We start from the raw sequence: 72,089 nt of genomic DNA, 5'->3' as shown, positions 1-72,089 counted from the left end.
GAGTGTACTGACAGTCTATAATGTAGACTGTAGTAATGGTTATTAAGTATGGTGAGTTTACTGACAGTCTATAATGTAGACTGTAGTAATGGTTATTAAGCTGAGTGAGTGTACTGACAGTCTATAATGTAGGCTGTAGTAATGGTTATTAAGTATGGTGAGTGTACTGACAGTCTATAATGTAGACTGTCGCCTGGTTATTAAGTATGGTGAGTTTTCTGACAGTCTATAATGTAGACTGTAGCCTGGTTATTAAGTATGGTGAGTTTTCTGACAGTCTATAATGTAGACTGTAGCCTGGTTATTAAGCTGAGTGTACTGACAGTCTATAATGTAGACTGTAGTAATGGTTATTTATTATGGTGAGTGTACTGACAGTCTATAATGTAGACTGTAGTAATGGTTATTAAGTATGGTGAGTTTACTGACAGTCTATAATGTAGATTGTAGTAATGGTTATTAAGCTGAGTGAGTGTACTGACAGTCTATAATGTAGACTAGTAATGGTTATTAAGTATGGTGAGTGTACTGACAGTCTATAATGTAGACTGTAGTAATGGTTATTAAGTATGGTGAGTGTACTGACAGTCTATAATGTAGATTGTAGTAATGGTTATTAAGCTGAGTGAGTGTACTGACAGTCTATAATGTAGACTAGTAATGGTTATTAAGTATGGTGAGTGTACTGACAGTCTATAATGTAGACTGTCGCCTGGTTATTAAGTATGGTGAGTTTTCTGACAGTCTATAATGTAGACTGTAGTAATGGTTATTAAGTATGGTGAGTGTACTGACAGTCTATAATGTAGACTGTAGTAATGGTTATTAAGTATGGTGAGTGTACTGACAGTCTATAATGTAGACTAGTAATGGTTATTAAGTATGGTGAGTGTACTGACAGTCTATAATGTAGACTGTCGCCTGGTTATTAAGTATGGTGAGTGTACTGACAGTCTATAATGTAGACTGTAGTAATGGTTATTAAGTATGGTGAGTGTACTGACAGTCTATAATGTAGATTGTAGTAATGGTTATTAAGCTGAGTGAGTGTACTGACAGTCTATAATGTAGACTAGTAATGGTTATTAAGTATGGTGAGTGTACTGACAGTCTATAATGTAGACTGTAGTAATGGTTATTAAGTATGGTGAGTGTACTGACAGTCTTTAATGTAGACTGTAGTAATGGTTATTAACCAGAGTGTACTGACAGTCTATAATGTAGACTGTAGTAATGGTTATAAACCTGAGTGAGTGTACTGACAGTCTATAATGTAGAGTGTAGTAATGGTTATTAAGTATGGTGAGTGTACTGACAGTCTATAATGTAGACTAGTAATGGTTATTTAGCTGAGTGAGTGTACTGACAGTCTATAATGTAGACTGTAGTGATGGTTATTAAGTATGGTGAGTGTACTGACAGTCTATAATGTAGACTGTAGCCTGGTTATTAAGTATGGTGAGTGTACTGACAGTCTATAATGTAGACTGTAGTAATGGTTATTAAGCTGAATGAGTGTACTGACAGTCTATAATGTAGACTGTAGTAATGGTTATTAAGTATGGTGAGTGTACTGGCAGTCTATAATGTAGACTGTAGCCTGGTTATTAAGTATGGTGAGTGTACTGACAGTCTATAATGTAGACTGTAGCCTGGTTATTAAGTATGGTGAGTGTACTGACAGTCTATAATGTAGACTGTAGCCTGGTTATTCAGCGGGGTGAGTGTACTGACAGTCTATAATGTAGACTGTAGTAATGGTTATTAAGTATGGTGAGTGTACTGACAGTCTATAATGTAGACTGTAGCCTGGTTATTAAGTATGGTGAGTGTACTGACAGTCTATAATGTAGACTGTAGTAATGGTTATTAAGCTGAATGAGTGTACTGACAGTCTAGAATGTAGACTGTAGCCTGGTTATTAAGTATGGTGAGTGTACTGACAGTCTATAATGTAGACTGTAGTAATGGTTATTAAGCTGAATGAGTGTACTGACAGTCTATAATGTAGACTGTAGTAATGGTTATTAAGTATGGTGAGTGTACTGGCAGTCTATAATGTAGACTGTAGCCTGGTTATTAAGTATGGTGAGTGTACTGACAGTCTATAATGTAGACTGTAGCCTGGTTATTAAGTATGGTGAGTGTACTGACAGTCTATAATGTAGACTGTAGCCTGGTTATTAAGTATGGTGAGTGTACTGACAGTCTATAATGTAGACTGTAGCCTGGTTATTAAGTATGGTGAGTGTACTGACAGTCTATAATGTAGACTGTAGTAATGGTTATTAAGCTGAATGAGTGTACTGACAGTCTATAATGTAGACTGTAGTAATGGTTATTAAGTATGGTGAGTGTACTGGCAGTCTATAATGTAGACTGTAGTAATAGTTATTAAGTATGGTGAGTGTACTGGCAGTCTATAATGTAGACTGTAGTAATGGTTATTAAGTATGGTGAGTGTACTGACAGTCTATAATGTAGACTGTAGTAATGGTTATTAAGTATGGTGAGTGTACTGACAGTCTATAATGTAGACTGTAGTAATGGTTATTAAGCTGAATGAGTGTACTGACAGTCTATAATGTAGATTGTAGCCTGGTTATTAAGTATGGTGAGTGTACTGACAGTCTACAATGTAGACTGTAGTAATGGTTATTAAGCTGAATGAGTGTACTGACAGTCTATAATGTAGACTGTTGTAATGGTTATTAAGTATGGTGAGTGTACTGGCAGTCTATAATGTAGACTGTAGTAATGGTTATTAATTATGGTGAGTGTTCTGACAGTCTATAATGTTGACTGTAGCAATGGTTATTAAGCTGAGTGAGTGTACTGGCAGTCTATAATGTAGACTGTAGCTAACCGTGCTAATTGTGTTTTGGTTGCATTTTGCACAATTATAATCGTACAATATGGCACCAATCTTTAGCACGAATGTTCAGTTTTATCCTGAACATTCAGCTCTGACACTTTCAGTGAATACCTGAAATGATTTCCATTGAGAATGTCAATCTCTTGACGCGTAAGGGGAAAATACCCCGGTGGGTTATGACCACGCGATGCCTCGCATTCACCAAGACAATGCAGTGAATGTGCTAGGGGAAAGTAAGCACATTAAGAGCAAATATCCTAAAAAATTTTTTTTTTATAAAACTTGACCATAACGTACTCTTTGGCTTTTTCGGTGAAGTCACATAACGGCCAGCATGTTTTTTTCCCTCCAAATGTTTTTGTAATCTGTGCACATGACCTGATGAAACGAATAACCTTTTTTATTTAAATAACCCACGTGACAGATCCAACTCATTTCTCTTCTTAAACTATAAACTAGTTTTTCTATTTTATTGTACAAGGTAAGGCCCACTGAGCTATGTAGCGTTTTTTCACAAGCGACCTGCCCATCACAAATGAAAGCTCAACACAAAGTGACTTCATCGTGTGGAAATGTATTGCAGTTAAACGCGTGATGTTAATTCTAAATCTGGAGGGGGAGAAACCGGAGGAACCAGAAACAAATCCACGTGACCACGAGGCGAGAGACACTCACACTCCAAATATACTACCAGCAGCTCCACTGTCAACAACAACAACCGCAGTTCGCCACCAAGTGGCGGTGACGTCACCACGACGCTTGTGCCAGGCCATGTGCACCTTGAGGCCACGTGAAATGTCGAACGCCCGCTGGCAGGAGGTCACGGGGCAGACCCAGGTGCCACGGGTCGACTGACTGAGACGACTGGCTGATGCACCACCTGTGCCCCCTACTGTGCCAACTTGCTGTCCTCAACGGATGGCACCTCAGCCAGCCAATCACAGTGGGTGACTTCCTCCAATATTTGAGGCACCGCAACCTCAGCAGGGTCATCCCCACTTTGTCCCACGTTTTCCTGGCTGAGGGATTTCCCCTTTCCCAGGACCTCAGGAATGCTCAGAAAATCTGCAAACCTGTTCCTGGGGGTCGGATATTGGATCACCGTTCTTTCCCCTAATGACGGTAATAGGTGTGGCGCTGCAGGTTACTTTTTTGATGGAGTTAAATAGAGATTTGTGATCGCGGGCCACTGAGGCAGACTCCATCTCCTCAGCAACCCGCGACCACCACCCATCCTTGCAGCGCCTCACGGCTCCCCGAACCTCCGAGCGAAGGCTGCGGTAAGCCTCCTCATTCTCCGACGTGGGACGCTGTAGCCGATGAGAGTGGGCCTGTCGATTTTTCTCAGCCAGCTTGAACACCTCCTCTTGTCAGCCAGGGTCTCTGGGGAGGTCTGGACCGTGTACCCAAAGCAGCCATTGCAACTACATGAGCTACAGTCCTAAACCTCGCCCATTTCCCCTCGACATCAAGAGGAGTGGGAGACGATGCCAATCCCAGCCGCAAGCGATGATGAAATTCTCGTTTGTAACTTTCATCAGCTAGCTGAGACCATGCCACTAAGGGTTTGAATGGGGTCCTGGGTGTACACCCACCACCGGAGTGGAAGAATTGCAGGTGCATCTTACAGATGACAAGTCGATGGTCAGTGGGCAGATCAGCTCCACGGTCGGTCCTGGTGTCAAGGACATGGGCTCGCATTCGCTGTTCCGTCACTATGTAGTCCAGCAGATGTTCTTGCTTGGACCCGGCATGCATCCATGATGTGGTGTGGATGCTCCGATGCCGGAACAGTGTGTTGGTAATTACAAGCCCATGGGCTGCACAAAAATTTAGCAGCCTCCTGCCGTTGTTATTGAGCTGATCTGCCCGATGCCTTCCAATTACTCCAGACCAGGTGCCAGCATCATGACCAACTCGGGCATTGAAGTCACCCAACAAGATGACTCTATCCCGAGGGGCCACTTTAGCCAGCACCTGTGACAGGAGGTCATAGAAGGCATTTAACTCATTGGCCTTGCTTGCATCCCTCCACGGATGTTCGTCTTTGGTGGGGGCATAAGTTACCATGACCACCACTCCTCGCCTGTGGTTGATGGGAAGGCGAGCCCAAAGTAGCCTGGAGCTTACAGCTTCCCACACCTCATCACCACGCTCCCACAGCCCTTCATTCTTTTATTCAGAAAAAGAGCCACACCCTGTTGTTTGGCAGTCTCCTGCCCCGTATAGAGGACTGTCCACCCCTCATGGTGGCAGGAGCCAGAGCCGGTCCACAGTACCTCCTTATTACCACAGAGATCCAGGCGGTACCGGTCCAGCTCTTGACAGAGGAGTGGCAGCCTCTCCTCCGCAGTGAGCATTCGAACATTCCACGTGGCCACACGCAGTGTTTTTTTTGTTGTTTTTGGAGGAGCCCCGAGAGGAAGGATTCAGTCTCCTGGCTCCGCCAAATGGGGTTTGGTCAGGAGACGTCATAGACGCCTGTCCCCCCGGGGCCTCCGGCACAAGCTTATTTATAAAATGTTGTGGTCGTGGTTTAGTGGTAATTAATTGGAGGTGGAGGGGTTTCCAGCCCTTCACACCTGTCCAGAGCCCCCACTTAGCCACTGTGGTGGTTACAAACGCCATGAGGGGAAAGGCCAATCCGAATTGGCCCTCCCCCCCGGCACTGCCCACGGCAGCATTGCCCGTCCGGCACCACAAGGAGGTAGGGGGTTGTTTTGCCGGACACCACCACCATTACCACCACTACTACCACCAACACTACCACCACCATTACACCACCACTACTACCACCACTAGCACCACCACCACTTCCACCACTTCCACCGTTACCACCACTACTACCATACACTACCATCACTACCACCACCACCATTACCACCACTACTACCGTACACTATAATCACTACCATCACCACCACCATTACCAACATCACTACAATCACTGACCACCATCGCTACCACCAATACCACCACCACTACCAGGACGTTTGCGTGCTGAATGCTGGAATCTGATCCCGCGTCTCCTCCCTCTCCTCCGGCCCTCCCCCCTCACCAGTGGCCTCCCAGACGGCCTCCCCCGGCCCGGGCCCCGGCCCCGGCCATGGCCACGGCCGCCCCCTCCGCGAGGGCTCGCTCCTCCTGGCCCATCCGGGTGCCCAAGCGCTCCGCGGACGACGCCGGAGGAGGAGGAGCCGAGTCCCACGCGGCGCCCTCCAAGGTCGTTCGCCCGCTCCACGACGACGACGCTGGGGGGCCGGGGCCCGCGCCGGGGCCTCCCCGCCACGACCGTCATCTTCGTCGCCCCGTGACGTTCCGGGCTCTCGAGGGGGGGCGCCGCTGCCGGGAGACTCCGGCGGCGGCGGCGCCCCCCCAGGAGAGCTCCCGCGGCGGCGGCGGCGGCACCCGGCCGACGCCGGGAATCGGCCCGAGGGTCGCCCCGAAGCGCGGAGACGGCGGCGGAGAGTCGGGGCCGGCGCTCGGTGCCGACGAGTCGGCGGGCAAGGAGGAGGCGGAGGAGGCGAAGGAGGCGGAGAGACGCAGGGAGGCCGCGGTTGGACCGCGTGCGGCGTGGAAGAGACACTTCGACTTTTGGTGGCAGGGCGTGGGCAGGAGGGCGAGCAGCAGGATGGGCGGAGGAGGAGGAGGCGGAGCGAGAGGAGGAGGAGGGGAAGAGGAGGCCGAGGCGGTGATGAAGGCGGAGGAGGAAGAGGAGGAGGTTTTGGCCGGGCGGTCGCCGCTAAGCAAGCGGCGGGAGGTGGCGGCGGCGGCGGATTGCCCGGCGGGACCGAATCCCGATCCCTGCCCGGGCTCCTCTACCTGCCGCGCTCCTCCGCCTCCTCCGCCTCCTCCGTCGCCGCCGGCTCCTCTTTTGCCGCCGCCGCCGCCACCGGCGCCGGCGGTCGCGGGCAAGCGGCGCTCGGCCCCGCGTGGGGCGACGTTCCACTTCTCCTCGCTGATGCCGCGGCCGCTGGCTGAGCCGCCGCCGCCCACCGAGAGGCGCCGGGGTCGCGCCCTGGAGAAGCAGCGGCAGCGACGGAAACAAATTCAGCAACAATACCGGCAGCAGAGAGCGTCGTCGTCGTCATCCAGCTGTTGGTCGTTCTCGGACGCATCGTCGTTGTCGTCGTCTTCATCATCGTCGTCGTCATCGCCGGAGGAGGTGGTGGAGGGGGACGAGGCGAAGGAGCGGAGGGACGAGGAGGAGGAGGTGGTGGTAGATGACGAGGTGAAGGAGCGGAGGGACGACGAGGAGGAGGTGGTGGTGGAGGGTAACGAGGTGAAGGAGCGGAGGGACGAGGAGGAGGAGGAGGTGGTGGTGGAGGGTGACGAGGCGAAGGAGCGGAGGGACGAGGAGGAGGAGGAGGGGGAGGTGGTGGTGGAGGGTGACGAGGTGAAGAAGCGGACGGACGACGAGGAGGAGGAGGGGGAGGTGGTGGTGGAGGGTGACGAGGTGAAGGAGCGGAGGGACGACAAGGAGGAGGAGGTGGTGGAGTCTACAGGGGGCGTCCGCAGGCTGCTGCTGAAGTTTCGCGCCAGCCGCCTGCAGCCGAGCGTCGACAGAGCACGAGACGAGGAGGAGGCGGCGGACAACGAGGAGGAGGAGAACGAGGAGGAGGAGAGGAAGACGAGGAGGAGGAAGAAGAAGAAGAGGAGGAGGAGGAGGGGACTACGGAGATCACGCAGTGCAGCCGATGATGGCGACTGCAAGTCGGGCGACGGGGTGGAGGAGGAGGAGAGGGTGGCGAGTCTCAAGAGGGTGGAGGAGTTCCGGATTCTCAAGCAGATAGACGACATCATGGCTGAGATACACCAGCTGGAGGGGAGATGCAGGGTGAGGAGGAGCAGATGAGGTGTAGGGTGGTGAGGAGGGGCTGGGTGGTGAGGTGTAGGGTGGTGAGGAGGGGCTGGGTGGTGAGGTGTAGGGTGGTGAGGAGGAGCAGATGAGGTGTAGGGTGGTGAGGAGGGGCTGGGTGGTGAGGTGTAGGGTGGTGAGGTGGGACTGGGTGGTGGGTCTTCCTCTGGATTTGGAAACTCGACAGATATAACATCGATTTGGATTGGATGATTTTTTTCTTTCAGCCAGATTAAAATATGAGCGTGGGGAAGTCATCTACATCATTAGACCTCCTTTGGCAGTACCAAAATATAATAATAGGGGTTTTTCCCCTTTTTTCTGGCAACAAACTGAAACCTTTTTACAAGGATTCATATTACAGCATTAACCACAATACCTGCAGTCAAAATGCAAGCAAAAACACGCACTATGATAATATATATGTGGAATTGTCCTTGAAACCGCTTGTTCCACACCAAGGGACGGCTTTCTTGAGAGCCTCAACCCAATTGGTGCTCGACCAGAGGACGCCAAAAGGTTTCAGTTTTCTTGCCACAAAAAAAGGGGAAACCCCTATGATGTGGAAGTCCTCGTTTCTGCCACTCAGTTGAGTACATCCAGCATCGTTTCTCCAAAAAACACGACTCTCAGTGAATGCTCTCGATGAATTTGACTTGCTTTTGTCTGAACACCCTGGCTGTGAAGTCGTATCGACGGCTGGGTGTCTGGCCGAATGAAAGTTATTATTATTTTTGTTTTATCTCAGGCCAAGCTGGATTACATGTAAAGGTAATAAATAAGTCGGGGACATCCATACGCTTGAACGTATGACATGGCACCTTGAGCATATTTGTGCATGCGTCTAGGACTTCCTGTGAACGTAGCAGACGCCTGGATGCTACAAGGGGGGGGGGGGATGATGTAACGCCATTGTTGGGCTGTATGCGTATTACCACGGGAGCTGACCTGTAATAGCGGACATGTGTCAGCAGGGGGTGGTGTACAGACCAGGTGTGACGAACAGGGCCCCCAGACCCCAAGATGGGGGGGGGGGGGGGGGCTGGGGGATGTTCCAGGGCCCCCTAGAGAGTTCCAGAAGGCTTGGCCAGGGGCGGAGAGACCCTGGAACGGGGATAAAAGCCGGACCCCTGAACGGGTTTGGCGGTCCTCGTCCACCTGAAGCTCTGAAGAAGTCTCTGAGCGCTACCCTGAAGACCCTGAAGACCCTGAAGCGAAGAGCCCAGTGACCCTGGCTAGAGTCGGGTTCAGACATAACCAGTGTAGGGTTAGCGCTAGAACCAGAGTAAGGGCACCGTAGTGTGGAGGGACTGCCTCCTGAGGTTATCGGCTGTGAGGGGTCGTCACCCCTCTGTGCTGTGGTTCCTTTGTTGAATAAACGTGTTGCCTCCAGCGAACCGTCTCGCCTCGTCTTGGACCCACTGCACGTGTAACCTGTGGTAATGAAACCTCTTGTCGCAAAAAATTAGCGGCGTGCGAACGTGAAAGGTGTTAACGAAGTAAAAATAAATTTAGATTTTAAGCTTTCGTGACTGCTAGGAATTCATGTTCTTGGTTCTTTCGGTAAAGTCACCACGTAGAAGGGAAATAATACAATAATAAAAATATAAAACAATACAATTCTCACGACGTTTCAACTGCAACACAAGCAATCGTCGTCAGGTGTGAAAACCACAACAAGAAAAATAATAAAAATATAAAATAAAAATTCTCACAACGTTTCGACTGCAACACAAGCATTCATCATCAGGTGTGAAAACCACAGCAAGAAAATTTGAAAAAAGTGGCGTTTTTTTAACGTTAGCACCACGGAGAGCGATTTGACAGTCATTCAAATGGACGAGCCCATCTATGTTCGGGATAGAGGAGGGGGGAGACGAAAATAATGGATGCGGTCTGAAAGCCACCATAAGTGTGAACAATCATTTAAGACCCGAAATGGTTTATCAAATCCTTCCAATGATTGCTAAGCCAGAATTCCTTCCTCTCGGTTGAAATTTTCTCTGTGTATATGTGGATAGCCTCATGAACGAATCTCTCATGGTAGCCAGATGGATTGCAAAGAACCTCCGTCTTGGAGAAGTCAATGTCATGTGAGCCTACTGAATAATAACAGTGATCTGCCACGGCCGAGGTGTTGGTCCTACCGTTTTTTAGGTCTGCATTCTGTTCACGAATGAGGTCCGAGACATGTCGTTTAGTTTCTCCAATGTAACTACTGCCACAGAGGCAACTTAGTTTGTAGACACCAGGGTACTGTATGTCCGGAATCACATCTTTTACAGACGGAACCAGATCACGGATTTTATGTAATGTGTTGAAACGGAACTGGATCTTGTCTTTAGTCAAGATTTTGGAGATCTCTTTTGTGATCCCCGCAATGTAGGGTAAAGTGATGGTTTTGAAAGTCTCCTCAAGAGGGTCCTTCTTCATGGTTGGAGTGATAGCTTTGCGGATTGTGTAGTCGGAGTAACCATTAGCCTTAAGAGCTTGGTGTACGTGCTTGAGTTCACTGGCTATGTGTTCCTGGTCGGATATGCATTGGGCTCTATGGTGCAGAGTCTTGATGAGGGAATTCTTCTGGGATGGTGGTGGGAATCCGGTTTCAGGTAAGCATCCGTATGGGTAGCTTTACCGTAGACAGAGTGGCTCATTGAACCATCATTTTTTTTTACCAATTCCACTTTACAGTAAAATTGTAGACACGGCACAATATATACTTCTGAATCTTTATTTTTACCAACATTTAAAAAAAATATTCTCCGTTAAGGCAAAATTCTGAAATATTGGATTTTTTACCAAGCCTTGTGAATTCACCTTGTATCTGAACAAGTTAAATTTGTGCAAATATTTGTTTTCAAACGTAAAAATAACAAAGACATTGCTTACAAATATCAGCTCTATGTTTTCAAGTAAATACATTTTGGGTAGTGAATAAATTATAGTCTAAATAAGCTACACATGACGAATTGTAGGCAATTATAGTTATAATCAAATACATTTTTAAACAATCACGTGGTCCCTGTAGTCGCCGTTAGAGACAATCTGCTTGAAACAGTTTATCAACATATATACGAATACATTGATTCGAATAAGCAGAGTTAATTTCCTATTTATGGCATGCCAGTTATGTGTCAGTTTTCGATATCAACATCACCTTATAAAAGAATAACATTTAAAATACGCACAGAGAAGTATTCATTCGTAATTATTGACAGGCATATTAACAAAATTGAATTACTGCAGTGAAATATACTGCATCAGGTTACATCGTATTAAGAAGCTATTTTAAAAATACGCACCGCCTGCTTAACAGTGTATGTACAACAAACTATTGTAGTGTCATTCAAAACGAGTAGGCCATTGCATGCTTGCATCTGGGTCAAAATGTAGCAAATTCTAAACATTGCCAACAAATAATAGATCACGGAGTTTAGATCGCAACACAAACAATCGTCATCAGGTGGGACAACCACAGCAGCAAGACAAAACTGCTGAAGTAGGCGCCTACTTCAGCGTCTTCTTCTTGCTGTGGTTGTCCCACCTGATGACGATTGCTTGTGTTGTGATATAAACGCCGTGATCTGTTATGTTTCTACCCACGTGGTGACTTTACCGAAATAACTTGAGAGTGTGGATTCCTGCAGTCACAAAAGCTTCGAATCAAGATTGCCGACAAACTACACAACTGAGATGATGCATCAATCATCGCCCCCTACTGACAGGCTCTTGTCCACATGCAGGCCGGTGCAGGGCCACCACCTTGTGCCACACAGGGGCAGCTGCTACCTGGGGATGCTCTTCGAGTATCTCAGACGAGATACGAAACTCCGAGTTGCCGAGGCGATTAAGCAAGCACCATGTAAAAGCAATTATCATTAGAACATCGTGAATGCTTGGGAGCGTATTGGCTCTCGCTCCTGGTCAGAGATTGACCCAACCCACAGGTCCACAAAGACTGGCCGCTCGCTCTTACTCTGCAGGTTAAACCTAGGAATTGAGTGTTCAACTTCACATTCTTGTCATTAAAGGCCTGTGACAAAGGTGCATCTATTGGAGCGACATCGTCTCTGGCTTACACATCTACCGGGTCTCCACTTGACTTTGTATTGTCTAGGAAGTCCACCCACACCTCCACTTCCACAAACTGCTGAGAGTTGCCTCGCTCTGCCTCACAGTCAGAATTCTCCTCCTGCTTCACGTTGCCTCCATCGATTAGAAGGTCCCATTTTGGAGTTGAATCTTCATCTTCACATTTCACCTTCACTTCACATTTCACCATCACTTCTTCACATTTCACCACTTCTTCGCTCTTCACCATCACTTCTTCCCTCTTCACCATCACCTCTTCATATTTCACCTCGATACCTTTAAAAGTGTCCAAGCTGGAATTTTCTTCCGGTTCTTGTTTAATGAGGGATGGGCTCATGGTGGCACTTTGACTTTCACAAGTGGATTTCAGACTCCACTCCTTGCAGATCTTCTGATGCTTCTGTGTTCTCTGGTGTACTTGAAGATTTGATGAATCTGCAAACGCCTTCCCACACACACTGCACTTGAAGGGTTTCTCTCCCGTGTGTGTTCTCTGGTGTACTACAAGAGATGAACGTGCAAATGCCTTCAAGCACACACTGCACTTGAAGGGTTTCTCTCCTGTGTGTGTCCTCTGGTGTATTACAAAAGCAGATGAATATGCAAACGCCTTTCCACACACACTGGACTTGAAGGGTTTCTCTCCTGTGTGTGTTCTCTGGTGTGCTACAAGAGTACATGAATGTGCAAACGCCTTCACACACACACTGCACTTGAAGGGTTTCTCTCCCGTGTGTGTTCTCTGGTGTGTTACAAGAGCAGATGACCATGAAAATGCCTTCCCACACACACTGCACTTGAAGGGTTTCTCTCCCGTGTGTGTTCTCTGGTGTTCTACAAGAAGAGATGAACGTGGAAACGCCTTCAAGCACACACTGCACTTGAAGGGTTTCTCTCCTGTGTGTGTCCTCTGGTGTATTACAAGAGCAGATGAATATGCAAACGCCTTTCCACACACACTGCACTTGAAGGGTTTCTCTCCTGTGTGTGTTCTCTGGTGTGCTACAAGAGTACATGAATGTGCAAACGCCTTCACACACACACTGCACTTGAAGGGTTTCTCTCCCGTGTGTGTTCTCTGGTGTGTTACAAGAGCAGATGACCGTGAAAATGCCTTCCCACACACACTGCACTTGAAGGGTTTCTCTCCCGTGTGTGTTCTCTGGTGTTCTACAAGAAGAGATGAACGTGAAACGCCTTCAAGCACACACTGCACTTGAAGGGTTTCTCTCCTGTGTGTGTCCTCTGGTGTATTACAAGAGCAGATGAATATGCAAACGCCTTTCCACACACACTGCCCTTGAAGGGTTTCTCTCCTGTGTGTGTTCTCTGGTGTGCTACAAGAGTACATGAATGTGCAAACGCCTTCATACACACACTGCACTTGAAGGGTTTCTCTCCCGTGTGTGTTCTCTGGTGTGTTACAAGAGCAGATGACCGTGAAAATGCCTTCCCACACACACTGCACTTGAAGGGTTTCTCTCCCGTGTGTGTTCTCTGGTGTGCTACAAGAGTAGATGAATCTGCAAACGCCTTCCCACACACACTGCACTTGAAGGGTTTCTCTCCTGTGTGAGTTCTCTTGTGCCGTGTCAAATCTCCAGTCCGATCCGTGCTGTATGCACACCAGTCGCATTGTTGACTTGTCCTACCGAGCTGCGCTGAGTGCATTTGCTCCATCAGACCAATTCTGCAGAGGAAGCGTCAGAGGAAGCGTCAGCTGCAGACAGAAAAAAATAATATCCACACCATCTACACGTCAATATCGATGCACAGAGGAAAGCATACATACACAGTAACACGTGTGTCTATACTTATTCATATATTCATGATATAGTGGAAAAGTGTCCCAAATTCATCACATGGGCTGTTATGGCACACAATGAGAGGGCAAATGGTTATAAACATGCCTGGAAGCCCTCGTATCTTCAAAATGAATGTTCACCAAAAACTCCGAGCACACAATTATAGCTGTCTGGCTACAAAAGGAATATTTATGAGAGCTAAATTCAGCTGACATAGCAAAGGGTGTTGAAAACAATACTATTTGTGTTAGGCAGAAATTCATAAATTAATGTTCAATCGCAACTTAGAGGTGTGAATCCAGGCTCAGATGTCCTTGAATGCCTGGATGAACAGTTCCGACTTCAGCTGCATGTGCGTGCTGTGTTCACCTCCTGTTTCCATTCTTACAAAGAGTTCCAGAGGAAAACAAAAGTAAACTATTGTTTTGATATAACCTCCGTGTTCAATAGAGTTGATAGACTTTACTGCAAACACAAACTTGACACTGTCACACACTGGCGGTGGCGTGTCCAGAATCATGCCTGGCCACCTTCATCTGCTCAGCATTAATGCTTCCTCACTACACCAAGTAATTAATCGAGGATCAACGAACATAGCCGAGGCTAACTGGAGTTTGCGTGTCTCTCTCCGTGGTGAGATGTTAACTACCTCACCTGGTGTACAGGAAGTCGTGGGTTTGATCCCGACCGTGACACCTGCTGTATATTTGGAGTTTGCACATCTCTCCGTATAGCGTTTTGACCGATAGACATTGACACACGTATTCTTGTTTCTTTCAGCAAAGTTACGTAGACAGAAAATAACAATAACAGATAATACAATTACATTAAATTAAGACCACTTGTGTTGCGATCAAAACGACGTCAGTTTTTTTAGCTTTATTTACAATTTTTTAAATTATTTTTATTTTCTGTTATTTTCATTAAATTTTCTATCTATGTGACTTTACCGAAAGAACCAAAAATATTAATTCCTGCAGTCACCAAAGTTTTAAGTCAAAACATTCACACACGTTGACAAAGCCTCACCTTGTGTTGTTGTGGGCAGGTCGCTTCTGATAACAAGAGCGGTATAGCAGCTCAAGCGGGCTTGGCCTTGTGAAAAATATAAAAACTGCGTGAATATTTACAATAAAACAAAGCTACAAAGTGGCGATCCGGGTGAAGGCAAATTAAACTTAAAGCGAGATAATTAAAGTGAATGCAATCAGGCGAGGGCAGGAGGCAAGGCCACCGTGTGGCTAGGCCCCGCGTTGTAAAGTTCCAACTTGGACATCGATTCCCATGCTCGCTGCTACTCAACTGACATCCCTACGAGAGAGAGCGAGGCTCTACCTTGGTAAACAACAACCACCACAACAACCACAATCGCAATGAGAATTTCTCACCTCGGATTTCAGTGCAGGAAGCGAAAGCTTCCTGTTACCTCGTGACGTCACGCAGCAGCAGGTGACATGACGTCACATCCGAGATACGAGACACGCTCCTCCCACAATGAGCGGTCTGTAACTTAATATATTAGAGAATGAATAAATTATGTTAATGTGCCATCCGTTATGTCGTGAGTGCTGAACCCGTCGCAATAAACTCGCGACGGCTTTAACGAATACATTATGTTAATGAGCCGCCAGTCACTGGGCGTAGCTTTGCCCAAATAAGGATTGGCAATGGAACGATATCGGCAGTGACCCCAGCGGAGGTGACGTCACGCTCAAGAACGCGGTGGATGGGGGAGGGGTAAATACTTTGGTGACATGACGTCACTGGCAAGATACACCACTCCATGGCGTTTCACGATGATGAAGTAATGCTGAGTGGTGACGTCACAGAGCGGGGTTGGAGTTTAAGTTGATTTAGATTCATTTTACATTGCTCCCTCCCTTGGGTGCGTGGGCTCAGCTGCAACAACGTGGACATTATTGTGTGTAGACTGTGTGTGTACACTGTGTGTGTGTATACTGTGTGTATACACTGTGTATGTGTACACTGTGTGTATACACTGTGTGTGTGTACACAATGTGTGTGTACACTGTGTGTGTTTACACTGTGTGTGTGTACACTGAGTGTGTGTAGGTGTTCACGCCACGTCCCTTTCTCTGTGTGTGTACACTCTGTGTGTGTGTACACTGAGTGTGTGTAGGTGTTCACGCCACGTCCCTTTCTCTGTCACCATTTTAATTCTGGGCCAAAGAGGTCCCGCAAATGTAAACATTTTCTGTTTAAAATGTAACACGAACATAACAAACAATGAATTATATTCTTGGTTCTTTCGGTAAAGTCACGTTGAAGGGAAACAATAAAAATATATAAAATAATAAAATTCTCACGACGTTTCGACTGTAACACAAGCAGTCATCATCAGGTGTCAAAACCAACGGCAAGAAACATTTGAAAGACGTGGCGGTTTGTATTTATTTTTAAACGTTAGCGCCACGGAGAGTGATTTGGAAGGTATTCAGATGGACGAGTCCATCTATGTTCGGAAAAGAGGAGGGGGGAGACGAAAAATTAATGTATGCTGTCTGAAAGCCACCGTAAGCGTGAACAATCAAAAGACCCGAAATGGTTTATCAAATCCTTCCAATGATTGCTAAGCCAGAATTCCTTCCTCTCGGTTGAAATTGTCTCTGTGCTTGTATATGTGGATAGCCTCATGAACGAATCTCATGGTAGCCAGATGGATTGCAGAGAACCTCCGTCTTGGAGAAGTCAATGTCATGTGAGCCTACTGAATTATAACAGTGATCTGCCACGGCCGAGGTGTTGGTCCTACCGTGTTTAAGGTCTGCTTTGTGTTCACGAATGCGGTCTGAGACACGGCGTTTGGTTTCTCCAATGTAACTACTACCACAGAGGCAACTTAGTTTGTAGACACCAGGGTATTGTATGTCCGGAATCACATCTTTTACAGACGGGACCAGATCACGGATTTTATGTAATGTGTTGAATCGGACCTGGATCTTGTGTTTATTCAAGATTTTGGAGATCTTTTTTGTGATCCCCGCAATGTAGGGCAAAGTGATGGTTTTGAAAGGCTCCTCAAGAGGGTCCTTCTTCATGGTTGGAGTGATAGCTTTGCGGATTGTAAGAGCTTGGTGTACGTGCTTGAGTTCACTGGCTATGTGTTCCTGGTCGGATATGCATTGGGCTCTATGGTGCAGAGTCTTGATGACGGAATTCTTCTGGGATGGATGGTGGTGGGAATCCGGTTTCAGGTAAGCATCCGTATGGGTAGCTTTCCTGTAGACAGAGTGGCTCATTGAACCATCATTTTTTTTTTACCAATTACACTTTACAATAAAATTGTAGACACGGCACAATATATACTTCTGAATCTTTATTTTTACCAACATTTAAAAAAATATTCTCTGTTAAGGCAAAATTCTGAAATATTGGATTTTTTACAAAGCCTTGTGAATTCACCTTGTATCTGAACAAGTTCAATTTGTGCAAATATTTTTTTTCAAACGTAAAAATAACAAAGACATTGCTTACAAATATCAGCTCTACGTTTTCAAGTAAATACATTTTGGGTAGTGAATAAATTATAGTCTAAATAAGCTACACATGACGAATTGTAGGCAATTATAGTTATAATCAAATACATTTTTAAACAATCACGTGGTCCCTGTAGTCGCCGTTAGAGACAATCTGCTTGAAACAGTTTATCAACATATATACGAATACATTGATTCGAATAAGCAGAGTTAATTTCCTATTTATGGCATGCCAGTTACGTGTCAGTTTTCGATATCAACATCACCTTATAAAAGAATAACATTTAAAATACGCACAGACAAGTATTCATTCGTAATTATTGACAGGCATATTAACAAAATTGAATTACTGCAGTGAAATATACTGCATCAGGTTACATCGTATTAACAAGAAGCTATTTTAAAAATACGCACCGCCTGCTTAACAGTGTATGTACAACGTACTATTGTAGTGTCATTCAAAACGAGTAGGCCATTGCATGCTGGCGTCTGGGTCAAAATGTAGCAAATTCTAAACATTAGCTACAAATAATAGATCACGGAGTTTAGATTGCAACACAAGCAATCGTCATCAGGTTGGACAAGCACAGCAGCAAGAAGAAACTGCTGGAGTAGGCGCCTACTACTTCAGCGTCTTCTTCTTGCTGTGGTTGTCCCACCTGATGACGATTGCTTGTGTTGTGATCTAAACGCCGCGGTCTGTTATGTTTCTACTACGTGGTGACTTTACTGAAATAACTCGAGAGTGTGGATTCCTGCAGTCACGAAAGCTTCGAATCAAGATTACCTACAAACTACACAACTGAGATGACGCATCAATCATCGCCCCCTACTGACAGGCTCTTGTCCACATGCAGGCCGGTCTAGGGCCACCATCCTGTGCCACACAGGGGCAGCTGCTACTTGGGGATGCTCTTCGAGTGTTTCAGACGAGGTACGACACGAAACTCCGAGTTGCTGAGGCGGTTAAGCAAGCACCGTGTAAATGCAATTATTATTATAACATAGTGAATGCTTGGGGGCTTGTCTCTCGCTCCTGGTGAGAGATTGACCCAACCCACAGGTCCACAAAGACTGGCCGCCCTTACTCTGCAGGTTGAATCTAGGAATTGAGTGTTCAACTTCACATTCTTGTCATTAAAGGCCTGTGACAAAGGTGCATCTATTGGAGCGACATCGTCTCTGGCTTACACATCTACCGGGTCTCCACTTGACTTTGTATTGTCTAGGAGGAAGTCCACCCACACCTCCACTTCCTCAAACTGCTGGGAGTTGCCTCGCTCTGCCTCAGTCAGAATTCTCCTCCTGCTTCACGTTGCCTCCATCGATGTGAAGGTCCCATTTTGGAGCTTAATTTTCATCTTCACATTTTACCGTCACTTCTTTGCTCTTCACCATCACCTCTTCACATTTCACCTCGGTTCCTTTACAGTGTCAAAGCTGGGATTTTCCTCCGGTTCTTGTTTCATGAGGGATGGGCTCATTGTGGAACTTTGACTTTCACAAGCTGATTTCAGACTCCTCTCCTTGCAGATCTTCTGATGCTTCTGTGTTCTCTGGTGTACTTGAAGATTTGATGAATCTGGAAACGCCTTCCAGCAGAGTGCACCGGAAGGGTTTCTCTCCTGTGTGTGTCCTCTGGTGTTTTTTTAGAAAAGATGACTGTGAAAAGGCCTTCCCACACAGACTGCACTTGAAGGGTTTCTCTCCCATGTGTGTTCTCTGGTGTCTTTGACGATTTGATGAACGTGCAAACGCCATCCCGCATAGAGTGCACCTGAAGGGTTTCTCTCCCGTGTGTGTTCTCTGGTGTACTTTAAGATGTGGCAACTGTGCAAACATCATCCCGCACAGAGTGCACCTGAAGGGTTTCTCTCCCGTGTGTATTCTCTCGTGTCTTTGAAGATGTGACACACGTACAAACGCCATCCCGCACAGAATGCACCTGAAGGGTTTCTCTCCTGTGTGTGTTCTCTGGTGTACTTTAAGATGTGGTGACTGTGCAAACGCCTTCCCGCACAGAGTGCACCTGAAGGGTTTCTCTCCTGTGTGTGTTCTCTGGTGTTTTACAAGAACAGATGACTGTGAAAATGCCTTCCCACACACACTGCACTTGAAGGGTTTCTCTCCTGTGTGTGTTCTCTGGTGGATCTGAACAACTGATGAATATGCAAACGCCTTCCCGCACAAGGTGCACCTGAAGGGTTTCACTCCTGTGTGTGTTCTCTGGTGGGTCTGAATAACTGATGGCCAGGCAAATGCCTTCCCACACACAGTGCACTTGAAGGGTTTCTCTCCTGTGTGTGTTCTCTGGTGGGTCTGAAGAACTGATGGCCATGCAAATGCCTTCCCACACACAGTGCACTTGAAGGGTTTCACTCCTGTGTGTGTTCTCTGGTGGGTCTGAAGAACTGATGGCCATGCAAATGCCTTCCCACACACAGTGCACTTGAAGGGTTTCTCTCCCGTGCGTGTTCTCTGGTGTTTTTTCAGAGCAGATGAATTTGCAAACGCCTTCCCACACACAGTGCACTTGAAGGGTTTCTCTCCCGTGTGTGTTCTCTGGTGTCTTTTAAGATTATATGACTGTGAAAATGCCTCCCCACACACACTGCACTTGAAGGGTTTCTCTCCCGTGTGTGTTCGCTGGTGTCTTTTATGAGCAAATGACTGTGAAAATGCCTCCCCACACACACTGCACTTGAAGGGTTTCTCTCCCGTGTGTGTTCTCTGGTGTATTTTAAGAGCAGATGACGGTGAAAATGCCTTGTCACACACACTGCACTTGAAGGGTTTCTCTACAGTGCGAGTTCTCTGGTGCTGTGTCAAATTTCCAGTCCGATCCGTGCTGTATGCACGCTGGTCGCATTGTTGACTTGTCGTACAGAGCTGCACTGAGTGCCTTTGCTCCATCAGACCAGCGTCAGCTGCAGACAGAAAATAAGAATATACACACCATCTACACGTCAGTATCGAGGCACAGAGGAATGCATATATACACAGTAACACGTGACTTATACGTCTATACTTATTCATATATTCATGATGCAGTGAAAAAGTTTCCCAAATTCCTTGCACGGGCTGTGATGGCACACAATGAGAGGGCAATGTCATAAACATGCCTGGAAGCCCTCGCATCTTCAAAATGAATGTTCACCCAAAACTCTAAGTACACAATTTCGGCTGTCTGGCTACAAAAGGAATATTTATAAGAGCTAAATTCAGCTGACATAGCAAAGGGTGTTGAAAACAATACTATTTGTGTTATGCAGAAATGCATAAATTAATGTTCAATCGCAACTTAGAGGTGTGAATCCAGGCTCAGATGTCCTTGAATGCTGGGGATGAACAGTTCTGACTTCAGCTGAATGTGTGTGCTGTGTTCACCTCCTGTTTCCATTCTTACAATGAGTTCCAGAGGAAAACAAAAATAAACTATTGTTTTGATATAACCTCCGTGTGCAATAGAGTTAATAGACTTTACTGCAAACACAAACTTTACACTGTCACACACTGGCGCTGGCGTGTCCAGAATCATGCCTGGCCACCTTCATCTGCTCGGCATTAATGCTTCCTCACTCCACCAAGTAATTAATCGAGGATCAATGAACATAGCCGAGGCTAACTGGAGTTTGCGTGTCTCTTTCCGTGGTGAGATGTTAACTACCTCACCTGGTATACAGGAAGTCATGGGTTCGATCCCGACCCTGACGCTTGCTGTATATTTGGAGTTTGCGCGTCTTTGACCGATAGACATTGACACACGTATTTTTGTTTCTTTCAGTAATGTTACGTAGACAGAAAATAACAATAACAGATAATACAATTAAATTAAATAAAGACTACTTGTGTTGCGATCAAAACGTGGGTTTTTTTTTGCTTTATTTACTATTTTTTTATTTTTATTGTTATTTTTTATTTTCTATCTACGTGACTTTACCGAAAGAACCAAGAATATTAATTTCTGCAGTCACCAAAGTTTTAAGTCAAAACATTCACACACGTTGACAAAGCCTCACCTTGTGTTGTTGTGGGCAGGTCGCTTCTGATAACAAGAGCGGTATAGCAGCTCAAGCGGGCTTGGCCTGCTAACAAAAGAAAATAAAAACTGCGTGAATATTTACAATAAAACAAAGTTACAAAGTGACGAGCCGGGTGAAGACAAATTAAACTTAAGCGAGATAATTAAAGTAAATGCAATCAGGCGAGGGCAGGAGGCAAGGCCCCGCGTGGCTAGGCCCCGCGTTGTAAAGTTGCAACCTGGACATCGATTCCCATGCTCGCTGCTACTCAACTGACATCCCTACGAGAGAGGCTCTACCTTGGTAAACAACAACCACCAAAACCACCACAACAACCACAATGAGAATTTCTTACCTCGGATTTCAGTGCAGGAAGCGATAGCTTCCTATTCTTAGTTTTTTCGGTAAAGTCACGTTGAAGAGAAACAACAAAATAACAAAATATATATAAAACAATAAAAAAATTCTCACGACGTTTCGACCATAACTCAAACGGTCATCATCAGGTGTGTCGGTTTGCATAAATTTATTTTGAAAACGGCATATTTATTTATATATATAAAAATAACGTTTGCGTCACGCGCAACGATGGCAGTTTGCCAGGACTAGTCCATCTATTTTTTGAAAAGAGGAGGGGGGAGACGAAATTTGTTTTTATGTATGCTGTCTGAAAGGCACTGTAAGCGTGAACAATCAATCAAGAACTGAAATGATTTATCAAATCTTTCCAATGATTGCTAAGATAGAATCCATCTTCTCGGTTGAAATTGTCTCTGTGTTTGTATATGTGGATAGCCTCATGAACGAATCTCTCATGGAAGCCAGATGGCTTACAAAGAACCTCCGTCTTGGAAAAGTCAATGGCATGTGAGCCTACTGAATTAGAACAATGATCTGCTACGGCCGAGGTGTTGGTCCTACCGTGTTTAAGGTCTGCTTTATGTTCACGAATGCGGTCCGAGATATGGCGTTTGGTTTCTCCAATGTAACTACTACCACAGAGGCAACTTAGTTTGTAGACACCAGGGTATTGTATGTCCGGAATCACATCTTTTACAGACGGAACCAGATCACGGATTTTATGTAATGTGTTGAAACGGACCTGGATCTTGTGTTTATTCAAGATTTTGGAGATCTTTTTTGTGATCCCAGCAATGTAGGGTAAAGTGATGGTTTTGAAAGGCTCCTCAAGAGGGTTCTTCTTCATGGTTTGAGTGATAGCTTTGCGGATTGTATAGTCGGAGTAACCATTAGCCCTAAGAGCTTGGTGTACGTGCTTGAGTTCACTGCTTATGTGTTCCTGGTCGGATATGCATTGGGCTCTATGATACAGAGTCTTGATGAGAGAATTCTTCTGTGATGGATGGTGGTGGGAATCCGGTTTCAGATAAGCATCCGTATGGGTAGCTTTCCTGTAGACAGAGTGGCTCATTGAACCATCAGGTCTCTTTTTAATTAGGACATCCAAAAAAGGTATCTTGCCATCTATTTCGACTTCCATGGTAAATCTGATGGCTGGGTGTATGGAATTGATGTGGTCGAAGAATTTGTCTAGAGCAGGCCGGCCATGTGGCCAGATGACAAAAGTGTCATCCACGTACCTCTTCCATAAGGTTGGGCGCAGAGTGGCAGTCTGGATGGCGTCAGTCTCAAATTTCTCCATGAAAATGTTAGCTATAACTGGAGAAAGGGGGGAGCCCATTGGGGTGCCCTCAGTTTGTTTGTAGAAAGTTCCATTCCAAGTGAAGTATGTATTGGTTAAACAGTGTCTCACCAGGGGGGGTACCTCAGTGTTTAGTCCTTGATGAACCAAGTCTTCAATGATTGCAATGGTGTCAGGTACAGGAACCTTGGTGAATAAGGAAACTACATCAAAACTGACAAGCAGGTCGTCTGGGGACAGGGAAATACCCTTGATTGTTGATACCAGGTGAGTAGAATTTTGTACCGCAGAGGTGGTCTTTCCAGTGAAAGGACGCAGGATTTCAGACAAAAAACGAGCTAGTTTGTAGGTGGGGGAGCTGATAGTAGAGACTATGGGACGAAGAGGTGTATCAACTTTATGTATTTTTGGTAAGCCGTATAATCTTGGTGGCCTGGCAGCAGAAGGTTTCAACGAAAACTGTTTAGATTGATCAATTAATGCGGTTGAATCAGAAATTATTTTGTTGGTTTGTGTGACGAGGCTGTTGGTGGGATCTCTTTTTATTTTTGTATAACTACCATCGTCGAGTAATTCTTTAATTTTGTTGTTGTATTCTATTTTATCCATGATAACAGTAGCATTGCCTTTGTCAGCTGAGAGAACTACAATATCATTCCTCTTTTTTAATTTATATAATTCAAAACGCTCATCTTTGCTGAGGTTGCTAGCTGGCATCTTAGCGTTTTTGAGGGTTGCAGCGATTTCAGATCTTGCTACGTCTGCAGCGATGTGACCCAGGCCCCTGAGAGCAACGTCTACTTGGGCAATTATATCATTAACTGGTATGTGTTTAGGTGTGACTGCAAAGTTTAGACCTTTAGCTAAAACGGATTTCAGACCATCGGAAATAGAACTGTTACTGCGATTAATTACGACTTTATTAACGTCTAACTTTTTGGTGTGTGGGTCCGGTCTTTTGTTTAAGAGGAGGTTAAATTTGGAAATCAGGTTTTCCTTACATTTGGTCGACATAGTAGCAGCTGAAGAGGCAGTCATATTGTCTACATGTTCCCAATCCGATGTGGACATTATTGCCGTCAATGATAAGTGTGATTTGTAGAGTGTCTTGTCTAACTGATCTAGTTCTGTGCGTATAAGTCTGATTTTTTCTGAGATAAGAGCTAAGCTAGTTTTGAAAAGAATTCGTTTCGCATTAGAAGAAGTTACAGTAGCAGAGGTGAGTGTAAATGCGATTGGTATTACCCCAGAGTCGCGGCATCTCTTCAGGAAGGTGAGAGACTCGATCAGCTGAGCTTTCTTATCCCGGAGTTTGTTGAAAGATCTTAAAGTTATGTGAAAACCCTCCCCGTAGAGGCGATTAAATTTTGATTTAAAGCTTTCGTGACTGCAGTAATTCATATTCTTAGTTTTTTCGGTAAAGTCACGTTGAAGAGAAACAACAAAATAACAAAATATATATAAAACAATAAAAAAATTCTCACGACGTTTCGACCATAACTCAAACGGTCATCATCAGGTGTGTCGGTTTGCATAAATTTATTTTGAAAACGGCATATTTATTTATATATATAAAAATAACGTTTGCGTCACGCGCAACGATGGCAGTTTGCCAGGACTAGTCCATCTATTTTTTGAAAAGAGGAGGGGGGAGACGAAATTTGTTTTTATGTATGCTGTCTGAAAGGCACTGTAAGCGTGAACAATCAATCAAGAACTGAAATGATTTATCAAATCTTTCCAATGATTGCTAAGATAGAATCCATCTTCTCGGTTGAAATTGTCTCTGTGTTTGTATATGTGGATAGCCTCATGAACGAATCTCTCATGGAAGCCAGATGGCTTACAAAGAACCTCCGTCTTGGAAAAGTCAATGGCATGTGAGCCTACTGAATTAGAACAATGATCTGCTACGGCCGAGGTGTTGGTCCTACCGTGTTTAAGGTCTGCTTTATGTTCACGAATGCGGTCCGAGATATGGCGTTTGGTTTCTCCAATGTAACTACTACCACAGAGGCAACTTAGTTTGTAGACACCAGGGTATTGTATGTCCGGAATCACATCTTTTACAGACGGAACCAGATCACGGATTTTATGTAATGTGTTGAAACGGACCTGGATCTTGTGTTTATTCAAGATTTTGGAGATCTTTTTTGTGATCCCAGCAATGTAGGGTAAAGTGATGGTTTTGAAAGGCTCCTCAAGAGGGTTCTTCTTCATGGTTTGAGTGATAGCTTTGCGGATTGTATAGTCGGAGTAACCATTAGCCCTAAGAGCTTGGTGTACGTGCTTGAGTTCACTGCTTATGTGTTCCTGGTCGGATATGCATTGGGCTCTATGATACAGAGTCTTGATGAGAGAATTCTTCTGTGATGGATGGTGGTGGGAATCCGGTTTCAGATAAGCATCCGTATGGGTAGCTTTCCTGTAGACAGAGTGGCTCATTGAACCATCAGGTCTCTTTTTAATTAGGACATCCAAAAAATGTATCTTGCCATCTATTTCGACTTCCATGGTAAATCTGATGGCTGGGTGTATGGAATTGATGTGGTCGAAGAATTTGTCTAGAGCAGGCCGGCCATGTGGCCAGATGACAAAAGTGTCATCCACGTACCTCTTCCATAAGGTTGGGCGCAGAGTGGCAGTCTGGATGGCGTCAGTCTCAAATTTCTCCATGAAAATGTTAGCTATAACTGGAGAAAGGGGGGAGCCCATTGGGGTGCCCTCAGTTTGTTTGTAGAAAGTTCCATTCCAAGTGAAGTATGTATTGGTTAAACAGTGTCTCACCAGGGGGGGTACCTCAGTGTTTAGTCCTTGATGAACCAAGTCTTCAATGATTGCAATGGTGTCAGGTACAGGAACCTTGGTGAATAAGGAAACTACATCAAAACTGACAAGCAGGTCGTCTGGGGACAGGGAAATACCCTTGATTGTTGATACCAGGTGAGTAGAATTTTGTACCGCAGAGGTGGTCTTTCCAGTGAAAGGACGCAGGATTTCAGACAAAAAACGAGCTAGTTTGTAGGTGGGGGAGCTGATAGTAGAGACTATGGGACGAAGAGGTGTATCAACTTTATGTATTTTTGGTAAGCCGTATAATCTTGGTGGCCTGGCAGCAGAAGGTTTCAACGAAAACTGTTTAGATTGATCAATTAATGCGGTTGAATCAGAAATTATTTTGTTGGTTTGTGTGACGAGGCTGTTGGTGGGATCTCTTTTTATTTTTGTATAACTACCATCGTCGAGTAATTCTTTAATTTTGTTGTTGTATTCTATTTTATCCATGATAACAGTAGCATTGCCTTTGTCAGCTGAGAGAACTACAATATCATTCCTCTTTTTTAATTTATATAATTCAAAACGCTCATCTTTGCTGAGGTTGCTAGCTGGCATCTTAGCGTTTTTGAGGGTTGCAGCGATTTCAGATCTTGCTACGTCTGCAGCGATGTGACCCAGGCCCCTGAGAGCAACGTCTACTTGGGCAATTATATCATTAACTGGTATGTGTTTAGGTGTGACTGCAAAGTTTAGACCTTTAGCTAAAACGGATTTCAGACCATCGGAAATAGAACTGTTACTGCGATTAATTACGACTTTATTAACGTCTAACTTTTTGGTGTGTGGGTCCGGTCTTTTGTTTAAGAGGAGGTTAAATTTGGAAATCAGGTTTTCCTTACATTTGGTCGACATAGTAGCAGCTGAAGAGGCAGTCATATTGTCTACATGTTCCCAATCCGATGTGGACATTATTGCCGTCAATGATAAGTGTGATTTGTAGAGTGTCTTGTCTAACTGATCTAGTTCTGTGCGTATAAGTCTGATTTTTTCTGAGATAAGAGCTAAGCTAGTTTTGAAAAGAATTCGTTTCGCATTAGAAGAAGTTACAGTAGCAGAGGTGAGTGTAAATGCGATTGGTATTACCCCAGAGTCGCGGCATCTCTTCAGGAAGGTGAGAGACTCGATCAGCTGAGCTTTCTTATCCCGGAGTTTGTTGAAAGATCTTAAAGTTATGTGAAAACCCTCCCCGTAGAGGCGATTAAATTTTGATTTAAAGCTTTCGTGACTGCAGTAATTCATATTCTTAGTTTTTTCGGTAAAGTCACGTTGAAGAGAAACAACAAAATAACAAAATATATATAAAACAATAAAAAAATTCTCACGACGTTTCGACCATAACTCAAACGGTCATCATCAGGTGTGTCGGTTTGCATAAATTTATTTTGAAAACGGCATATTTATTTATATATATAAAAATAACGTTTGCGTCACGCGCAACGATGGCAGTTTGCCAGGACTAGTCCATCTATTTTTTGAAAAGAGGAGGGGGGAGACGAAATTTGTTTTTATGTATGCTGTCTGAAAGGCACTGTAAGCGTGAACAATCAATCAAGAACTGAAATGATTTATCAAATCTTTCCAATGATTGCTAAGATAGAATCCATCTTCTCGGTTGAAATTGTCTCTGTGTTTGTATATGTGGATAGCCTCATGAACGAATCTCTCATGGAAGCCAGATGGCTTACAAAGAACCTCCGTCTTGGAAAAGTCAATGGCATGTGAGCCTACTGAATTAGAACAATGATCTGCTACGGCCGAGGTGTTGGTCCTACCGTGTTTAAGGTCTGCTTTATGTTCACGAATGCGGTCCGAGATATGGCGTTTGGTTTCTCCAATGTAACTACTACCACAGAGGCAACTTAGTTTGTAGACACCAGGGTATTGTATGTCCGGAATCACATCTTTTACAGACGGAACCAGATCACGGATTTTATGTAATGTGTTGAAACGGACCTGGATCTTGTGTTTATTCAAGATTTTGGAGATCTTTTTTGTGATCCCAGCAATGTAGGGTAAAGTGATGGTTTTGAAAGGCTCCTCAAGAGGGTTCTTCTTCATGGTTTGAGTGATAGCTTTGCGGATTGTATAGTCGGAGTAACCATTAGCCCTAAGAGCTTGGTGTACGTGCTTGAGTTCACTGCTTATGTGTTCCTGGTCGGATATGCATTGGGCTCTATGATACAGAGTCTTGATGAGAGAATTCTTCTGTGATGGATGGTGGTGGGAATCCGGTTTCAGATAAGCATCCGTATGGGTAGCTTTCCTGTAGACAGAGTGGCTCATTGAACCATCAGGTCTCTTTTTAATTAGGACATCCAAAAAAGGTATCTTGCCATCTATTTCGACTTCCATGGTAAATCTGATGGCTGGGTGTATGGAATTGATGTGGTCGAAGAATTTGTCTAGAGCAGGCCGGCCATGTGGCCAGATGACAAAAGTGTCATCCACGTACCTCTTCCATAAGGTTGGGCGCAGAGTGGCAGTCTGGATGGCGTCAGTCTCAAATTTCTCCATGAAAATGTTAGCTATAACTGGAGAAAGGGGGGAGCCCATTGGGGTGCCCTCAGTTTGTTTGTAGAAAGTTCCATTCCAAGTGAAGTATGTATTGGTTAAACAGTGTCTCACCAGGGGGGGTACCTCAGTGTTTAGTCCTTGATGAACCAAGTCTTCAATGATTGCAATGGTGTCAGGTACAGGAACCTTGGTGAATAAGGAAACTACATCAAAACTGACAAGCAGGTCGTCTGGGGACAGGGAAATACCCTTGATTGTTGATACCAGGTGAGTAGAATTTTGTACCGCAGAGGTTGTCTTTCCAGTGAAAGGACGCAGGATTTCAGACAAAAAACGAGCTAGTTTGTAGGTGGGGGAGCTGATAGTAGAGACTATGGGACGAAGAGGTGTATCAACTTTATGTATTTTTGGTAAGCCGTATAATCTTGGTGGCCTGGCAGCAGAAGGTTTCAACGAAAACTGTTTAGATTGATCAATTAATGCGGTTGAATCAGAAATTATTTTGTTGGTTTGTGTGACGAGGCTGTTGGTGGGATCTCTTTTTATTTTTGTATAACTACCATCGTCGAGTAATTCTTTAATTTTGTTGTTGTATTCTATTTTATCCATGATAACAGTAGCATTGCCTTTGTCAGCTGAGAGAACTACAATATCATTCCTCTTTTTTAATTTATATAATTCAAAACGCTCATCTTTGCTGAGGTTGCTAGCTGGCATCTTAGCGTTTTTGAGGGTTGCAGCGATTTCAGATCTTGCTACGTCTGCAGCGATGTGACCCAGGCCCCTGAGAGCAACGTCTACTTGGGCAATTATATCATTAACTGGTATGTGTTTAGGTGTGACTGCAAAGTTTAGACCTTTAGCTAAAACGGATTTCAGACCATCGGAAATAGAACTGTTACTGCGATTAATTACGACTTTATTAACGTCTAACTTTTTGGTGTGTGGGTCCGGTCTTTTGTTTAAGAGGAGGTTAAATTTGGAAATCAGGTTTTCCTTACATTTGGTCGACATAGTAGCAGCTGAAGAGGCAGTCATATTGTCTACATGTTCCCAATCCGATGTGGACATTATTGCCGTCAATGATAAGTGTGATTTGTAGAGTGTCTTGTCTAACTGATCTAGTTCTGTGCGTATAAGTCTGATTTTTTTCTGAGATAAGAGCTAAGCTAGTTTTGAAAAGAATTCGTTTCGCATTAGAAGAAGTTACAGTAGCAGAGGTGAGTGTAAATGCGATTGGTATTACCCCAGAGTCGCGGCATCTCTTCAGGAAGGTGAGAGACTCGATCAGCTGAGCTTTCTTATCCCGGAGTTTGTTGAAAGATCTTAAAGTTATGTGAAAACCCTCCCCGTAGAGGCGATTAAATTTTGATTTAAAGCTTTCGTGACTGCAGTAATTCATATTCTTAGTTTTTTCGGTAAAGTCACGTTGAAGAGAAACAACAAAATAACAAAATATATATAAAACAATAAAAAAATTCTCACGACGTTTCGACCATAACTCAAACGGTCATCATCAGGTGTGTCGGTTTGCATAAATTTATTTTGAAAACGGCATATTTATTTATATATATAAAAATAACGTTTGCGTCACGCGCAACGATGGCAGTTTGCCAGGACTAGTCCATCTATTTTTTGAAAAGAGGAGGGGGGAGACGAAATTTGTTTTTATGTATGCTGTCTGAAAGGCACTGTAAGCGTGAACAATCAATCAAGAACTGAAATGATTTATCAAATCTTTCCAATGATTGCTAAGATAGAATCCATCTTCTCGGTTGAAATTGTCTCTGTGTTTGTATATGTGGATAGCCTCATGAACGAATCTCTCATGGAAGCCAGATGGCTTACAAAGAACCTCCGTCTTGGAAAAGTCAATGGCATGTGAGCCTACTGAATTAGAACAATGATCTGCTACGGCCGAGGTGTTGGTCCTACCGTGTTTAAGGTCTGCTTTATGTTCACGAATGCGGTCCGAGATATGGCGTTTGGTTTCTCCAATGTAACTACTACCACAGAGGCAACTTAGTTTGTAGACACCAGGGTATTGTATGTCCGGAATCACATCTTTTACAGACGGAACCAGATCACGGATTTTATGTAATGTGTTGAAACGGACCTGGATCTTGTGTTTATTCAAGATTTTGGAGATCTTTTTTGTGATCCCAGCAATGTAGGGTAAAGTGATGGTTTTGAAAGGCTCCTCAAGAGGGTTCTTCTTCATGGTTTGAGTGATAGCTTTGCGGATTGTATAGTCGGAGTAACCATTAGCCCTAAGAGCTTGGTGTACGTGCTTGAGTTCACTGCTTATGTGTTCCTGGTCGGATATGCATTGGGCTCTATGATACAGAGTCTTGATGAGAGAATTCTTCTGTGATGGATGGTGGTGGGAATCCGGTTTCAGATAAGCATCCGTATGGGTAGCTTTCCTGTAGACAGAGTGGCTCATTGAACCATCAGGTCTCTTTTTAATTAGGACATCCAAAAAAGGTATCTTGCCATCTATTTCGACTTCCATGGTAAATCTGATGGCTGGGTGTATGGAATTGATGTGGTCGAAGAATTTGTCTAGAGCAGGCCGGCCATGTGGCCAGATGACAAAAGTGTCATCCACGTACCTCTTCCATAAGGTTGGGCGCAGAGTGGCAGTCTGGATGGCGTCAGTCTCAAATTTCTCCATGAAAATGTTAGCTATAACTGGAGAAAGGGGGGAGCCCATTGGGGTGCCCTCAGTTTGTTTGTAGAAAGTTCCATTCCAAGTGAAGTATGTATTGGTTAAACAGTGTCTCACCAGGGGGGGTACCTCAGTGTTTAGTCCTTGATGAACCAAGTCTTCAATGATTGCAATGGTGTCAGGTACAGGAACCTTGGTGAATAAGGAAACTACATCAAAACTGACAAGCAGGTCGTCTGGGGACAGGGAAATACCCTTGATTGTTGATACCAGGTGAGTAGAATTTTGTACCGCAGAGGTGGTCTTTCCAGTGAAAGGACGCAGGATTTCAGACAAAAAACGAGCTAGTTTGTAGGTGGGGGAGCTGATAGTAGAGACTATGGGACGAAGAGGTGTATCAACTTTATGTATTTTTGGTAAGCCGTATAATCTTGGTGGCCTGGCAGCAGAAGGTTTCAACGAAAACTGTTTAGATTGATCAATTAATGCGGTTGAATCAGAAATTATTTTGTTGGTTTGTGTGACGAGGCTGTTGGTGGGATCTCTTTTTATTTTTGTATAACTACCATCGTCGAGTAATTCTTTAATTTTGTTGTTGTATTCTATTTTATCCATGATAACAGTAGCATTGCCTTTGTCAGCTGAGAGAACTACAATATCATTCCTCTTTTTTAATTTATATAATTCAAAACGCTCATCTTTGCTGAGGTTGCTAGCTGGCATCTTAGCGTTTTTGAGGGTTGCAGCGATTTCAGATCTTGCTACGTCTGCAGCGATGTGACCCAGGCCCCTGAGAGCAACGTCTACTTGGGCAATTATATCATTAACTGGTATGTGTTTAGGTGTGACTGCAAAGTTTAGACCTTTAGCTAAAACGGATTTCAGACCATCGGAAATAGAACTGTTACTGCGATTAATTACGACTTTATTAACGTCTAACTTTTTGGTGTGTGGGTCCGGTCTTTTGTTTAAGAGGAGGTTAAATTTGGAAATCAGGTTTTCCTTACATTTGGTCGACATAGTAGCAGCTGAAGAGGCAGTCATATTGTCTACATGTTCCCAATCCGATGTGGACATTATTGCCGTCAATGATAAGTGTGATTTGTAGAGTGTCTTGTCTAACTGATCTAGTTCTGTGCGTATAAGTCTGATTTTTTCTGAGATAAGAGCTAAGCTAGTTTTGAAAAGAATTCGTTTCGCATTAGAAGAAGTTACAGTAGCAGAGGTGAGTGTAAATGCGATTGGTATTACCCCAGAGTCGCGGCATCTCTTCAGGAAGGTGAGAGACTCGATCAGCTGAGCTTTCTTATCCCGGAGTTTGTTGAAAGATCTTAAAGTTATGTGAAAACCCTCCCCGTAGAGGCGATTAAATTTTGATTTAAAGCTTTCGTGACTGCAGTAATTCATATTCTTAGTTTTTTCGGTAAAGTCACGTTGAAGAGAAACAACAAAATAACAAAATATATATAAAACAATAAAAAAAATTCTCACGACGTTTCGACCATAACTCAAACGGTCATCATCAGGTGTGTCGGTTTGCATAAATTTATTTTGAAAACTGGCATATTTATTTATGTATATAAAAATAACGTTTGCGTCACGCGCAACGATGGCAGTTTGCCAGGACTAGTCCATCTATTTTTTGAAAAGAGGAGGGGGGAGACGAAATTTGTTTTTATGTATGCTGTCTGAAAGGCACTGTAAGCGTGAACAATCAATCAAGAACTGAAATGATTTATCAAATCTTTCCAATGATTGCTAAGATAGAATCCATCTTCTCGGTTGAAATTGTCTCTGTGTTTGTATATGTGGATAGCCTCATGAACGAATCTCTCATGGAAGCCAGATGGCTTACAAAGAACCTCCGTCTTGGAAAAGTCAATGGCATGTGAGCCTACTGAATTAGAACAATGATCTGCTACGGCCGAGGTGTTGGTCCTACCGTGTTTAAGGTCTGCTTTATGTTCACGAATGCGGTCCGAGATATGGCGTTTGGTTTCTCCAATGTAACTACTACCACAGAGGCAACTTAGTTTGTAGACACCAGGGTATTGTATGTCCGGAATCACATCTTTTACAGACGGAACCAGATCACGGATTTTATGTAATGTGTTGAAACGGACCTGGATCTTGTGTTTATTCAAGATTTTGGAGATCTTTTTTGTGATCCCAGCAATGTAGGGTAAAGTGATGGTTTTGAAAGGCTCCTCAAGAGGGTTCTTCTTCATGGTTTGAGTGATAGCTTTGCGGATTGTATAGTCGGAGTAACCATTAGCCCTAAGAGCTTGGTGTACGTGCTTGAGTTCACTGCTTATGTGTTCCTGGTCGGATATGCATTGGGCTCTATGATACAGAGTCTTGATGAGAGAATTCTTCTGTGATGGATGGTGGTGGGAATCCGGTTTCAGATAAGCATCCGTATGGGTAGCTTTCCTGTAGACAGAGTGGCTCATTGAACCATCAGGTCTCTTTTTAATTAGGACATCCAAAAAAGGTATCTTGCCATCTATTTCGACTTCCATGGTAAATCTGATGGCTGGGTGTATGGAATTGATGTGGTCGAAGAATTTGTCTAGAGCAGGCCGGCCATGTGGCCAGATGACAAAAGTGTCATCCACGTACCTCTTCCATAAGGTTGGGCGCAGAGTGGCAGTCTGGATGGCGTCAGTCTCAAATTTCTCCATGAAAATGTTAGCTATAACTGGAGAAAGGGGGGAACCCATTGGGGTGCCCTCAGTTTGTTTGTAGAAAGTTCCATTCCAAGTGAAGTATGTATTGGTTAAACAGTGTCTCACCAGGGGGGGTACCTCAGTGTTTAGTCCTTGATGAACCAAGTCTTCAATGATTGCAATGGTGTCAGGTACAGGAACCTTGGTGAATAAGGAAACTACATCAAAACTGACAAGCAGGTCGTCTGGGGACAGGGAAATACCCTTGATTGTTGATACCAGGTGAGTAGAATTTTGTACCGCAGAGGTGGTCTTTCCAGTGAAAGGACGCAGGATTTCAGACAAAAAACGAGCTAGTTTGTAGGTGGGGGAGCTGATAGTAGAGACTATGGGACGAAGAGGTGTATCAACTTTATGTATTTTTGGTAAGCCGTATAATCTTGGTGGCCTGGCAGCAGAAGGTTTCAACGAAAACTGTTTAGATTGATCAATTAATGCGGTTGAATCAGAAATTATTTTGTTGGTTTGTGTGACGAGGCTGTTGGTGGGATCTCTTTTTATTTTTGTATAACTACCATCGTCGAGTAATTCTTTAATTTTGTTGTTGTATTCTATTTTATCCATGATAACAGTAGCATTGCCTTTGTCAGCTGAGAGAACTACAATATCATTCCTCTTTTTTAATTTATATAATTCAAAACGCTCATCTTTGCTGAGGTTGCTAGCTGGCATCTTAGCGTTTTTGAGGGTTGCAGCGATTTCAGATCTTGCTACGTCTGCAGCGATGTGACCCAGGCCCCTGAGAGCAACGTCTACTTGGGCAATTATATCATTAACTGGTATGTGTTTAGGTGTGACTGCAAAGTTTAGACCTTTAGCTAAAACGGATTTCAGACCATCGGAAATAGAACTGTTACTGCGATTAATTACGACTTTATTAACGTCTAACTTTTTGGTGTGTGGGTCCGGTCTTTTGTTTAAGAGGAGGTTAAATTTGGAAATCAGGTTTTCCTTACATTTGGTCGACATAGTAGCAGCTGAAGAGGCAGTCATATTGTCTACATGTTCCCAATCCGATGTGGACATTATTGCCGTCAATGATAAGTGTGATTTGTAGAGTGTCTTGTCTAACTGATCTAGTTCTGTGCGTATAAGTCTGATTTTTTCTGAGATAAGAGCTAAGCTAGTTTTGAAAAGAATTCGTTTCGCATTAGAAGAAGTTACAGTAGCAGAGGTGAGTGTAAATGCGATTGGTATTACCCCAGAGTCGCAGCATCTCTTCAGGAAGGTGAGAGACTCGATCAGCTGAGCTTTCTTATCCCGGAGTTTGTTGAAAGATCTTAAAGTTATGTGAAAACCCTCCCCGTAGAGGCGATTAAATTTTGATTTAAAGCTTTCGTGACTGCAGTAATTCATATTCTTAGTTTTTTCGGTAAAGTCACGTTGAAGAGAAACAACAAAATAACAAAATATATATAAAACAATAAAAAAATTCTCACGACGTTTCGACCATAACTCAAACGGTCATCATCAGGTGTGTCGGTTTGCATAAATTTATTTTGAAAACGGCATATTTATTTATATATATAAAAATAACGTTTGCGTCACGCGCAACGATGGCAGTTTGCCAGGACTAGTCCATCTATTTTTTGAAAAGAGGAGGGGGGAGACGAAATTTGTTTTTATGTATGCTGTCTGAAAGGCACTGTAAGCGTGAACAATCAATCAAGAACTGAAATGATTTATCAAATCTTTCCAATGATTGCTAAGATAGAATCCATCTTCTCGGTTGAAATTGTCTCTGTGTTTGTATATGTGGATAGCCTCATGAACGAATCTCTCATGGAAGCCAGATGGCTTACAAAGAACCTCCGTCTTGGAAAAGTCAATGGCATGTGAGCCTACTGAATTAGAACAATGATCTGCTACGGCCGAGGTGTTGGTCCTACCGTGTTTAAGGTCTGCTTTATGTTCACGAATGCGGTCCGAGATATGGCGTTTGGTTTCTCCAATGTAACTACTACCACAGAGGCAACTTAGTTTGTAGACACCAGGGTATTGTATGTCCGGAATCACATCTTTTACAGACGGAACCAGATCACGGATTTTATGTAATGTGTTGAAACGGACCTGGATCTTGTGTTTATTCAAGATTTTGGAGATCTTTTTTGTGATCCCAGCAATGTAGGGTAAAGTGATGGTTTTGAAAGGCTCCTCAAGAGGGTTCTTCTTCATGGTTTGAGTGATAGCTTTGCGGATTGTATAGTCGGAGTAACCATTAGCCCTAAGAGCTTGGTGTACGTGCTTGAGTTCACTGCTTATGTGTTCCTGGTCGGATATGCATTGGGCTCTATGATACAGAGTCTTGATGAGAGAATTCTTCTGTGATGGATGGTGGTGGGAATCCGGTTTCAGATAAGCATCCGTATGGGTAGCTTTCCTGTAGACAGAGTGGCTCATTGAACCATCAGGTCTCTTTTTAATTAGGACATCCAAAAAAGGTATCTTGCCATCTATTTCGACTTCCATGGTAAATCTGATGGCTGGGTGTATGGAATTGATGTGGTCGAAGAATTTGTCTAGAGCAGGCCGGCCATGTGGCCAGATGACAAAAGTGTCATCCACGTACCTCTTCCATAAGGTTGGGCGCAGAGTGGCAGTCTGGATGGCGTCAGTCTCAAATTTCTCCATGAAAATGTTAGCTATAACTGGAGAAAGGGGGGAGCCCATTGGGGTGCCCTCAGTTTGTTTGTAGAAAGTTCCATTCCAAGTGAAGTATGTATTGGTTAAACAGTGTCTCACCAGGGGGGGTACCTCAGTGTTTAGTCCTTGATGAACCAAGTCTTCAATGATTGCAATGGTGTCAGGTACAGGAACCTTGGTGAATAAGGAAACTACATCAAAACTGACAAGCAGGTCGTCTGGGGACAGGGAAATACCCTTGATTGTTGATACCAGGTGAGTAGAATTTTGTACCGCAGAGGTGGTCTTTCCAGTGAAAGGACGCAGGATTTCAGACAAAAAACGAGCTAGTTTGTAGGTGGGGGAGCTGATAGTAGAGACTATGGGACGAAGAGGTGTATCAACTTTATGTATTTTTGGTAAGCCGTATAATCTTGGTGGCCTGGCAGCAGAAGGTTTCAACGAAAACTGTTTAGATTGATCAATTAATGCGGTTGAATCAGAAATTATTTTGTTGGTTTGTGTGACGAGGCTGTTGGTGGGATCTCTTTTTATTTTTGTATAACTACCATCGTCGAGTAATTCTTTAATTTTGTTGTTGTATTCTATTTTATCCATGATAACAGTAGCATTGCCTTTGTCAGCTGAGAGAACTACAATATCATTCCTCTTTTTTAATTTATATAATTCAAAACGCTCATCTTTGCTGAGGTTGCTAGCTGGCATCTTAGCGTTTTTGAGGGTTGCAGCGATTTCAGATCTTGCTACGTCTGCAGCGATGTGACCCAGGCCCCTGAGAGCAACGTCTACTTGGGCAATTATATCATTAACTGGTATGTGTTTAGGTGTGACTGCAAAGTTTAGACCTTTAGCTAAAACGGATTTCAGACCATCGGAAATAGAACTGTTACTGCGATTAATTACGACTTTATTAACGTCTAACTTTTTGGTGTGTGGGTCCGGTCTTTTGTTTAAGAGGAGGTTAAATTTGGAAATCAGGTTTTCCTTACATTTGGTCGACATAGTAGCAGCTGAAGAGGCAGTCATATTGTCTACATGTTCCCAATCCGATGTGGACATTATTGCCGTCAATGATAAGTGTGATTTGTAGAGTGTCTTGTCTAACTGATCTAGTTCTGTGCGTATAAGTCTGATTTTTTCTGAGATAAGAGCTAAGCTAGTTTTGAAAAGAATTCGTTTCGCATTAGAAGAAGTTACAGTAGCAGAGGTGAGTGTAAATGCGATTGGTATTACCCCAGAGTCGCGGCATCTCTTCAGGAAGGTGAGAGACTCGATCAGCTGAGCTTTCTTATCCCGGAGTTTGTTGAAAGATCTTAAAGTTATGTGAAAACCCTCCCCGTAGAGGCGATTAAATTTTGATTTAAAGCTTTCGTGACTGCAGTAATTCATATTCTTAGTTTTTTCGGTAAAGTCACGTTGAAGAGAAACAACAAAATAACAAAATATATATAAAATAACAAAATATATATAAAATATATTTTGTTATTTTGTTGTTTCTCTTCAACGTGACTTTACCGAAAAAACTAAGAATATGAATTACTGCAGTCACGAAAGCTTTAAATCAAAATTTAATCGCCTCTACGGGGAGGGTTTTCACATAACTTTAAGATCTTTCAACAAACTCCGGGATAAGAAAGCTCAGCTGATCGAGTCTCTCACCTTCCTGAAGAGATGCCGCGACTCTGGGGTAATACCAATCGCATTTACACTCACCTCTGCTACTGTAACTTCTTCTAATGCGAAACGAATTCTTTTCAAAACTAGCTTAGCTCTTATCTCAGAAAAAAATCAGACTTATACGCACAGAACTAGATCAGTTAGACAAGACACTCTACAAATCACACTTATCATTGACGGCAATAATGTCCACATCGGATTGGGAACATGTAGACAATATGACTGCCTCTTCAGCTGCTACTATGTCGACCAAATGTAAGGAAAACCTGATTTCCAAATTTAACCTCCTCTTAAACAAAAGACCGGACCCACACACCAAAAAGTTAGACGTTAATAAAGTCGTAATTAATCGCAGTAACAGTTCTATTTCCGATGGTCTGAAATCCGTTTTAGCTAAAGGTCTAAACTTTGCAGTCACACCTAAACACATACCAGTTAATGATATAATTGCCCAAGTAGACGTTGCTCTCAGGGGCCTGGGTCACATCGCTGCAGACGTAGCAAGATCTGAAATCGCTGCAACCCTCAAAAACGCTAAGATGCCAGCTAGCAACCTCAGCAAAGATGAGCGTTTTGAATTATATAAATTAAAAAAGAGGAATGATATTGTAGTTCTCTCAGCTGACAAAGGCAATGCTACTGTTATCATGGATAAAATAGAATACAACAACAAAATTAAAGAATTACTCGACGATGGTAGTTATACAAAAATAAAAAGAGATCCCACCAACAGCCTCGTCACACAAACCAACAAAATAATTTCTGATTCAACCGCATTAATTGATCAATCTAAACAGTTTTCGTTGAAACCTTCTGCTGCCAGGCCACCAAGATTATACGGCTTACCAAAAATACATAAAGTTGATACACCTCTTCGTCCCATAGTCTCTACTATCAGCTCCCCCACCTACAAACTAGCTCGTTTTTTGTCTGAAATCCTGCGTCCTTTCACTGGAAAGACCACCTCTGCGGTACAAAATTCTACTCACCTGGTATCAACAATCAAGGGTATTTCCCTGTCCCCAGACGACCTGCTTGTCAGTTTTGATGTAGTTTCCTTATTCACCAAGGTTCCTGTACCTGACACCATTGCAATCATTGAAGACTTGGTTCATCAAGGACTAAACACTGAGGTACCCCCCCTGGTGAGACACTGTTTAACCAATACATACTTCACTTGGAATGGAACTTTCTACAAACAAACTGAGGGCACCCCAATGGGCTCCCCCCTTTCTCCAGTTATAGCTAACATTTTCATGGAGAAATTTGAGACTGACGCCATCCAGACTGCCACTCTGCGCCCAACCTTATGGAAGAGGTACGTGGATGACACTTTTGTCATCTGGCCACATGGCCGGCCTGCTCTAGACAAATTCTTCGACCACATCAATTCCATACACCCAGCCATCAGATTTACCATGGAAGTCGAAATAGATGGCAAGATACCTTTTTTGGATGTCCTAATTAAAAAGAGACCTGATGGTTCAATGAGCCACTCTGTCTACAGGAAAGCTACCCATACGGATGCTTATCTGAAACCGGATTCCCACCACCATCCATCACAGAAGAATTCTCTCATCAAGACTCTGTATCATAGAGCCCAATGCATATCCGACCAGGAACACATAAGCAGTGAACTCAAGCACGTACACCAAGCTCTTAGGGCTAATGGTTACTCCGACTATACAATCCGCAAAGCTATCACTCAAACCATGAAGAAGAACCCTCTTGAGGAGCCTTTCAAAACCATCACTTTACCCTACATTGCTGGGATCACAAAAAAGATCTCCAAAATCTTGAATAAACACAAGATCCAGGTCCGTTTCAACACATTACATAAAATCCGTGATCTGGTTCCGTCTGTAAAAGATGTGATTCCGGACATACAATACCCTGGTGTCTACAAACTAAGTTGCCTCTGTGGTAGTAGTTACATTGGAGAAACCAAACGCCATATCTCGGACCGCATTCGTGAACATAAAGCAGACCTTAAACACGGTAGGACCAACACCTCGGCCGTAGCAGATCATTGTTCTAATTCAGTAGGCTCACATGCCATTGACTTTTCCAAGACGGAGGTTCTTTGTAAGCCATCTGGCTTCCATGAGAGATTCGTTCATGAGGCTATCCACATATACAAACACAGAGACAATTTCAACCGAGAAGATGGATTCTATCTTAGCAATCATTGGAAAGATTTGATAAATCATTTCAGTTCTTGATTGATTGTTCACGCTTACAGTGCCTTTCAGACAGCATACATAAAAACAAATTTCGTCTCCCCCCTCCTCTTTTCAAAAAATAGATGGACTAGTCCTGGCAAACTGCCATCGTTGCGCGTGACGCAAACGTTATTTTTATATATATAAATAAATATGCCGTTTTCAAAATAAATTTATGCAAACCGACACACCTGATGATGACCGTTTGAGTTATGGTCGAAACGTCGTGAGAATTTTTTTATTGTTTTATATATATTTTGTTATTTTGTTGTTTCTCTTCAACGTGACTTTACCGAAAAAACTAAGAATATGAATTACTGCAGTCACGAAAGCTTTAAATCAAAATTTAATCGCCTCTACGGGGAGGGTTTTCACATAACTTTAAGATCTTTCAACAAACTCCGGGATAAGAAAGCTCAGCTGATCGAGTCTCTCACCTTCCTGAAGAGATGCCGCGACTCTGGGGTAATACCAATCGCATTTACACTCACCTCTGCTACTGTAACTTCTTCTAATGCGAAACGAATTCTTTTCAAAACTAGCTTAGCTCTTATCTCAGAAAAAATCAGACTTATACGCACAGAACTAGATCAGTTAGACAAGACACTCTACAAATCACACTTATCATTGACGGCAATAATGTCCACATCGGATTGGGAACATGTAGACAATATGACTGCCTCTTCAGCTGCTACTATGTCGACCAAATGTAAGGAAAACCTGATTTCCAAATTTAACCTCCTCTTAAACAAAAGACCGGACCCACACACCAAAAAGTTAGACGTTAATAAAGTCGTAATTAATCGCAGTAACAGTTCTATTTCCGATGGTCTGAAATCCGTTTTAGCTAAAGGTCTAAACTTTGCAGTCACACCTAAACACATACCAGTTAATGATATAATTGCCCAAGTAGACGTTGCTCTCAGGGGCCTGGGTCACATCGCTGCAGACGTAGCAAGATCTGAAATCGCTGCAACCCTCAAAAACGCTAAGATGCCAGCTAGCAACCTCAGCAAAGATGAGCGTTTTGAATTATATAAATTAAAAAAGAGGAATGATATTGTAGTTCTCTCAGCTGACAAAGGCAATGCTACTGTTATCATGGATAAAATAGAATACAACAACAAAATTAAAGAATTACTCGACGATGGTAGTTATACAAAAATAAAAAGAGATCCCACCAACAGCCTCGTCACACAAACCAACAAAATAATTTCTGATTCAACCGCATTAATTGATCAATCTAAACAGTTTTCGTTGAAACCTTCTGCTGCCAGGCCACCAAGATTATACGGCTTACCAAAAATACATAAAGTTGATACACCTCTTCGTCCCATAGTCTCTACTATCAGCTCCCCCACCTACAAACTAGCTCGTTTTTTGTCTGAAATCCTGCGTCCTTTCACTGGAAAGACCACCTCTGCGGTACAAAATTCTACTCACCTGGTATCAACAATCAAGGGTATTTCCCTGTCCCCAGACGACCTGCTTGTCAGTTTTGATGTAGTTTCCTTATTCACCAAGGTTCCTGTACCTGACACCATTGCAATCATTGAAGACTTGGTTCATCAAGGACTAAACACTGAGGTACCCCCCCTGGTGAGACACTGTTTAACCAATACATACTTCACTTGGAATGGAACTTTCTACAAACAAACTGAGGGCACCCCAATGGGCTCCCCCCTTTCTCCAGTTATAGCTAACATTTTCATGGAGAAATTTGAGACTGACGCCATCCAGACTGCCACTCTGCGCCCAACCTTATGGAAGAGGTACGTGGATGACACTTTTGTCATCTGGCCACATGGCCGGCCTGCTCTAGACAAATTCTTCGAACACATCAATTCCATACACCCAGCCATCAGATTTACCATGGAAGTCGAAATAGATGGCAAGATACCTTTTTTGGATGTCCTAATTAAAAAGAGACCTGATGGTTCAATGAGCCACTCTGTCTACAGGAAAGCTACCCATACGGATGCTTATCTGAAACCGGATTCCCACCACCATCCATCACAGAAGAATTCTCTCATCAAGACTCTGTATCATAGAGCCCAATGCATATCCGACCAGGAACACATAAGCAGTGAACTCAAGCACGTACACCAAGCTCTTAGGGCTAATGGTTACTCCGACTATACAATCCGCAAAGCTATCACTCAAACCATGAAGAAGAACCCTCTTGAGGAGCCTTTCAAAACCATCACTTTACCCTACATTGCTGGGATCACAAAAAAGATCTCCAAAATCTTGAATAAACACAAGATCCAGGTCCGTTTCAACACATTACATAAAATCCGTGATCTGGTTCCGTCTGTAAAAGATGTGATTCCGGACATACAATACCCTGGTGTCTACAAACTAAGTTGCCTCTGTGGTAGTAGTTACATTGGAGAAACCAAACGCCATATCTCGGACCGCATTCGTGAACATAAAGCAGACCTTAAACACGGTAGGACCAACACCTCGGCCGTAGCAGATCATTGTTCTAATTCAGTAGGCTCACATGCCATTGACTTTTCCAAGACGGAGGTTCTTTGTAAGCCATCTGGCTTCCATGAGAGATTCGTTCATGAGGCTATCCACATATACAAACACAGAGACAATTTCAACCGAGAAGATGGATTCTATCTTAGCAATCATTGGAAAGATTTGATAAATCATTTCAGTTCTTGATTGATTGTTCACGCTTACAGTGCCTTTCAGACAGCATACATAAAAACAAATTTCGTCTCCCCCCTCCTCTTTTCAAAAAATAGATGGACTAGTCCTGGCAAACTGCCATCATTGCGCGTGACGCAAACGTTATTTTTATATATATAAATAAATATGCCGTTTTCAAAATAAATTTATGCAAACCGACACACCTGATGATGACCGTTTGAGTTATGGTCGAAACGTCGTGAGAATTTTTTTATTGTTTTATATATATTTTGTTATTTTGTTGTTTCTCTTCAACGTGACTTTACCGAAAAAACTAAGAATATGAATTACTGCAGTCACGAAAGCTTTAAATCAAAATTTAATCGCCTCTACGGGGAGGGTTTTCACATAACTTTAAGATCTTTCAACAAACTCCGGGATAAGAAAGCTCAGCTGATCGAGTCTCTCACCTTCCTGAAGAGATGCCGCGACTCTGGGGTAATACCAATCGCATTTACACTCACCTCTGCTACTGTAACTTCTTCTAATGCGAAACGAATTCTTTTCAAAACTAGCTTAGCTCTTATCTCAGAAAAAATCAGACTTATACGCACAGAACTAGATCAGTTAGACAAGACACTCTACAAATCACACTTATCATTGACGGCAATAATGTCCACATCGGATTGGGAACATGTAGACAATATGACTGCCTCTTCAGCTGCTACTATGTCGACCAAATGTAAGGAAAACCTGATTTCCAAATTTAACCTCCTCTTAAACAAAAGACCGGACCCACACACCAAAAAGTTAGACGTTAATAAAGTCGTAATTAATCGCAGTAACAGTTCTATTTCCGATGGTCTGAAATCCGTTTTAGCTAAAGGTCTAAACTTTGCAGTCACACCTAAACACATACCAGTTAATGATATAATTGCCCAAGTAGACGTTGCTCTCAGGGGCCTGGGTCACATCGCTGCAGACGTAGCAAGATCTGAAATCGCTGCAACCCTCAAAAACGCTAAGATGCCAGCTAGCAACCTCAGCAAAGATGAGCGTTTTGAATTATATAAATTAAAAAAGAGGAATGATATTGTAGTTCTCTCAGCTGACAAAGGCAATGCTACTGTTATCATGGATAAAATAGAATACAACAACAAAATTAAAGAATTACTCGACGATGGTAGTTATACAAAAATAAAAAGAGATCCCACCAACAGCCTCGTCACACAAACCAACAAAATAATTTCTGATTCAACCGCATTAATTGATCAATCTAAACAGTTTTCGTTGAAACCTTCTGCTGCCAGGCCACCAAGATTATACGGCTTACCAAAAATACATAAAGTTGATACACCTCTTCGTCCCATAGTCTCTACTATCAGCTCCCCCACCTACAAACTAGCTCGTTTTTTGTCTGAAATCCTGCGTCCTTTCACTGGAAAGACCACCTCTGCGGTACAAAATTCTACTCACCTGGTATCAACAATCAAGGGTATTTCCCTGTCCCCAGACGACCTGCTTGTCAGTTTTGATGTAGTTTCCTTATTCACCAAGGTTCCTGTACCTGACACCATTGCAATCATTGAAGACTTGGTTCATCAAGGACTAAACACTGAGGTACCCCCCCTGGTGAGACACTGTTTAACCAATACATACTTCACTTGGAATGGAACTTTCTACAAACAAACTGAGGGCACCCCAATGGGCTCCCCCCTTTCTCCAGTTATAGCTAACATTTTCATGGAGAAATTTGAGACTGACGCCATCCAGACTGCCACTCTGCGCCCAACCTTATGGAAGAGGTACGTGGATGACACTTTTGTCATCTGGCCACATGGCCGGCCTGCTCTAGACAAATTCTTCGACCACATCAATTCCATACACCCAGCCATCAGATTTACCATGGAAGTCGAAATAGATGGCAAGATACCTTTTTTGGATGTCCTAATTAAAAAGAGACCTGATGGTTCAATGAGCCACTCTGTCTACAGGAAAGCTACCCATACGGATGCTTATCTGAAACCGGATTCCCACCACCATCCATCACAGAAGAATTCTCTCATCAAGACTCTGTATCATAGAGCCCAATGCATATCCGACCAGGAACACATAAGCAGTGAACTCAAGCACGTACACCAAGCTCTTAGGGCTAATGGTTACTCCGACTATACAATCCGCAAAGCTATCACTCAAACCATGAAGAAGAACCCTCTTGAGGAGCCTTTCAAAACCATCACTTTACCCTACATTGCTGGGATCACAAAAAAGATCTCCAAAATCTTGAATAAACACAAGATCCAGGTCCGTTTCAACACATTACATAAAATCCGTGATCTGGTTCCGTCTGTAAAAGATGTGATTCCGGACATACAATACCCTGGTGTCTACAAACTAAGTTGCCTCTGTGGTAGTAGTTACATTGGAGAAACCAAACGCCATATCTCGGACCGCATTCGTGAACATAAAGCAGACCTTAAACACGGTAGGACCAACACCTCGGCCGTAGCAGATCATTGTTCTAATTCAGTAGGCTCACATGCCATTGACTTTTCCAAGACGGAGGTTCTTTGTAAGCCATCTGGCTTCCATGAGAGATTCGTTCATGAGGCTATCCACATATACAAACACAGAGACAATTTCAACCGAGAAGATGGATTCTATCTTAGCAATCATTGGAAAGATTTGATAAATCATTTCAGTTCTTGATTGATTGTTCACGCTTACAGTGCCTTTCAGACAGCATACATAAAAACAAATTTCGTCTCCCCCCTCCTCTTTTCAAAAAATAGATGGACTAGTCCTGGCAAACTGCCATCGTTGCGCGTGACGCAAACGTTATTTTTATATATATAAATAAATATGCCGTTTTCAAAATAAATTTATGCAAACCGACACACCTGATGATGACCGTTTGAGTTATGGTCGAAACGTCGTGAGAATTTTTTTATTGTTTTATATATATTTTGTTATTTTGTTGTTTCTCTTCAACGTGACTTTACCGAAAAAACTAAGAATATGAATTACTGCAGTCACGAAAGCTTTAAATCAAAATTTAATCGCCTCTACGGGGAGGGTTTTCACATAACTTTAAGATCTTTCAACAAACTCCGGGATAAGAAAGCTCAGCTGATCGAGTCTCTCACCTTCCTGAAGAGATGCCGCGACTCTGGGGTAATACCAATCGCATTTACACTCACCTCTGCTACTGTAACTTCTTCTAATGCGAAACGAATTCTTTTCAAAACTAGCTTAGCTCTTATCTCAGAAAAAATCAGACTTATACGCACAGAACTAGATCAGTTAGACAAGACACTCTACAAATCACACTTATCATTGACGGCAATAATGTCCACATCGGATTGGGAACATGTAGACAATATGACTGCCTCTTCAGCTGCTACTATGTCGACCAAATGTAAGGAAAACCTGATTTCCAAATTTAACCTCCTCTTAAACAAAAGACCGGACCCACACACCAAAAAGTTAGACGTTAATAAAGTCGTAATTAATCGCAGTAACAGTTCTATTTCCGATGGTCTGAAATCCGTTTTAGCTAAAGGTCTAAACTTTGCAGTCACACCTAAACACATACCAGTTAATGATATAATTGCCCAAGTAGACGTTGCTCTCAGGGGCCTGGGTCACATCGCTGCAGACGTAGCAAGATCTGAAATCGCTGCAACCCTCAAAAACGCTAAGATGCCAGCTAGCAACCTCAGCAAAGATGAGCGTTTTGAATTATATAAATTAAAAAAGAGGAATGATATTGTAGTTCTCTCAGCTGACAAAGGCAATGCTACTGTTATCATGGATAAAATAGAATACAACAACAAAATTAAAGAATTACTCGACGATGGTAGTTATACAAAAATAAAAAGAGATCCCACCAACAGCCTCGTCACACAAACCAACAAAATAATTTCTGATTCAACCGCATTAATTGATCAATCTAAACAGTTTTCGTTGAAACCTTCTGCTGCCAGGCCACCAAGATTATACGGCTTACCAAAAATACATAAAGTTGATACACCTCTTCGTCCCATAGTCTCTACTATCAGCTCCCCCACCTACAAACTAGCTCGTTTTTTGTCTGAAATCCTGCGTCCTTTCACTGGAAAGACCACCTCTGCGGTACAAAATTCTACTCACCTGGTATCAACAATCAAGGGTATTTCCCTGTCCCCAGACGACCTGCTTGTCAGTTTTGATGTAGTTTCCTTATTCACCAAGGTTCCTGTACCTGACACCATTGCAATCATTGAAGACTTGGTTCATCAAGGACTAAACACTGAGGTACCCCCCCTGGTGAGACACTGTTTAACCAATACATACTTCACTTGGAATGGAACTTTCTACAAACAAACTGAGGGCACCCCAATGGGCTCCCCCCTTTCTCCAGTTATAGCTAACATTTTCATGGAGAAATTTGAGACTGACGCCATCCAGACTGCCACTCTGCGCCCAACCTTATGGAAGAGGTACGTGGATGACACTTTTGTCATCTGGCCACATGGCCGGCCTGCTCTAGACAAATTCTTCGACCACATCAATTCCATACACCCAGCCATCAGATTTACCATGGAAGTCGAAATAGATGGCAAGATACCTTTTTTGGATGTCCTAATTAAAAAGAGACCTGATGGTTCAATGAGCCACTCTGTCTACAGGAAAGCTACCCATACGGATGCTTATCTGAAACCGGATTCCCACCACCATCCATCACAGAAGAATTCTCTCATCAAGACTCTGTATCATAGAGCCCAATGCATATCCGACCAGGAACACATAAGCAGTGAACTCAAGCACGTACACCAAGCTCTTAGGGCTAATGGTTACTCCGACTATACAATCCGCAAAGCTATCACTCAAACCATGAAGAAGAACCCTCTTGAGGAGCCTTTCAAAACCATCACTTTACCCTACATTGCTGGGATCACAAAAAAGATCTCCAAAATCTTGAATAAACACAAGATCCAGGTCCGTTTCAACACATTACATAAAATCCGTGATCTGGTTCCGTCTGTAAAAGATGTGATTCCGGACATACAATACCCTGGTGTCTACAAACTAAGTTGCCTCTGTGGTAGTAGTTACATTGGAGAAACCAAACGCCATATCTCGGACCGCATTCGTGAACATAAAGCAGACCTTAAACACGGTAGGACCAACACCTCGGCCGTAGCAGATCATTGTTCTAATTCAGTAGGCTCACATGCCATTGACTTTTCCAAGACGGAGGTTCTTTGTAAGCCATCTGGCTTCCATGAGAGATTCGTTCATGAGGCTATCCACATATACAAACACAGAGACAATTTCAACCGAGAAGATGGATTCTATCTTAGCAATCATTGGAAAGATTTGATAAATCATTTCAGTTCTTGATTGATTGTTCACGCTTACAGTGCCTTTCAGACAGCATACATAAAAACAAATTTCGTCTCCCCCCTCCTCTTTTCAAAAAATAGATGGACTAGTCCTGGCAAACTGCCATCGTTGCGCGTGACGCAAACGTTATTTTTATATATATAAATAAATATGCCGTTTTCAAAATAAATTTATGCAAACCGACACACCTGATGATGACCGTTTGAGTTATGGTCGAAACGTCGTGAGAATTTTTTTATTGTTTTATATATATTTTGTTATTTTGTTGTTTCTCTTCAACGTGACTTTACCGAAAAAACTAAGAATATGAATTACTGCAGTCACGAAAGCTTTAAATCAAAATTCGATAGCTTCCTGTTTAGATCGTGACGTCACACGGTAGCAGGTGACGTGACGTCACGTCCGGAGAACGAGATACGTTCCTCCCACAATGAGCGGCTCCGTAACTAAATTAGAGAATGAATAAATTATGTTAATGTTACTCGTCCCATGTGTCGTGGGCAATGAACTCGTCGCAATAAACTCGCGAGGGCTTTAACGAGTACATTATGTTAATGAGCCGCCAGTGACTGGGCGTAGCTTTGCCCAAATAAGGATTGGCACTGGAACGCAATCGGCAGTGACCCAAGCGCAAAGTGACGTCACGCTCAAGAGCACAGTGGAATACCTTGGTGACATGACGTCACTAGCAAGGTACACCTCCCCCTGGCGTTTCACGCCGATGAAGTAATGCTGAGTGGTGACGTCACAGAGCGGGATTGGAGTTTACGTTGATTTAGATTCATTTTCCATTGCTCCCTCCCTTGGGTGTGTGGGCTCAGCTACAACAACGTGGACATTATTGTCTATACACTGTGTGTGTGTACACTGTGTGTGTGTACACTGTGTGTGTACACTGTGTGTGTATACACTGTGTGTGTGTACACTGTGTGTGTGTACACTGTGTCTGTGTACACTGTGTGTGTTTACACTATGTGTGTGTGTACACTGTGTGTGTGTGTACACTGTGTGTGTGTACACTGTGTGTATGTGTGTACAGTGTGTGTACACTGTGTGTGTACACTCTGTGTGTGTACAATCTGTGTGTGTGTACACTGTGTGTGTGTTTACACTGTGTGTGTGTACAATGTGTGTGTGTGTACACTGTGTGTGTTTACACTGTGTCTGTGTATACACACAGACACAACCTCTACCGTCAGCAGTGGATGGGTGTAGCGAGGTGCAATGCCCCCCCCCATCTCTGTGATTAAAACACACAAACACCACTAGCCTATAATAATGTGACCAAAAAGGACAAAGAGTACGTTTGACCTGTCAACTGATGTAAATTCCACATTTATATGGCGTAGCCCAGTCTCTCCATTGGATGACTACTGTTAACCTCACACAGAGTAGTACTCAATTTATTGAGCTCTGATGCCCAAACTGTATTTTGAAATTGCAACCTTTAAAACTGCGAGACAAACGTTTTAACCACATCACTTTCCAGCCAGATATCTCTGCCCAAGTTGGAGCACTCTACCAATGAATCCAGTCATCTGAAATGAACGTTATTGTAACATGCATTCGGAATTCCTTTGGTCGCCAAAATGAGCCTCCGCACCTTGGCATGGATAGCGAGTCCTGCACTCACGTCAGAAGCAATAACGTCCAGCTATTTTATTTCAGCATGGCAGATTTTAAGCCACGTTGACTTGGGATAAACCTCCCCAGGTACTTGGTCCGATTGAAACTGTAAAAATAAAATTGTACCCTTAGGGGTTATCCTGAATTGAACCCATGAGATCGGATCCAAGCGTAATACATCAAAGCAGCACTCCCATCTCACTGGGTTTGTACGAAATATCTGTGCTATACACCATACTACTTTACAGTAATATACTACTATACTTTAGCTGGAATGTAGCATGTTTATGGTAGAGTGGATTATTTGTAAATTTTGATTGAAAATCCGAAGTGTCTTCAGTTATAAGACTCCGTCATTCTTCAAGCTGCATACCAATGTTGAACAAACATTTACATTGCTAAAGGACATTTGCAGATGATACATTATTAATGTTTGAGACAGAGGGACATGCCAATGCACGTGAATGTTTTTTCAATAAAACATATCAAAACTATACAGTTGCAATGATATTAAAATTAAATCCAAGCAACATTACCATTTTCCCTGCTCCTTGAGTTTGTGCTCAATACTTTAACGTGTACAGGGCCATGGCGGTGTGGGGGCCGACGTCCACCCCACCGCCCTCGCTGGGCAGGTGGGGCGCGACGTCCGCCCCTTCCGCCGCCTCCTCCACCGCGTCGGTCGGCTCCCGCCGGGCCCCCGCCTACCGAGCGATCGGCCCCCCGCGCTAGCGCCCTCTCCGAGGGACAGACTCGTGCTGCTGGCTCACGGCCGCACGGAGTAAACCCACGCACCCCCGTGCGCACCGCGGCTATCGCTAACGCAGCGGACAGCGGCACGCTAGCGCCTACACCGGCGAGCGATGACCTCCACGAGCATCCGCGCGCACCGCAGCCGTCGTTAACACGGGGCCCGAACGGTCTCGCACCTGCGGGCGATTATCTCAACGCGCGTCCGTGCACGCCCACTACGGCTGACGCTGACGCAGCACGCGGCGGCCCACTCGCGTCCACGCCGACGGGCGATGATCTCAACGCGCGAGCTCCGGCCGCGGCTCCGCCCTCGCTCTCGCCGCGCATCCGCCCACGGAGCCGCTCCGCACGGGAATCACACGCGCACCACACCGATGCTCTCTGCTAACTTTTATTCGTGGCGCAAACCCCGCACCGCCCGGAGGGAATATTCTACAAGCGGAGCCTAGGCCTACCGCTACCCAAGTCCGCAAATGCTCGCAGGCCCCGTCACGCACCTCGCGGCCGTGCTCACGGCGTCGCGCGGACGCCGTGAGAGTCGGAGGGACGAAGACGAAAGGGAACTTTGCCTATCGCCGCCTCGTAGCGGCGCTCGCCGGTGTCGCACGGATGCCGCGAGCGGCTCGAGAAGGCGGGGAGCGTCGCGTGCGACTCGTCGCCGCCGACCTGGCGAAACTTCGCGCGCCCAAACAATTTGAAGCCAACTCAGGAGCGCGGCAATGTGACTCGCTCTGCGAGGGTCGGCCATTCTCCTGGCGCCGGGAAACCGCGGGACTTTCATCCCAGAGACCCTTCGGATGAAAACCCGTCGTGCCGGGCAATCCCCCGCCAGGACACTACGTGCGCGTGCTGCAGGTGCGTGCTCGGTGTGGGGGGGCACGGGGGAGTCGAGGCGATGGCAGAGTTGCTCCGAGACCGTGGCACCACAGCGGATCGGGAATTGCGTTGAAATCCGGCTCACGCAAAAGCACAAAAGGGGCGACCCAACGGGGCCCGAAATCAAGTCGATTCGCCGAGTCGACAAATGTGCATATTGCCCCGGAGATGGCAACTGACAGTCGAGTACGGAAAATCGTGATGTGAACAGATTCTGTTTATGTGCGACACAACTTCACGCACATGGTCCCACGGGGAAATACGGTGGCATAAGTAAATACAAAAACGAACCAGTAAACCATTGGTGATTGATCAAAGCTATGAAGGCGATGATCCAGGAAAATTATATTATGATGCTGTGGTAAAAGGTAATAAGTTACTCTAAAGTGCATGGCCATGGAAACGTTGGTAATGATTAGGAAAAAGTCTGAAATATGTTGACGTGTAAATCAGCAAATCAAATTAAATCCACAGAGGAGGGAGAGAAGGATCCCAAGCATGCGACACTCAGAACCAAAAGTGGCAGAGACTCGGCCCAGAGAGTGGAGAGAGAGAGAGAGGAATAGACTTTTCAGGACTTTATTTCCACTAAAAAAGTAACAAAAAAACATTACAGCAAAAAAACACCAAAATTGAAAATCAATAAAACATCAAACTCTTAACAGCGGTATGTGCATGAAATACAAATGGCACCGGGATAGAGGCTGTGGAAACGAGGGGGTGCACAGACATCTCCATGTGCAGCAAAGTTGTTCAAGGGTTTTTCAATTTTATAAAGAATCAAATGTTTTGACATCAGAATGCGATGTGAACAATATATATTTTTCTCCCCTACATTTTCAAAACGAAATGGCGTTGACATGTCAAACACCTGAATTCGTTTTTTCAAGGATTCTGTTGTCGTAGCTACGTATGCAGTCTGCAAGTTTTTTATGTGGGCACGTGCAAATATTGTCTGGGTACATGAAAATATTCCTTTGAACATGTGTCCTATATTTGTAAGTTAATAGAAGTAGAATTGAAACATTAGCACAATGTAGATTTGTATATTGTAGGGTAGAAATATATTTATCATAGCGATGATCTAACATTGGTTTAATACAATTTATATTTTTACTTAGAATACTTTAGCCATGCAATAGACTAAATATAATGCTTGTGTTTTAAAAGAAAAAAATATATTTACTAGGATTAAAGTTGAGCGAAAGATTTTATAAAATCTGAGGCTTGGAGAATTGCATGCTGGGAATTAAATTGAGACAGAAAGGCGTTAATGCATGGCTTGCAGAGCAGTCGCACGTTACAGAGATCATTGACAAAACAGAATGCGATGTGAACAATATATATTTTTCTCCGCTACATTTTCAAAACGAAATGGCGTCGACATGTCAAACACCTGAATTCGTTTTTTCTTCAAGGATTCTGTTGTCGGTTTTCATTAAAGTGCAATGACAGGGTGACACCTGCTGACATCACAGGGTGACACCTGCTGACATCACAGGGTGACACCTGATGACATGACAGGGTGACACCTGCTGACATGACAGGGTGACACATGCAGACATCACAGGGTGACACCTGCTGACATGACAGGGTGACACCTGCTGACATCACAGGGTGACACCTGCTGACAGGGTAACACCTGCTGACATCACAGGGTGACACCTGCTGACATCACAGGGTGACACCTGCTGACATAACAGGGTAACACCTGCTGACATCACAGGGTGACACCTGCTGACATCACAGGGTGACACCTGCTGACATGACAGGGTGACACCTGCTGACATCACAGGGTGACACCTGCTGACATCACAGGGTGACACCTGCTGACATGACAGGGTGACACCTGCTGACATGACAGGGTGACACCTGCTGACATCACAGGGTAACACCTGCTGACATGACATGGGGTAACACCTGCTGACATCACAGGGTGACACCTGCTGACATCACAGGGTGACACCTGCTGACATGACAGGGTGACACCTGCTGACATGACAGGGTGACACCTGCTGACATGACATGGGGTAACACCTGCTGACATCACAGGGTGACACCTGCTGACATCACAGGGTGACACCTGCTGACATCACAGGGTGACACCTGATGACATCACAGGGTGACACCTGCTGACATCACAGGGTGACACCTGCTGACATCACAGGGTGACACCTGCTGACATCACAGGGTAACACCTGGTGACATGACAGGGTGACACCTGCTGACATCACAGGGTGACACCTGCTGACATGACAAGGGGTAACACCTGCTGACATCACAGGGTGACACCTGCTGACATCACAGGGTGACACCTGCTGACATCACAGGGTGACACCTGCTGACATCACAGGGTGACACCTGCTGACATCACAGGGTGACACCTGCTTGCATGACAGGGTGACACCTGCTGACACCACAGGGTGACACCTGCTGACATCACAGGGTGACACCTGCTGACATCACAGGGTGACACCTGCTGACATCACAGGGTGACACCTGCTGACATCACAGGGTGACACCTGCTGACATGACAGGGTGACACCTGCTGGCCTGGCAAGGGCTTAACAGGTACAGCCACAGAGGTAACAACCAATCAGGGAAGGAGGTGCATTTGGGGCAAAGGCAACAGGTGGGGCTAGCCGAGTTACTCCGGTAACCTGCTCAAAAGGTTCCACGAGAGGGCGTGGCCGGAGGCGGGGCCTAGCCACGCCTCTGGCCACGCCCTCTCGTGTAACCTGCTCCAAGGTTTCACGAGAGGGCGTGGCCGGAGGCGGGGCCTAGCCACGCCTCTGGCCACGCCCAGTCCACCTTGATGGTCCGGCCCCATAGCTGCAAGTTGATTCGAAGGAGCTTCCGCCGGGCCATGGCGGCCGCATGATGGCTCCGGTACTCGATGAACGCGTAGCCTCAGTTGAGGGTTTTGTCCCGGTAACAGACGCTCATCGTGACGTCCACCACGCCCTCCGTGGCACCGCTCATCGCCATCATCACCTCCGCTCGCTTCTTCTCCTTTGGCAGCCCCCCAATGAAGAGGTGGCGATTGTCCACGCTGAAGTGGACTCCAATGCGGCGTCCGGGACGGATCTCGAATTTGTTGAGTTTCTTGACGGCATCCGTGGCTTGGGCGAGCTTCGCGTAGGTAGCGAACGCATAGCCGCGGGTCTCTCCACTATAATCCATCATGAGGCGGAGCTGGTAGAGCTTCCCCACCATCTCCAGCACGGGCACCAGCTCATCCTCGTAGAGGTCGCGCGGGATCCCCCCCAGAAACACCTCGCAGCCACGGGCGGGAGGGGGCCCCTGCCAGTCGGGCGGCGGTCCGAACTTCCTCTGTCTGCTCTCCTGGACGATGCTGTACCCCGTGCGCAACATGAGGTCCAGCAAGACCTTCATGCAGGCCATGCCGAGCACCGATGGTTTGGCTACTACGGTGGTGCTGGGGCAGCGCCTTGGGGCCCGGTGGAGCCCTTGACACTCCGCGCGGTCGCCTCGTGCCGACAAAGCCACGGGGGGAATCAGCTCCTGAAAAGCCAAATCCCCGGCAGGAACTCGCTCGGCCCAAACCTACAGGCCAGCAGTGAAGAGAGGAAGAGAGAGAGAGTGGAGACAGATGGAGAAAGAGAGACGCGTTTGTTCTGTCCATGGGCCTAAATGTGTCGTTAGCGTAGCCTGTGCAGTATGCATACAGCGCTTTTGTCAATCCACTGCTCGATGAAGCCCTCCCCCACATTGCGCAGAGGAAACAAGAAACACAAACTCACACGGTTCCCGGCATGCGTTTGTTTGTCCTCGGAAATGTTCACCGAGCGATGATTTTGCGTTTCGAGCGGCGTTTGACTTCGCGCGGTGAACTTCGCCCGTGATGACATCACTGGGCACGACAGGAGAGGTCGGCACTGACTTTTAGCGCCGTTTTTTTTCTCCCCATCCAATAGTCCATGAGACGCTTCAAAATGAGACCGTTTTGCCGGTATCAAAGTATGACAAAATAAGAATAGATTTGATCCTTTTTTGGCAATAAACCGGGTGTTTAGATGTTCAAACACCAAACAGAAACCTTCTTCAATGAATCTTAAGATCTGTTTTATTGCCAGAAAGGATACAACCTATTCATATTTTTTCATAGCCCATGAGATGTCTCCTTTGTCGGTACCACGTGAGGTGGCCTAAATTGAGCAGTTTCAATTTCTCTACGTGGCCAGTGATAAACAAATGCAATAAGTGAGACTATCAAGTAATTTACTTTCATTTTCCATCCAAATAAATGGGTACGACTTAAGTTTTGCTACCTTAGGTGGTACCGAGTTCTGCTCTGGACCATGAGTGGGCCGTTTAATCAATTTTGGCCAGTTTTCAACATTGTTAGGTCCCTAACAGCAACAGAGCTGTTGTACTACAATTGTGTTCATATTGGATCATCTTTACAACAGAGCAGACATGCAGACAGAGCTAATGCTTAATGCTTTCAAACCCTCATTGTTGAAATGTGAGTTTACTTGCAAATGGAAGCACAGTCCCAAATCATGACCGCAGAATGGTTGGAGCAAGTTGTTGGGGAGGGTGGTGGGTCTGGGGTTGAATTGCCATCATCAAAGCAGCACACGCCCCCCACCTTATGAACCACACAGAGTAATCACGCGAGCCAGACGTTGTATAGAAATGATTATTGTTGTTAGTGTAGCGTTCACCAAAACGATCCAGCATATGTTTTATTTGGTCACCCCATTCATATTCAGATATTCATTTTGCTTGTGTTTCAGAGTGGGCCGATTCATCTTTGATCTCATGAAGATGCCAAATCGCAAATAGGTTTTGATCAAGTTGCTAAAAGGATACAATTTTTAAATGGATATTTTAAATCAATGGAGTGCATGTTTTACAATTCACGCAGCTCAATAACGAAATAAATTATATCGCATGGTTTTAATTAAGTAAAATATTTTATATATATGAATTTATAAATGTGTCATGAATTATGGTGATGAATTTTGATTTGACCATCTCTTAAATAACCGCAGTTATAATTAGAGCTGGGATATCATCATATTTCTCAAGTCGTCGATCACTCAACCAAATATATCGGTTTCATTACTCGACAAATTGGAAAATAATTAGTTTTTTTTTTAAATTTGTCCGCATATGTGCCACTGGATGGGAGGTTATGGGCGCGGCATAATCAGTTGTATCATGCTGGGCGTGGCTTGTAGGGGGTTTCCTACCTTCGGGAAGCGTGACGCTGAAACGGTCGCTGTTTTTTAATCCACCCGAGTTACTGACCACGCGTTCCTCTGGTTAAGGAACCTTCACGCAAACTGCGGTCATCCTCGCAGTGCCTTTTGGCTCAGCCACCGAACAAAGACGGTCACGGTGTCGCACGCTGTCAGGTGTGTTTCTGCAGCCGCCTGGAATACTTTTTATTACTATATTAGGAAGCCACTGGAGCTATGCACATTCATGCACATTCATGTTCTAAGCTCTTTCAGTAAAGCCATGTTGAAGGGAAACAATAAAATAATAAAATATATAAAACACAATAAAAATTCTCACGACGTTTCGACCATAACACAAACGGTCATCATGATTTTTATTGTTTTATATATATTTTATTACTTTATTGTTTCCCTTCAACGTGACTTTACCGAAAGAGCTAAGAATATGAATTTCTGCAGTCACGAAAGCTTTAAATCAAAATGTAACTGCTTTGTGTTTAGTCTTTTGTCCTTCCCCCACATCTCTGATTGGCACGGTTAACTACCGTACAGCGTGAAAGAAGTTCAAAAACATACATGCACACAAAAGTTATAAGTCAATTCACATAATCGACTAATCATATCAGCTCCTAGCTATATTGCACTCTTTGTAGGTGAGTAGGTCGGTAGCTGCACTACTGTTGTGACATTGCCTACACGATTAACTCTGCGGTGGCGAATAGCGTGAATGGTGTGTGTGTGTGATAATTATACATGACGACAGTGGTGTAGCTTGTACAGAATAAGTTAACACGATTTTTAATTTAGAGAGCATCTACATGCAACCGAATCTCACGACGCTATACCACAACAGACGCGTGCACCTAACCTAACTGGTCCAACACCAGTGGAGACTAGGCTCTAAGAAAAGCCGTCTCGGGTGTGGACCAATCAACTTCAAGGACAGTGCATATTATTATCAGAGTTGTCTTTTTTGTTTGCATTTTGACTGCTTGTGTTGTGGTTATTGCAAACATGATGCCTTGAATAAAGGTGTCAGTTTTTGTGTCAGTTAAAAGGGTAAAACCTATTCCTATATGTTTTATATATATGTTATTATTTTATTGTTTCTCTTCAATGTGACTTTACCTGAAAGAGCTGAGAATATGAATTACTGCAGTCACGAAAGCTTTAAATCAAAATGTAACGTTTAAACTATTTCGTGGAAGTAAGTTGTTTTTGCTCTTGTCAGTAGGCGCATCTCTACACCTTGCAATGTCCTGCAACTGGCGGCGGCCTTGGGCTGCGGTCGTCTTTGCAACAGAGCTGCACTAAGCTCAGTGGGCCTCTTCAGCAGCTGCTGAGACTCAAGTCTGTAACGTGGATGAAGCAGCGGTGCAGTGGTTAGAACACTGAGCCATGACCCCATCCACCTGAGTTTAACTCCCACAATGGATAACATCAGTGGCCAATTACATAGGAACCTTGCCCTGTTCTGTCCCACCCGACATCCCCACCACCACCACCAACATCAACATCACCACCACCACCAACATCATCACCACCACCGCCATCATCACCACCAACATCACCACCAACATCACCACTACCAACATCTCCACCACCGCCAACATCACCACCACCAACATCACCACCCCCAACATCACCACCAACATCACCATCACCACCACCACCAACATCACCACCACCAACATCACCACCACCACATCACCACCACCACCAACATCACCATCACCACCACCAACATCACCACCACCAACATCACCACCACCAACATCACCACCATCAACATCATCACCACCAACATCACCACCACCACCAACATCACCACCACCATCGCCACCCCCAACATCACCACCACCAACATCACCACCACCACCAACATCACCACCATCACCATCACCACCACCAACATCACCACCACCACCATCACCACCAACATCACCATCACCACCACCACCAACATCACCATCAGCACCAACATCACCACCACCAACATCACCACCACCAACATCACCACCACCAACATCACCACCACCACCAACATCACCAGCACCACCAACATCACCATCACCACCACCAACATCACCACCAACATCACCACCACCAACATCACCACCAACATCACCACCACCACCAACATCACCACCAACATCACCACCACCAACATCACCACCACCACCAACATCACCACCACCAACATCACCACCACCATCAACATCACCGCCAACATCATCACCACCACCAACACCATCACCACCACCACCACCAACATCACCACCACCACCACCACCAACATCACCACCACCAACATTACCACCACCAACATTACCACCACTAACATCACCACCAACATCACCACCACCACCAACATCACCACCACCAACATCACCACCACCACCACCAACATCACCACCACCACCAACATCACCACCACCAACACCACCACCACCACCAACATCACCACCACCAACATCCCCACCACCACCAACATCACCACCACCACCAACATCACCACCACCAACATCACCACCACCACCATCACCACCACCACCACCAACATCACCACCACCAAAATCACCACCACCAACAACACCACCACCAACATCACCACCAACATCACCACCACCAACATCACCACCACCATCATCACCACCACCACCACCAACATCCCCACGACCACCAACATCACCACCATCACCACCAACATCACCACCAACATCACGACCACCACCAACATCACCACCACCACCATCACCACCACCATCACCACCAACATCACCACCACCATCACCACCACCAACATCATCACCACCAACATCACCACCACCAACATCACCACCACCAACATCACCACCAACACCACCACCATCACCACCACCACCAACATCACCACCACCACCATCAACACCACCACCACCACCACCAACATCACCAACATCACCACCACTAACATCACCATCACCACCACCAACATCACCACCACCACCATCACCACCACCAACATCACCACCACCAACATCACCACCACCAACATCACCACCACCATCACCACCACCATCACCACCACCATCACCAACACCAACATCACCACCAACACCACCACCATCACCAACATCACCACCACCACCATCACCACCACCACCAACATCACCAACATCACCACCACTAACATCACCATCACCACCACCAACATCACCACCACCATCACCACCACCAACATCACCACCACCATCACCACCACCACCATCACCACCACCAACATCACCACCACCACCAACATCACCACCACCATCACCACCACCAACATCACCACCAACATCCCCACCACCACCATCACCACCAACATCACCACCACCAACATCACCACCAACATCACCACCACCACCAACATCACCACCACCAACACCACCACCACCAACATCACCACCACCATCACCACCACCAACATCACCACCAACATCCCCACCACCACCAACATCACCACCACCATCACCACCACCAACATCACCACCAAAATCACAATCACCACCAACATCACCACCACCATCATCACCACCACCATCACCACCACCACCACCACCATCAACATCACCACCATCACCACCACCATCACCACCACCACCATCACCACCAACATCACCACCACCATCACCACCATCACCATCACCACCATCACCACCACCACCAACAACACCACCACCAACATCACCACCACCACCAACATCACCACCACCAACATCACCACCATCACCATCACCACCATCACCACCACCACCAACAACACCACCACCAACATCACCACCACCACCACCATCACCACCATCACCACCATCACCACCACCACCAACAACATCACCACCAACACCACCAACATCACCACCACCAACACCACCACCATCACCACCACCACCATCAAAGACAAACTATAGAGATGCCCCCCCCCCCCACCGTACGAGCCCTGGAACGAGACCCTTGGGGGGCGAGCCGCTGTTCAGTCTCCAGCAGCAGCAGCTGCCGCCGTGTGGCGCACGATGGGGTGACCAAGCGCCTGAGCGCGCGCCCGCCTTTGTCTCCCCAGCGAGCCCCAGGCGGCCAACATCGCCACCCTGGGCCGGGTGAGCAATCTAGCCGAGACCGGCGACACTCCCGGGGACCAGGCCTCACTACGGCACTTACCGGCGCAAAGCTCCGTAGGTGTCTGGGGGAGGGGTCTTGATGAGGTTACACACGAAACTGTTTCCTAGTGCGCTGGTGGAAGAGGAGGTCGCTTATGTCCGACGTTCCGTGTCACTACCACGGACGGGTGACTTGCGCGCGTGCCTGTGATCGCGTCAGAGGCCTTAGCTTGACGCTTTCAGAAAACGTAGCGCGGATAGGCGATCACGTGTTTAGCGAGGCTGAGATTCCGTAGAACTGATAAGCACTGCCCGTACACTCAGCACTGCCCATAGACTCATTACTGCCCATTCACTAGGAGACAGAAAACCCCAATAAGCTGAAATAGAAACCGAATAAACTTAGAGAGAAACCCGCGAAACGTAAAAAGCTATTGAATGCATGGCTGTGTGTGCTGCTTTGCATTGTCGTAGCTACGTATGCAGTCTGCAAGTTTTTTTTTTATGTGGGCACGTGCAAATATTGTCTGGGTACATGAAAATATTTCTTTGAAAATGTGTCCTAGACAGTATATTTGAAAGTTTGTGAGTTAATAAAAGTAGAATTAAAACATTAGCACAATGTAGATTTGTATATTGTCGGGTAGAAATGTATTTATGATCTAATATTGGTTTAATAACATTTATATTTTTACTTAGAATACTTTGCAATGCAATAGACTTAATACAATCACAACTTTGTCTTTTATATATATTTGGAGATGCAGTGAAAAACTTTCCCAAAATTCATCACACGGTTTCAGTTTTTTGATTTTCAGTTTTATTTATTTTGGTTATAGTCCCGTGAGCCATTCGGCTCTTGAATCGGGTGCAACCACAACAAGCAAAAAAACAAAAACACGACCAAGAAAAACATCTTACAGTGACTCTGTGTGACTGTGCAAACAACACTGTCATGGCACGCAATGAGAGGGCAAATGGCATAAATATTCCTGTAAGCCAGGGGTCGGGAACCTTTTTGACTAAGAGAGCCATGAAAGCAAAAAATTTGGAAATTTATTTCAGTGAGAGCCATATAATATATTTTAAAAGTGAATTCAACTAAATGTCAGTATAATAAGCCTCTGAATTTATTCTTTTAAATAATGTTGTTATAACACTCACCATTAATGCGACTTCTGGTGCTGCATGGATTTGCTGATGTCTTTGTAGTCGGGTTGGTACTTTGTAGTCAGGTTGGTACTTGGTGAGGTTAAGCTTCATGCAAGCGTTGAGGCTTTCATCCGTTAAACGTGATCGTAGGTTGGACTTGATGTTTTTAAGATGTGAGAATGACTGCTCACATGCATACGTAGATCCAAACATGGTCAATACAGCAATACTCACACGCTGCAGTGTGTGGTATGTGACAGGAAGCGCGTTCCAAGTTTTGAGAATCAGCTGGTCTTCGGGTTGGAGTTTTTTCATTTCTGTCCACATGTGCTTGCTCGCCAACTCCGCTTTCTGTCGTGTGATTCTTTCCAAATCTTCATTCAGTGACTTGAACTTATTCACCCACATGTCTGAGGCCTTCAGGTCAGCCACTTCTGCTTCAAAATCTCTGACAGAGACACCAGGGATGTAATTCAGGTCGGCTGTGTTCAGTGAACACTCGTTTGGATGGGTGATGAACTTAAAAAGACGAGTGTGCTCACGAAATTCTCCAAAGCGTGCTTTGAAGGACTGTAGGAGACTGGATGTGCAGCCAGCTAGCTGGTGGAGATCAAGGTTTTGAATGGGCTCACTTGCTGTGCATGCATCTTTAAATTGGCTCAGTTTTTCAAAATGTAGTAAACGACCTGTTTCACGATCCGTGATGAAAAGCTCCAGCTTGTTTTCAAAAGCAAATACAGCTTGTTGAAGGGATAACACTGTATTTCCAATGCCTTGCATTTTCACGTTGAGCTGGTTCAGATGTTCAGTCAGATCTACGAGATAGTAAAACTTGAGGAGCCACTCGGTGTCGGCTAGCTCAGGATGCCCGACGCCTTTCATTTCAAGGAAAGTCCGGATTTCGTTCAGGCAAGCCGCAAAACGGCTAAGCACCTTCCCTCTTGACAACCAACGCACATTGCTGTGCAAAAGCAGACCAGGATAGTTATTTACAACTTCATCCAGCAGTGTTTTAAACTGGCGATCATTTAAGGCTCGGGCAACAATAAAGTTGATCACACGAATGATCAGCGACATCACTTCGCCAAACTGCCTGTCACACATCTGAGCACAAAGTGCCTCCTGGTGTATAATGGAATGGAAACTTAGGATGGGTCTATTTTCATGTTCACGGAGAAGCGCCACAAATCCTTTGTTTTTCCCCACCATACACGGAGCACCATCAGTACACACTGAGAGAAGTTTATCCATAGGTAGACTTTTTTCTTGAGCAAACTCCATGAAAGACTTGAATAAATCCTCACCTCTTGTGGACCCTTTTAATGGCAGAACAGCAAGACTTTCTTCGCGCAGTGTGTCACCAACAGCATATCTTGCAATCACGCTGAACTGCGACAAATGGCTCACGTCTGTTGACTCATCCAAAGCCAGAGAAAAGAACGGCGCTGCATTTATGTCCTTCACTTGCGTTTCCTCCACTTTGTTTGCCATCACGATGGTACGATCATGAACAGTTCTTGCCGACAGAGGCATGTCTTGTATCCGTTTGATTATCTTGTCTTTGTTCGGAAGATCATCAAAAAGTTCATTGGCTACATCCAGCATGAACGTTTTAGCATACTCGCCATCTGTGAATGGTTTTCCGTTCCTCACTATTGCTAAAGAACCAGCAAAGCTAGCCGAATTATAGTCACTTTGCCGGGTCCATACGCGGAGTTGCTGCTGGCTAGCTTGCACCCTGCTCAGCTCTTGGCACGCTTTCTTTCTGCTGTCTCCCGCAGGGTATTTTGATGCAAAGGTAGCGTGGCGCGTGTCGAAGTGCCGCTTTACATTCGACCGTTTCAACGATGTAATTTTGTCATTACAAATTAGACACACCGCAGAACCCGCTCTCTCCACAAAGGCGAATTCTTCGGTCCATTCGTCCTGAAATGTACGATACTCGTCGTCTTTTTTTCTTTTCGCCATCTTCTTCGTCGAAGGGTTAGCTTTGAGCTAATGACCGAGCAGACGCAGTCTCAGACTGATTCAAAAGGGGGCGTTTACCTGTTTTACCCAGCAACGGCAAACATAGGCCAGTATCATCCAATTAAAATAATGGACAATTGCTCCTGCAGCCCTGAACAGGACATGTGCAGTGAAAAATCGATGGATGGATTAAAACAAGTGAGAATATTTTGTTTTATCTGCGAGCCATATGCAATCATCAAAAGAGCCACATCTGGCTCGCGAGCCATAGGTTCCCGACCCCTGCTGTAAGCCCTCGCATCTTCAACATTAATGTTGCCATAGAAACGTTGTGGGGTGTTTTGCTTAATTTAAAAAAAAAGAAAAATTATTATCTGTTATTTTTATTTTATTTTCTATCTACGTGACTTTACCGAAAGAACCAAGAATATTAATTCCTGCAGTCACCAAAGTTTTAAGTCAAAACATTCACACGTTGACAAAGCCTCACCTTGTGTTGTTGTGGGCAGGTCGCTTCTGATAACAAGAGCGGTATAGGAACTCAAGCGGGCTTGGCCTGCTAACAAAAGAAAATAAAAACTGCGTGAATATTTACAATAAAACAAAGTTACAAAGTAACCAGCCGGGTGAAGACAAATTAAACTTAAGCGAGATAATTAAAGTGAATGCAATCAGGCGAGGGCAGGAGGCAAGGCCCCGCGTGGCTAGGCCCCGCGATGTAAAGTTCCAACCTGGACATCGATTCCCATGCTCGCTGCTACTCAACTGACATCCCTACGAGAGAGAGCGAGGTTCTACCTTGGTAAACAACAACCACCACCACAACCACCACCACCATGAGAATTTCTCACCTCGGATTTCAGTGCAAGCGCGGATCGGCAGCCTCCTGTTACCTAGCGACGTCACGCGGGTAAGCAAGTAACATGACGCCACTTCCAGGGTAAGAGACACGCCCCTCCCACAATGAGCGGCTCTGTAACTGAATAAATTATATTCTTAGTTTTTTCGGTAAAGTCACGTTGAAGAGAAACAACAAAATAACAAAATATATATAAAACAATAAAAAATTCTCACGACGTTTCGACCATAACTCAAACGGTCATCATCAGGTGTGTCGGTTTGCATAAATTTATTTTGAAAACGGCATATTTATTTATTTATATATATAAAAATAACGTTTGCGTCACGCGTAACGATTGGCTGTTTGCCAGGACTAGTCCATCTATTTTTTGAAAAGAGGAGGGGGGAGACGAAATTTGTTTTTATGTATGCTGTCTGAAAGCCACTGTAAGCGTGAACAATCAATCAAGAACTGAAATGATTTATCAAATCTTTCCAATGATTGCTAAGATAGAATCCATCTTCTCGGTTGAAATTGTCTCTGTGTTTGTATATGTGGATAGCCTCATGAACGAATCTCTCATGGAAGCCAGATGGCTTACAAAGAACCTCCGTCTTGGAAAAGTCAATGGCATGTGAGCCTACTGAATTAGAACAATGATCTGCTACGGCCGAGGTGTTAGTCCTACCGTGTTTAAGGTCTGCTTTATGTTCACGAATGCGGTCCGAGATATGGCGTTTGGTTTCTCCAATGTAACTACTACCACAGAGGCAACTTAGTTTGTAGACACCAGGGTATTGTATGTCCGGAATCACATCTTTTACAGACGGAACCAGATCACGGATTTTATGTAATGTGTTGAAACGGACCTGGATCTTGTGTTTATTCAAGATTTTGGAGATCTTTTTTGTGATCCCAGCAATGTAGGGTAAAGTGATGGTTTTGAAAGGCTCCTCAAGAGGGTTCTTCTTCATGGTTTGAGTGATAGCTTTGCGGATTGTATAGTCGGAGTAACCATTAGCCCTAAGAGCTTGGTGTACGTGCTTGAGTTCACTGCTTATGTGTTCCTGGTCGGATATGCATTGGGCTCTATGATACAGAGTCTTGATGAGAGAATTCTTCTGTGATGGATGGTGGTGGGAATCCGGTTTCAGATAAGCATCCGTATGGGTAGCTTTCCTGTAGACAGAGTGGCTCATTGAACCATCAGGTCTCTTTTTAATTAGGACATCCAAAAAAGGTATCTTGCCATCTATTTCGACTTCCATGGTAAATCTGATGGCTGGGTGTATGGAATTGATGTGGTTGAAGAATTGGTCTAGAGCAGGCCGGCCATGTGGCCAGATGACAAAAGTGTCATCCACGTACCTCTTCCATAAGGTTGGGCGCAGAGTGGCAGTCTGGATGGCGTCAGTCTCAAATTTCTCCATGAAAATGTTAGCTATAACTGGAGAAAGGGGGGAGCCCATTGGGGTGCCCTCAGTTTGTTTGTAGAAAGTTCCATTCCAAGTGAAGTATGTATTGGTTAAACAGTGTCTCACCAGGGGGGGTACCTCAGTGTTTAGTCCTTGATGAACCAAGTCTTCAATGATTGCAATGGTGTCAAGTACAGGAACCTTGGTGAATAAGGAAACTACATCAAAACTGACAAGCAGGTCGTCTGGGGACAGGGAAATACCCTTGATTGTTGATACCAGGTGAGTAGAATTTTGTACCGCAGAGGTGGTCTTTCCAGTGAAAGGACGCAGGATTTCAGACAAAAAACGAGCTAGTTTGTAGGTGGGGGAGCTGATAGTAGAGACTATGGGACGAAGAGGTGTATCAACTTTATGTATTTTTGGTAAGCCGTATAATCTTGGTGGCCTGGCAGCAGAAGGTTTCAACGAAAACTGTTTATATTGATCAATTAATGCGGTTGAATCAGAAATTATTTTGTTGGTTTGTGTGACGAGGCTGTTGGTGGGATCTCTTTTTATTTTTGTATAACTACCATCGTCGAGTAATTCTTTAATTTTGTTGTTGTATTCTATTTTATCCATGATAACAGTAGCATTGCCTTTGTCAGCTGAGAGAACTACAATATCATTCCTCTTTTTTAATTTATATAATTCAAAACGCTCATCTTTGCTGAGGTTGCTAGCTGGCATCTTAGCGTTTTTGAGGGTTGCAGCGATTTCAGATCTTGCTACGTCTGCAGCGATGTGACCCAGGCCCCTGAGAGCAACGTCTACTTGTATCATAGAGCCCAATGCATATCCGACCAGGAACACATAAGCAGTGAACTCAAGCACGTACACCAAGCTCTTAGGGCTAATGGTTACTCCGACTATACAATCCGCAAAGCTATCACTCAAACCATGAAGAAGAACCATCTTGAGGAGCCTTTCAAAACCATCACTTTACCCTACATTGCTGGGATCACAAAAAAGATCTCCAAAATCTTGAATAAACACAAGATCCAGGTCCGTTTCAACACATTACATAAAATCCGTGATCTGGTTCCGTCTGTAAAAGATGTGATTCCGGACATACAATACCCTGGTGTCTACAAACTAAGTTGCCTCTGTGGTAGTAGTTACATTGGAGAAACCAAACGCCATATCTCGGACCGCATTCGTGAACATAAAGCAGACCTTAAACACGGTAGGACTAACACCTCGGCCGTAGCAGATCATTGTTCTAATTCAGTAGGCTCATATGCCATTGCCTTTTCCAAGACGGAGGTTCTTTGTAAGCCATCTGGCTTCCATGAGAGATTCGTTCATGAGGCTATCCACATATACAAACACAGAGACAATTTCAACCGAGAAGATGGATTCTATCTTAGCAATCATTGGAAAGATTTGATAAATCATTTCAGTTCTTGATTGATTGTTCACGCTTACAGTGGCTTTCAGACAGCATACATAAAAACAAATTTCGTCTCCCCCCTCCTCTTTTCAAAAAATAGATGGACTAGTCCTGGCAAACAGCCAATCGTTGCGCGTGACGCAAACGTTATTTTTATATATATAAATAAATATGCCGTTTTCAAAATAAATTTATGCAAACCGACACACCTGATGATGACCGTTTGAGTTATGGTCGAAACGTCGTGAGAATTTTTTATTGTTTTATATATATTTTGTTATTTTGTTGTTTCTCTTCAACGTGACTTTACCGAAAAAACTAAGAATATGAATTACTGCAGTCACGAAAGCTTTAAATCAAAATTGAATAAATTATGTTAATGAGCCCGGCCCAATGTCGAGGGAAAGGGCGTGGCTGCTGAACCCGTCGCAATAAACTCGCGACGGCTTCAACGAACACATTATGTTAATGAACCGCCAGTCACTGGGCGTAGCTTTGCCCAAATAAGGATTGCCACTGGAACGATATCGGCAGTGACCCAAGCGGAGGTGACGTCACGATCAAGTAGCGCGGTGGACGGGGTTGGGGGAGTGTGAATACCTTGGTGACACGACGTCACTAGCGAGGTACACCTCCCGCTGGCACTTCATGCCAATGAGGTCATGGGGATGGAGTTTAAGTTGATTTAGATTCATTTTCCATTGCCCCCTCCCTTGAGTGCGTGAACTCAGCAACAACAACGTGGACATTATTGTGTATACGTACACACTGTGTACACTTTGAGGCCACGTGAAGCGTCAAAGGCTCGCTGGAAGGAGGAAGTCGCGTGACAGACTCAGCAGTTGCGATGGGTTAACTGACGGATGGCTATCGATTAGAAATCACATATCCCCGAGTCTCACCTGTGAGTGGCACCGCCTCACGCTGTTGTGGATCCCCACGTGGCTCGGAGCCTCAAAAACTTCGTGACTCCTGGGTGGTGATACAAAGACAAAGATCCCCCGTGTAGCCTTAACAGACTGTTGGGGCAAGTGCTGTTAGCAAGTAGCAGCACCACCTATGAAGGCCGGAATGGTACACGAAGGGAGTGGGTGGCCAGCACCGCGCCCGACCGCCTTTGTCTCCCCAGTAATGATGTTTGCACACCACACCGGGTACTCACTTGAGGCTGAGTCGACCTAGGGGAGGCCCAGAACCGGTTCAAATAATCGTCACTGGGTGTTGGCTGTCGTTATGTTCGTAGAGCAGCGTACTAACCGCTGGACTACCGCCGAACACGTTACACACACACAGTACACACACACACGGTGCACACACACACACGGTACACACACACGGTACACACACACGGTGCACACACACACACAGTACACACACACGCACAGTACACACACGCACAGTACACACACACGCACAAACACACGGTACACACACACACAGTACACACACACAGTACACACACATGCACGGCACACACACACACGCACAGTACACACACGCGGTACACACACACAGTACACACACACAGTACACACACACAGTACACACACACACACAGTACACACACACACAGTACACACACGGTGCACACACACGCACGACACACACGCACAGTACACACACACGCACAGTACACACACACAATACACACACACAGTACACACACAGTACACACACGTACGCACGGCACGCCCACACTCCTTCAGTCACGTGACTAAGGTTGACGCGCCGCCCCGTCTCCCGAGGTGACCTCTTGGCTCTCTCATCTCTCCTCGACACGTAGATTCATTTCTTACTCTTACCTAGAAACGTCATTGTCTGTCTGTCTCTGTGGACGCAACTTGCGAGGAATTGTACTCACACACTGTGGGGTTTACGTTTCAAATAAAGTGCCCAGATACCACGCGATAAGCCCCGTGGTGAGCCAGTGCTATTCCTATTTCCAATCCGTCAACGTGAAAGTAGTAAAATTAACAATTTATTACCAATCTCCACATATATTAAAGGCAAAGTTGTGAATGTGTGTCTGTTCAAAATGTTTAGCGTACTTCCCGACACGCACCAAGCTTGAAATTTGCCATGTGGGTAATTTCCAGACTGTACACCATGCAAACATAAAAATACACTTTTGTATATTTTTTGGGGGGGCGCGCAATGGATAAGCATGAAAACACCAAGATACATAGGACTTACTTTGATTAGAATCTTGGAATTGATTGTGTACATGTTGAAATTGTTAAATGAGCATTTTGAGCACACTGCTGTTTTAATAAATGTTCATGATTCTGAGAATATAAGTGTAATTCTGAGCATCATAATGACCATATTGGAATTATCATGAATGGGGGTTCAATTATTTTTATAATAGGAATGCGGTTTTGAGCATGACTATTGATATTTCGGACTCATTTATGACAAGAGATTCACGATTAAATTGCAATTTTGTTTTGCTCATCAATCAGGATACTGTTAATGATGCGCATGCCCATAAATTGTTGAAATTACTAGAAATGCAAGTTGTGTATACTCTCCAACCCCATTCCTCTACCTACCCATTCCCTTGACGGGCTCCGTGCCCACTTAAACCCATGACGATGGCGGTGATGATTCCACCTCTCGCTGTAACAATCAAAGCACCTCCAACTTCTGAATGCAAAGGTGCTGGGTTGGTGCAACGCCAAAACACATCGTCAACGCCGCTCCCAAGCCCGCCCTACGTCAGTTACATCGTTAGAATCAACCAAATAAAAAATTCCAGAGGAAACTAAAATGACATTACGCAATCCCCAAAGTCGCACGCGGTAGGCTACACAACTCGGAGAACGTCAGACTTCAAGACTTGCATCGCCATCATCATCATTCTTCCTCTCCACAAGTCATCGCACGTCAATATTCAACAAGCTGCACACACGTGCAAGTCACCTCTCGACCCGCCACCTGCACAGTTAACGCGATCAGACCCGGTGGTCAAATTAAAATTGTGTCGTCTTTGGTGACGTATTACAATCGGTGTAATTTTAATGATGTACGTACAGCAACTGCTGTACGTACATCGAATTATATCATTGACAACGGGGTCCGCTTTTGCGGTATCTGCGTGCGGTCTTTTAATTATATAGATACGTAGTCAGTTCATTAGTATGGGGTTCCTCTATAAGGAATTGTAATTGTAAAATGTATTACTTAATACGATTCCAGGCTGCACTTAGCTTGTAGAAGTCAGAGCAGTTAAAATGACTGTACATGTGTAGGTATAAAATAAATTTAAATAAATGTAATTTATTAAAAAATGTAATTTAACGTAGATATAAAATGAATTTAATTAAAATAAATGTAATTTATTAAAAATTTAATTTAATGTAGGTATAAAATAAAATAAATTTAAATAAATGTAATTTATAAAAAAAATTTTAATTAAACGTAAGTATAAAATAAATTAAAATCAATTTGATTCATAAAAAATTTCAATTTAATTTAACGTATTTATGAAATTAAATTAAATTTATTACACATTTAAATAAAATTTTACGTAGGTATAAAATAAAATGAATTTAAATTATAAAAAAAATATTCATTTATAAAAAAAATTACGTAGGTATAAAATACATTTTAATTAAATTAATCAAAATTTCAAATTAAATTTAAGGTAGGTATAAAATGAAATGTAATTAAAATAAATAATAAATGCATTTTCATTTCTACCTCCGTGACTTTACCGAAAGACGCAAAGAGTGTGGACCCACGTGACATCAGGGCTGTCCTAGTCTAGGCAAGGCCTCAGGGTGTACCGGGCCTTTCACAACAGCAGCAACAACAACGGTTCTCTTGAGAAAATGCTTTAAAAAATAAAGTCAACATAGCTTACCTTGACACTCGCGAACTTTAATGATTAAAATAATTAAAACACAACTAAACACTCACACGCACATGGGCACGCGGCGTTCAGCGTGTGGGGCATTAAAAATGGTAGCGTCCTCCCGCGATCTGATTGGTCGCCGCGTGCCAAAGTGGGGAGGGGGGGAGAGCCAGCGATCCGATTGGTCGAGAGGCAAACCTGGGCGCGTCTCCGGCGATGGTGCGCAGCGATTGGTCAATGGTTGTCCTATGCTAATTTTGGTATGCTAATTAATTTGAATCTGTATGCTAATGTAGTTTATTTATCCATACTCATTAAGTTTATTATGTTTATCCTCAATTAGTTAAAAATTTATGCTCGTTTAGTTAACATTCTATGATAGTATCGTTATATTTTTTTATGCTATAACAGCAGTGCATACTGACTGTGGTGGTACCTGCTATTACAGTAGTACATACTGTGGTGGTACCTGTTATAATTACAGCAGTGCATACTGCTGTGGTGGTACCTGCTATGTTTACAGCAGACATACTGACTAGTGGTACCTGCTATGATAACAGCAGGCATACTGACTAGTGGTACCTGCTATAATTACATCAGTGCATACTGACTAGTGGTACCTGCTTTCACTACAGCAGTGCATACTGACTGTGGTGGGACCTGCTAAGGTTACAGCAGTGCATACTGTGGTGGTACCTG

General features: G+C 44.3%; 1 protein-coding gene and 1 pseudogene across 1 annotated transcript; both read right to left on the bottom strand.

Moving 5' to 3' along the window:
- Positions 1-10,450: 10,450 nt before the first annotated feature.
- LOC142908988 (uncharacterized) lies at positions 10,451-13,511 on the bottom strand. Its single transcript, XM_076059673.1, has one exon. It carries the CDS (start codon positions 13,459-13,461, stop codon positions 11,809-11,811), a length of 1,653 nt encoding a protein of 550 aa, XP_075915788.1. The 5' UTR covers positions 13,462-13,511; the 3' UTR covers positions 10,451-11,808.
- Positions 13,512-53,729: 40,218 nt separating this feature from the next.
- LOC116937187 (putative RNA-binding protein 46 pseudogene) lies at positions 53,730-60,974 on the bottom strand (annotated as a pseudogene).
- Between the last annotated feature and the right edge of the window lie 11,115 nt (positions 60,975-72,089).

Source organism: Petromyzon marinus, unplaced genomic scaffold (assembly GCF_048934315.1).
Source record: "Petromyzon marinus isolate PM22_M1 ecotype Great Lakes invasive population unplaced genomic scaffold, UKy_Petmar_22M1.pri1.0 PM_G_Scaffold_11, whole genome shotgun sequence".
NCBI lineage: Eukaryota > Metazoa > Chordata > Hyperoartia > Petromyzontiformes > Petromyzontidae > Petromyzon > Petromyzon marinus.
Note: the sequence above shows the minus strand (reverse complement) of the source record. Positions and strands in the feature narration are given on the sequence as shown.

Excerpts from the sequence above, each read along its gene's own strand:
- LOC142908988 (XM_076059673.1), bottom strand. The coding sequence starts at position 13,461 with ATGCGACTGGTGTGCATACAGCACGGATCGGACTGGAGATTTGACACG.